At 31.2% G+C, this 65828-nt stretch overlaps 1 protein-coding gene across 1 annotated transcript; it reads left to right on the plus strand.

The window, feature by feature from the left end:
- Positions 1 to 43530: 43530 nt before the first annotated feature.
- LOC143233297 (uncharacterized) lies at positions 43531 to 60440 on the plus strand. The gene is made up of 4 exons (XM_076469428.1): positions 43531 to 43811; positions 52398 to 52763; positions 59414 to 59725; positions 60243 to 60440. The coding sequence occupies exons 1-4, from the start codon at positions 43733 to 43735 to the stop codon at positions 60293 to 60295; spliced, it is 810 nt and encodes a 269-aa protein (XP_076325543.1). The 5' UTR covers positions 43531 to 43732; the 3' UTR covers positions 60296 to 60440.
- The last annotated feature ends 5388 nt before the right edge of the window (positions 60441 to 65828 follow it).

The following is a 65828-nucleotide window of genomic DNA, read 5'->3' on the forward strand; positions in this document are numbered from 1 at the left end:
TATACTAATGACTAAATTAATGAGAAGTTCTAACTCTGCTATACTAATACAAATTAATGAGAAGTTCTAACCTATACTAATACAAATTAATGAGAAGTTCTAACTCTGCTATACTAATACAAATTAATGAGAAGTTCTAACTCTGCTATACTAATACAAATTAATGAGAAGTTCTAACTCTGCTATACTAATACAAATTAATGAGAAGTTCTAACTCTGCTATACTAATACAAATTAATGAGAAGTTCTAACTCTGCTATACTAATACAAATTAACTGAGAAGTTCTAACTCTGCTATACTAATACAAATTAATGAGAAGTTCTAACTCTGCTATACTAATACAAATTAATGAGAAGTTCTAACTCTGCTATACTAATACAAATTAATGAGAAGTTCTAACTCTGCTAAATACAAATTAATGAGAAGTTCTAACTCTGCTATACTAATACAAATTAATGAGAAGTTCTAACTCTGCTATACTAATACAAATTGAGAAGTTCTAACTCTGCTATACTAATACAAATTGAGAAGTTCTAACTCTGCTATACTAATACAAATTAATGAGAAGTTCTAACTCTGCTATACTAATACAAATTAATGAGAAGTTCTAACTCTGCTATACTAATACAAATTAATGAGAAGTTCTAACTCTGCTATACTAATACAAATTAATGAGAAGTTCTAACTCTGCTATACTAATACAAATTAATGAGAAGTTCTAACTCTGCTATACTAATACAAATTAATGAGAAGTTCTAACCTGCTATACTAATACAAATTAATGAGAAGTTCTAACAAATTAATGAGAAGTTCTGCTATACTAATACAAATTAATGAGAAGTTCTAACTCTGCTATACTAATACAAATTAATGAGAAGTTCTAACTCTGCTATACTAATACAAATTAATGAGAAGTTCTAACTCTGCTATACTAATACAAATTAATGAGAAGTTCTAACCTGCTATACTAATACAAATACAAATTAATGAGAAGTTCTAACTCTGCTATACTAATACAAATTAATGAGAAGTTCTAACTCTGCTACTCTGCTATACTAATACAAATTAATGAGAAGTTCTAACTCTGCTATACTAATACAAATTAATGAGAAGTTCTAACCTGCTATACTAATACAAATTAATGAGAAGTTCTAACTCTGCTATACTAATACAAATTAATGAGAAGTTCTAACTCTGCTATACTAATACAAATTAATGAGAAGTTCTAACTCTGCTATACTAATACAAATTAATGAGAAGTTCTAACTCTGCTATACTAATACAAATTAATGAGAAGTTCTAACTCTGCTATACTAATACAAATTAATGAGAAGTTCTAACTCTGCTATACTAATACAAATTAATGAGAAGTTCTAACTCTGCTATACTAATAATACAAATTAATGAGAAGTTCTAACTCTGCTATACTAATACAAATTAATGAGTTCTAACTCTGCTATACTCAAATTAATGAGAAGTTCTAACTCTGCTATACTAATACAAATTAATGAGAAGTTCTAACTCTGCTATACTAATACAAATTAATGAGAAGTTCTAACTCTGCTATACTAATACAAATTAATGAGAAGTTCTAACTCTGCTATACTAATACAAATTAATGAGAAGTTCTAACTCTGCTATACTAATACAAATTAATGAGAAGTTCTAACTCTGCTATACTAATACAAATTAATGAGAAGTTCTAACTCTGCTATACTAATACAAATTAATGAGAAGTTCTAACTCTGCTATACTAATACAAATTAATGAGAAGTTCTAACTCTGCTATACTAATACAAATTAATGAGAAGTTCTAACTCTGCTATACTAATACAAATTAATGAGAAGTTCTAACTCTGCTATACTAATACAAATTAATGAGAAGTTCTAACTCTGCTATACTAATACAAATTAATACAACTCTGCTATTAATGAGAAGTTCTAACTCTGCTATACTAATACAAATTAATGAGAAGTTCTAACTCTGCTAATACTAATACAAATTAATGAGAAGTTCTAACTCTGCTATACTAATACAAATTAATGAGAAGTTCTAACTCTGCTATACTAATACAAATTAATGAGAAGTTCTAACTCTGCTATACTAATACAAATTAATGAGAAGTTCTAACTCTGCTATACTAATACAAATTAATGAGAAGTCTAACTCTGCTATACTAATACAAATTAATGAGAAGTTCTAACTCTGCTATACTAATACAAATTAATGAGAAGTTCTAACTCTGCTATACTAATACAAATTAATGAGAAGTTCTAACTCTGCTATACTAATACAAATTAATGAGAAGTTCTAACTCTGCTATACTAATACAAATTAATGAGAAGTTCTAACTCTGCTATACTAATACAAATTAATGAGAAGTTCTAACTCTGCTATACTAATACAAATTAATGAGAAGTTCTAACTCTGCTATACTAATACAAATTAATGAGAAGTTCTAACTCTGCTATACTAATACAAATTAATGAGAAGTTCTAACTCTGCTATACTAATACAAATTAATGAGAAGTTCTAACTCTGCTATACTAATACAAATTAATGAGAAGTTCTAACTCTGCTATACTAATACAAATTAATGAGAAGTTCTAACCTGCTATACTAATACAAATTAATGAGAAGTTCTAACTCTGCTATACTAATACAAATTAATGAGAAGTTCTAACTCTGCTATACTAATACAAATTAATGAGAAGTTCTAACTCTGCTATACTAATACAAATTAATGAGAAGTTCTAACTCTGCTATACTAATACAAATTAATGAGAAGTTCTAACTCTGCTATACTAATACAAATTAATGAGAAGTTCTAACTCTGCTATACTAATACAAATTAATGAGAAGTTCTAACTCTGCTATACTAATACAAATTAATGAGAAGTTCTAACTCTGCTATACTAATACAAATTAATGAGAAGTTCTAACTCTGCTATACTAATACAAATTAATGAGAAGTTCTAACTCTGCTATACTAATACAAATTAATGAGAAGTTCTAACTCTGCTATACTAATACAAATTAATGAGAAGTTCTAACTCTGCTATACTAATACAAATTAATGAGAAGTTCTAACTCTGCTATACTAATACAAATTAATGAGAAGTTCTAACTCTGCTATACAAATTAATGACTAACTCTGCTATACTAATACAAATTAATGAGAAGTTCTAACTCTGCTATACTAATACAAATTAATGAGAAGTTCTAACTCTGCTATACTAATACAAATTAATGAGAAGTTCTAACCTGCTATACTAATACAAATTAATGAGAAGTTCTAACTCTGCTATACTAATACAAATTAATGAGAAGTTCTAACTCTGCTAACTCTGCTAACTAATACAAATTAATGAGAAGTTCTAACTCTGCTATACTAATACAAATTAATGAGAAGTTCTAACTCTGCTATACTAATACAAATTAATGAGAAGTTCTAACTAATACTGCTATACTAATACAAATTAATGAGAAGTTCTAACTCTGCTATACTAATACAAATTAATGAGAAGTTCTAACTCTGCTATACTAATACAAATTAATGAGAAGTTCTAACTCTGCTATACTAATACAAATTAATGAGAAGTTCTAACTCTGCTATACTAATACAAATTAATGAGAAGTTCTAACTGCTATACTAATACAAATTAATGAGAAGTTCTAACTCTGCTGTATACTAATACAAATTAATGAGAAGTTCTAACTCTGCTATACTAATACAAATTAATGAGAAGTTCTAACTCTGCTATACTAATACAAATTAATGAGAAGTTCTAACTCTGCTATACTAATACAAATTAATGAGAAGTTCTAACTCTGCTATACTAATACAAATTAATGAGAAGTTAACTAACTAATACAAATCTGCTATACTAATACAAATTAATGAGAAGTTCTAACTCTGCTATACTAATACAAATTAATGAGAAGTTCTAACTCTGCTATACTAATACAAATTAATGAGAAGTTCTAACTCTGCTATACTAATACAAATTAATGAGAAGTTCTAACTCTGCTATACCAATACAAATTAATGAGAAGTTCTAACTCTGCTATACTAATACAAATTAATGAGAAGTATACTAACTAACTGCTATACTAATACAAATTAATGAGAAGTTCTAACTCTGCTATACTAATACAAATTAATGAGTTCTAACTCTGCTATACTAATACAAATTAATGAGAAGTTCTAACTGCTATACTAATACAAATTAATGAGAAGTTCTAACTCTGCTATACTAATACAAATTAATGAGAAGTTCTAACTCTGCTATACTAATACAAATTAATGAGAAGTTCTAACTCTGCTATACTAATACAAATTAATGAGAAGTTCTAACTCTGCTATACTAATACAAATTAATGAGAAGTTCTAACTCTGCTATACTAATACAAATTAATGAGAAGTTCTAACTCTGCTATACTAATACAAATTAATGAGAAGTTCTAACTCTGCTATACTAATACAAATTAATGAGAAGTTCTAACTCTGCTATACTAATACAAATTAATGAGAAGTTCTAACTCTATACTAATACAAATTAATGCTATACTAATACAAATTAATGAGAAGTTCTAACTCTGCTATACTAATACAAATTAATGAGAAGTTCTAACTCTGCTATACTAATACAAATTAATGAGAAGTTCTAACTGCTATACTAATACAAATTAATGAGAAGTTCTAACTCTGCTATACTAATACAAATTAATGAGAAGTTCTAACAAATTAATGAGAAGTTCTGCTATACTAATACAAATTAATGAGAAGTTCTAACTCTGCTATACTAATACAAATTAATGAGAAGTTCTAACTCTGCTATACTAATACAAATTAATGAGAAGTTCTAACTCTGCTATACTAATACAAATTAATGAGAAGTTCTAACTCTGCTATACTAATACAAATTAATGAGAAGTTCTAACTCTGCTATACTAATACAAATTAATGAGAAGTTCTAACTCTGCTATACTAATACAAATTAATGAGAAGTTCTAACTCTGCTATACTAATACAAATTAATGAGAAGTTCTAACTCTGCTATACTAATACAAATTAATGAGAAGTTCTAACTCTGCTATACTAATACAAATTAATGGGAAGTCTAACCTGCTATACTAATACAAATTAATGAGAAGTTCTAAATTAATGAGAAGTTCTAACTCTGCTATACTAATACAAATTAATGAGAAGTTAACTATACTAATACAAATTAATGAGAAGTTCTAACTCTGCTATACTAATACAAATTAATGAGAAGTTCTAACTCTGCTACAAATTAATACAACTCTGCTATTAAATTAATGAGAAGTTCTAACTCTGCTATACTAATACAAATTAATGAGAAGTTCTAACTCTGCTATACTAATACAAATTAATGAGAAGTTCTAACTCTGCTATACTAATACAAATTAATGAGAAGTTCTAACTCTGCTAACTAATACAAATTAATGAGAAGTTCTAACTCTGCTATACTAATACAAATTAATGAGAAGTTCTAACTCTGCTATACTAATACAAATTAATGAGAAGTTCTAACTCTGCTATACTAATACAAATTAATGAGAAGTTCTAACTCTGCTATACTAATACAAATTAATGAGAAGTTCTAACTCTGCTATACTAATACAAATTAATGAGAAGTTCTAACTCTGCTATACTAATACAAATTAATGAGAAGTTCTAACTCTGCTATACTAATACAAATTAATGAGAAGTTCTAACTCTGCTATACTAATACAAATTAATGAGAAGTTCTAACTCTGCTATACTAATACAAATTAATGAGAAGTTCTAACTCTGCTATACTAATACAAATTAATGAGAAGTTCTAACTCTGCTATACTAATACAAATTAATGAGAAGTTCTAACTCTGCTATACTAATACAAATTAATGAGAAGTTCTAACTCTGCTATACTAATACAAATTAATGAGAAGTTCTAACTCTGCTATACTAATACAAATTAATGAGAAGTTCTAACTAACTAATACAAATTAATGCTAACTCTGCTATACTAATACAAATTAATGAGAAGTTCTAACTCTGCTATACTAATACAAATTAATGAAGTTCTAAAGTCTCTATACTAATACAAATTAATGAGAAGTTCTAACTCTGCTACTAATACAAATTAATGAGAAGTTCTAACTCTGCTATACTAATACAAATTAATGAGAAGTTCTAACTCTGCTATACTAATACAAATTAATGAGAAGTTCTAACTAATAATGAGAAGTTCTAACCTGCTAACTACAAATTAATGAGAAGTTCTAACTCTGCTATACTAATACAAATTAATGAGAAGTTCTAACTCTGCTATACTAATACAAATTAATGAGAAGTTCTAACTCTGCTATACTAATACAAATTAATGAGAAGTTCTAACTCTGCTATACTAATACAAATTAATGAGAAGTTCTAACCTGCTATACTCAAATTAATGAGAAGTTCTAACCTGCTACTAATACAAATTAATGAGAAGTTCTAACTCTGCTATACTAATACAAATTAATGAGAAGTTCTAACTCTGCTATACTAATACAAATTAATGAGAAGTTCTAACTCTGCTATACTAATACAAATTAATGAGAAGTTCTAACTCTGCTATACTAATACAAATTAATGAGAAGTTCTAACTCTGCTATACTAATACAAATTAATGAGAAGTTCTAACTCTGCTATACTAATACAAATTAATGAGAAGTTCTAACTCTGCTATACTAATACAAATTAATGAGAAGTTCTAACTCTGCTATACTAATACAAATTAATGAGAAGTTCTAACTCTGCTATACTAATACAAATTAATGAGAAGTTCTAACTCTGCTATACTAATACAAATTAATGAGAAGTTCTAACTCTGCTATACTAATACAAATTAATGAGAAGTTCTAACTCTGCTATACTAATACAAATTAATGAGAAGTTCTAACTCTGCTATACTAATACAAATTAATGAGAAGTTCTATGCTATACTAATACAAATTAATGAGAAGTTCTAACCTGCTATACTAATACAAATTAATGAGAAGTTCTAACTCTGCTATACTAATACAAATTAATGAGAAGTTCTAACTCTGCTATACTAATACAAATTAATGAGAAGTTCTAACTCTAATACAAATTAATGAGAAGTTCTAACCTGCTATACTAATACAAATTAATGAGAAGTTCTAACTCTGCTATACTAATACAAATTAATGAGAAGTTCTAACTCTGCTATACTAATACAAATTAATGAGAAGTTCTAACTCTGCTATACTAATACAAATTAATGAGAAGTTCTAACTCTGCTATACTAATACAAATTAATGAGAAGTTCTAACTCTGCTATACTAATACAAATTAATGAGAAGTTCTAACTCTGCTATACTAATACAAATTAATGAGAAGTTCTAACTCTGCTATACTAATACAAATTAATGAGAAGTTCTAACTATACTACAAATTAATGAGAAGTTCTAACTACTAATACAAATTAATGAGAAGTTCTAACTCTGCTATACTAATACAAATTAATGAGAAGTTCTAACTCTGCTATACTAATACAAATTAATGAGAAGTTCTAACCTGCTATACTAATACAAATTAATGAGAAGTTCTAACTCTGCTATACTAATACAAATTAATGAGAAGTTCTAACTCTGCTATACTAATACAAATTAATGAGAAGTTCTAACTCTGCTATACTAATACAAATTAATGAGAAGTTCTAACTCTGCTATACTAATACAAATTAATGAGAAGTTCTAACTGCTATACTAATACAAATTAATGAGAAGTTCTAACTCTGCTATACTAATACAAATTAATGAGAAGTTCTAACTCTGCTATACCAATACAAATTAATGAGAAGTTCTAACCTGCTATACTAATACAAATTAATGAGAAGTTCTAACTCTGCTATACTAATACAAATTAATGAGAAGTTCTAACTCTGCTATACTAATACAAATTAATGAGAAGTTCTAACTCTGCTATACTAATACAAATTAATGAGAAGTTCTAACCTGCTATACTAATACAAATTAATGAGAAGTTCTAACTCTGCTATACTAATACAAATTAATGAGAAGTTCTAACCTGCTATACTAATACAAATTAATGAGAAGTTCTAACTCTGCTATACTAATACAAATTAATGAGAAGTTCTAACCTGCTATACTAATACAAATTAATGAGAAGTTCTAACTCTGCTACTAATACAAATTAATGAGAAGTTCTAACTCTGCTATACTAATACAAATTAATGAGAAGTTCTAACTCTGCTATACTAATACAAATTAATGAGAAGTTCTAACTCTGCTATACTAATACAAATTAATGAGAAGTTCTAACTAACCTCTGAGAAGTCTAACTACTAATACAAATTAATGAGAAGTTCTAACTCTGCTATACTAATACAAATTAATGAGAAGTTCTAACTCTGCTATACTAATACAAATTAATGAGAAGTTCTAACTCTGCTATACTAATACAAATTAATGAGAAGTTCTAACTCTGCTATACTAATACAAATTAATGAGAAGTTCTAACTCTGCTATACTAATACAAATTAATGAGAAGTTCTAACCTGCTATACTAATACAAATTAATGAGAAGTGAACCTGAAGTAATACTAACTAACTGCTATACTAATACAAATTAATGAGAAGTTCTAACCTGCTATACTAATACAAATTAATGAGAAGTTCTAACTCTGCTATACTAATACAAATTAATGAGAAGTTCTAACTCTGCTATACTAATACAAATTAATGAGAAGTTCTAACTCTGCTATACTAATACAAATTAATGAGAAGTTCTAACTCTGCTATACTAATACAAATTAATGAGAAGTTCTAACTCTGCTATACTAATACAAATTAATGAGAAGTTCTAACTCTGCTATACTAATACAAATTAATGAGAAGTTCTAACTCTGCTATACTAATACAAATTAATGAGAAGTTCTAACTCTGCTATACTAATACAAATTAATGAGAAGTTCTAACTCTGCTATACTAATACAAATTAATGAGAAGTTCTAACTCTGCTATACTAATACAAATTAATGAGAAGTTCTAACTCTGCTATACTAATACAAATTAATGAGAAGTTCTAACTCTGCTATACTAATACAAATTAATGAGAAGTTCTAACTCTGCTATACTAATACAAATTAATGAGAAGTTCTAACTCTGCTATACTAATACAAATTAATGAGAAGTTCTAACTCTGCTATACTAATACAAATTAATGAGAAGTTCTAACTCTGCTATACTAATACAAATTAATGAGAAGTTCTAACCTGCTATACTAATACAAATTAATGAGAAGTTCTAACTAACTCTGCTATACTAATACAAATTAATGAGAAGTTCTAACTCTGCTATACTAATACAAATTAATGAGAAGTTCTAACTCTGCTACTAATACAAATTAATGAGAAGTTCTAACTCTGCTATACTAATACAAATTAATGAGAAGTTCTAACTCTGCTATACTAATACAAATTAATGAGAAGTTCTAACTCTGCTATACTAATACAAATTAATGAGAAGTTCTAACTGCTGCTAATACAAATTAATGAGAAGTTCTAACTCTGCTATACTAATACAAATTAATGAGAAGTTCTAACTCTGCTATACTAATACAAATTAATGAGAAGTTCTAACTCTGCTATACTAATACAAATTAATGAGAAGTTCTAACTCTGCTATACTAATACAAATTAATGAGAAGTTCTAACCTGCTATACTAATACAAATTAATGAGAAGTTCTAACTCTGCTATACTAATACAAATTAATGAGAAGTTCTAACTCTGCTATACTAATACAAATTAATGAGAAGTTCTAACCTGCTATACTAATACAAATTAATGAGAAGTTCTAACTGCTATACTAATACAAATTAATGAGAAGTTCTAACTCTGCTACTAATACAAATTAATGAGAAGTTCTAACTCTGCTATACTAATACAAATTAATGAGAAGTTCTAACTCTGCTATACTAATACAAATTAATGAGAAGTTCTAACTCTGCTATACTAATACAAATTAATGAGAAGTTCTAACTGCTATACTAATACAAATTAATGAGAAGTTCTAACCTGCTATACAAATTAATGAGAAGTTCTAACTCTGCTATACTAATACAAATTAATGAGAAGTTCTAACTCTGCTATACTAATACAAATTAATGAGAAGTTCTAACTCTGCTATACTAATACAAATTAATGAGAAGTTCTAACCTGCTATACTAATACAAATTAATGAGAAGTTCTAACTCTGCTAATACTAATACTAAATTAATGAGAAGTTCTAACCTGCTATACTAATACAAATTAATGAGAAGTTCTAACTCTGCTATACTAATACAAATTAATGAGAAGTCAACCTGCTGAGAAGTTCTATTAATACAAATTAATGAGAAGTTCTAACTCTGCTATACTAATACAAATTAATGAGAAGTTCTAACTCTGCTATACTAATACAAATTAATGAGAAGTTCTAACTCTGCTAACTCTGCTATACTAATACAAATTAATGAGAAGTTCTAACTCTGCTATACTAATACAAATTAATGAGAAGTTCTAACTCTGCTATACTAATACAAATTAATGAGAAGTTCTAACTCTGCTATACTAATACAAATTAATGAGAAGTTCTAACCTGCTATACTAATACAAATTAATGAGAAGTTCTAACCTGCTATACTAATACAAATTAATGAGAAGTTCTAACTCTGCTATACTAATACAAATTAATGAGAAGTTCTAACTCTGCTATACTAATACAAATTAATGAGAAGTTCTAACTCTGCTATACTAATACAAATTAATGAGAAGTTCTAACTCTGCTATACTAATACAAATTAATGAGAAGTTCTAACCTGCTATACTAATACAAATTAATGAGAAGTTCTAACTCTGCTATACTAATACAAATTAATGAGAAGTTCTAACTCTGCTACTAATACAAATTAATGAGAAGTTCTAACTCTGCTATACTAATACAAATTAATGAGAAGTTCTAACTCTGCTATACTAATACAAATTAATGAGAAGTTCTAACTCTGCTAATGACTAATACAAATTAATGAGAAGTTCTAACCTGCTATACTAATACAAATTAATGAGAAGTTCTAACTCTGCTATACTAATACAAATTAATGAGAAGTTCTAACTCTGCTATACTAATACAAATTAATGAGAAGTTCTAACTCTGCTATACTAATACAAATTAATGAGAAGTTCTAACTCTGCTATACTAATACAAATTAATGAGAAGTTCTAACTCTGCTATACTAATACAAATTAATGAGAAGTTCTAACTCTGCTATACTAATACAAATTAATGAGAAGTTCTAACTGCTATACTAATACAAATTAATGAGAAGTTCTAACCTGCTATACTAATACAAATTAATGAGAAGTTCTAACTAATACAAATTAATGAGAAGTTCTAACCTGCTATACTAATACAAATTAATGAGAAGTTCTAACCTGCTATACTAATACAAATTAATGAGAAGTTCTAACCTGCTATACTAATACAAATTAATGCTAACTCTGCTACTAATACAAATTAATGAGAAGTTCTAACTCTGCTATACTAATACAAATTAATGAGAAGTTCTAACTCTGCTATACTAATACAAATTAATGAGAAGTTCTAACTCTGCTATACTAATGAGAAGTTCAACTCTGCTATTACATTAATGAGAAGTTCTAACTCTGCTATACTAATACAAATTAATGAGAAGTTCTGCTATACTAATACAAATTAATGAGAAGTTCTATACTAATACAAATTAATGAGAAGTTCTAACTCTGCTATACTAATACAAATTAATGAGAAGTTCTAACTCTGCTATACTAATACAAATTAATGAGAAGTTCTAACTCTGCTACTAATACAAATTAATGAGAAGTTCTAACTCTGCTATACTAATACAAATTAATGAGAAGTTCTAACTCTGCTATACTAATACAAATTAATGAGAAGTTCTAACTCTGCTATACTAATACAAATTAATGAGAAGTTCTAACTCTGCTATACTAATACAAATTAATGAGAAGTTCTAACTCTGCTATACTAATACAAATTAATGAGAAGTTCTAACCTGCTATACTAATACAAATTAATGAGAAGTTCTAACTCTGCTATACTAATACAAATTAATGAGAAGTTCTAACTCTGCTATACTAATACAAATTAATGAGAAGTTCTAACTCTGCTATACTAATACAAATTAATGAGAAGTTCTAACCTGCTATACTAATACAAATTAATGAGAAGTTCTAACTCTGCTATACTAATACAAATTAATGAGAAGTTCTAACTCTGCTATACTAATACAAATTAATGAGAAGTTCTAACTCTGCTATACTAATACAAATTAATGAGAAGTTCTAACCTGCTATACTAATACAAATTAATGAGAAGTTCTAACCTGCTATACTAATACAAATTAATGAGAAGTTCTAACTCTGCTATACTAATACAAATTAATGAGAAGTTCTAACTCTGCTATACTAATACAAATTAATGAGAAGTTCTAACTCTGCTATACTAATACAAATTAATGAGAAGTTCTAACCTGCTATACTAATACAAATTAATGAGAAGTTCTAACTCTGCTATACTAATACAAATTAATGAGAAGTTCTAACCTGCTAATACTAATACAAATTAATGAGAAGTTCTAACTCTGCTATACTAATACAAATTAATGAGAAGTTCTAACTCTGCTATACTAATACAAATTAATGAGAAGTTCTAACTCTGCTATACTAATACAAATTAATGAGAAGTTCTAACTCTGCTATACTAATACAAATTAATGAGAAGTTCTAACTCTGCTATACTAATACAAATTAATGAGAAGTTCTAACTCTGCTATACTAATACAAATTAATGAGAAGTTCTAACTGCTGCTATGCTACTAATACAAATTAATGAGAAGTTCTAACTCTGCTATACTAATACAAATTAATGAGAAGTTCTAACTGCTATACTAATACAAATTAATGAGAAGTTCTAACTCTGCTATAATACAAATTAATGAGAAGTTCTAACTCTGCTATACTAATACAAATTAATGAGAAGTTCTAACTCTGCTATACTAATACAAATTAATGAGAAGTTCTAACCTGCTATACTAATACAAATTAATGAGAAGTTCTAACTCTGCTATACTAATACAAATTAATGAGAAGTTCTAACTCTGCTATACTAATACAAATTAATGAGAAGTTCTAACTCTGCTATACTAATACAAATTAATGAGAAGTTCTAACTCTGCTATACTAATACAAATTAATGAGAAGTTCTAACTCTGCTATACTAATACAAATTAATGAGAAGTTCTAACTCTGCTATACTAATACAAATTAATGAGAAGTTCTAACTCTGCTATACTAATACAAATTAATGAGAAGTTCTAACTCTGCTATACTAATACTTAATGCTAACTACTAATACAAATTAATGAGAAGTTCTAACTCTGCTATACTAATACAAATTAATGAGAAGTTCTAACTCTGCTATACTAATACAAATTAATGAGAAGTTCTAACTCTGCTATACTAATACAAATTAATGAGAAGTTCTAACTCTGCTATACTAATACAAATTAATGAGAAGTTCTAACCTGCTGCTAATACAAATTAATGAGAAGTTCTAACCTGCTATACTAATACAAATTAATGAGAAGTTCTAACTCTGCTATACTAATACAAATTAATGAGAAGTTCTAACCTGCTATACTAATACAAATTAATGAGAAGTCCTAACTCTGCTATACTAATACAAATTAATGAGAAGTTCTAACTCTGCTATACTAATACAAATTAATGAGAAGTTCTAACTCTGCTATACTAATACAAATTAATGGGAAGTTAACTCTGCTATACTAATACAAATTAATGAGAAGTCCTAACTCTGCTATACTAATACAAATTAATGAGAAGTTCTAACCTGCTATACTAATACAAATTAATGAGAAGTTCTAACTCTGCTATACTAATACAAATTAATGAGAAGTTCTAACTCTGCTATACTAATACAAATTAATGAGAAGTTCTAACATACTAATACAAATTAATGAGAAGTTCTAACTCTGCTATACTAATACAAATTAATGAGAAGTTCTAACTCTGCTATACTAATAAAATTAATGAGAAGTTCTAACCTGCTAGAAATACAAATTAATGAGAAGTTCTAACTCTGCTATACTAATACAAATTAATGAGAAGTTCTAACTCTATACTAATACAAATTAATGAGAAGTTCTAAATACTAATTAAATTAATGAGAAGTTCTAACTCTGCTATACTAATACAAATTAATGAGAAGTTCTAACTCTGCTATACTAATACAAATTAATGAGAAGTTCTAACTCTGCTATACTAATACAAATTAATGAGAAGTTCTAACTCTGCTATACTAATACAAATTAATGAGAAGTTCTAACTCTGCTATACTAATACAAATTAATGAGAAGTTCTAACTCTGCTATACTAATACAAATTAATGAGAAGTTCTAACTCTGCTATACTAATACAAATTAATGAGAAGTTCTAACCTGCTATACTAATACAAATTAATGAGAAGTTCTAACTCTGCTATACTAATACAAATTAATGAGAAGTTCTAACTCTAATACTATACTAATACAAATTAATGAGAAGTTCTAACTCTGCTATACTAATACAAATTAATGAGAAGTTCTAACTCTGCTATACTAATACAAATAATACAAATACAAATTTCTAACTCTGCTAGAGAAGTTCTAACCTGCTATACTAATACAAATTAATGAGAAGTTCTAACTCTGCTATACTAATACAAATTAATGAGAAGTTCTAACTCTGCTATACTAATACAAATTAATGAGAAGTTCTAACTCTGCTATACTAATACAAATTAATGAGAAGTTCTAACTCTGCTATACTAATACAAATTAATGAGAAGTTCTAACTCTGCTATACTAATACAAATTAATGAGAAGTTCTAACTCTGCTATACTAATACAAATTAATGAGAAGTTCTAACTCTGCTATACTAATACAAATTAATGAGAAGTTCTAACTCTGCTATACTAATACAAATTAATGAGAAGTTAACTGCTAACTAATACTTAATGCTATATACTAATACAAATTAATGAGAAGTTCTAACTCTGCTATACTAATACAAATTAATTCTAACTTAATGAGAAGTTCTAACCTGCTATACTAATACAAATTAATGAGAAGTTCTAACTCTGCTATACTAATACAAATTAATAGAAGTTCTAACTCTGCTATACAATACAAATTAATGAGAAGTTCTAACTCTGCTATACTAATACAAATTAATGAGAAGTTCTAACTCTGCTATACTAATACAAATTAATGAGAAGTTCTAACTCTGCTATACTAATACAAATTAATGAGAAGTTCTAACTCTGCTATACTAATACAAATTAATGAGAAGTTCTAACCTGCTATACTAATACAAATTAATGAGAAGTTCTAACTCTGCTATACTAATACAAATTAATGAGAAGTTCTAACTCTGCTATACTAATACAAATTAATGAGAAGTTCTAACCTGCTATACTAATACAAATTAATGAGAAGTTCTAACTCTGCTATACTAATACAAATTAATGAGAAGTTCTAACTCTGCTATACTAATACAAATTAATGAGAAGTTCTAACTCTGCTACTAATACAAATTAATGAGAAGTTCTAACTCTGCTATACTAATACAAATTAATGAGAAGTTCTAACTCTGCTATACTAATACAAATTAATGAGAAGTTCTAACCTGCTATACTAATACAAATTAATGAGAAGTTCTAACCTGCTATACTCTGCTATACTATATACAAATTAATGAGAAGTTCTAACTCTGCTATACTAATACAAATTAATGAGAAGTTCTAACTCTGCTATACTAATACAAATTAATGAGAAGTTCTAACTCTGCTATACTAATACAAATTAATGAGAAGTTCTAACCTGCTATACTAATACAAATTAATGAGAAGTTCTAACTCTGCTATACTAATACAAATTAATGAGAAGTTCTAACTCTGCTATACTAATACAAATTAATGAGAAGTTCTAACTCTGCTATACAAATTAATGAGAAGTTCTAACTCTACTAATACAAATTAATGAGAAGTTCTAACTCTGCTATACTAATACAAATTAATGAGAAGTTCTAACTCTGCTATACTAATACAAATTAATGAGAAGTTCTAACTCTGCTATACTAATACAAATTAATGAGAAGTTCTAACTCTGCTATACTAATACAAATTAATGAGAAGTTCTAACTCTGCTATACTAATACAAATTAATACAGTTCTAATTGCTAATAATACAAATTAATGAAGTTCTAACTCTGCTATACTAATACAAATTAATGAGAAGTTCTAACTCTGCTATACCAAAATACAAATTACAAATTAAGAAGTTCTAACTCTGCTATACTAATACAAATTAATGAGAAGTTCTAACTCTGCTATACTAATACAAATTAATGAGAAGTTCTAACTATACTAATACTGCTGATACTAATACAAATACAATGAGAAGTTCTAACTCTGCTATACTAATACAAATTAATGAGAAGTTCTAACTCTGCTATACTAATACAAATTAATGAGAAGTTCTAACCTGCAAATTAATGACTAATACAAAAATTAATGAGAAGTTCTAACTCTGCTATACTAATACAAATTAATGAGAAGTTCTAACTCTGCTATACTAATACAAATTAATGAGAAGTTCTAACTCTGCTATACTAATACAAATTAATGAGAAGTTCTAACTCTGCTATACTAATACAAATTAATGAGAAGTTCTAACCTAATACAAATTAATGAGAAGTTCTAATACAAATTAATGAGAAGTTCTAACTCTGCTATACTAACTCTGCAATACAAATTAATGAGAAGTTCTAACTCTGCTATACTAATACAAATTAATGAGAAGTTCTAACTCTGCTATACTAATACAAATTAATGAGAAGTTCTAACTCTGCTATACTAATACAAATTAATGAGAAGTTCTAACTCTGCTATACTAATACAAATTAATGAGAAGTTCTAACTCTGCTATACTAATACAAATTAATGAGAAGTTCTAACTCTGCTATACTAATACAAATTAATGAGAAGTTCTAACTCTGCTACTAATACAAATTAATGAGAAGTTCTAACCTGCTATACTAATACAAATTAATGAGAAGTTCTAACTCTGCTATACTAATACAAATTAATGAGAAGTTCTAACTCTGCTATACTAATACAAATTAATGAGAAGTTCTAACTCTGCTATACTAATACAAATTAATGAGAAGTTCTAACTCTGCTATACTAATACAAATTAATGAGAAGTTCTAACTCTGCTATACTAATACAAATTAATGAGAAGTTCTAACTCTGCTATACTAAAATACAAATTAATGAGAAGTAATACTAACTCTGCTATACTAATACAAATTAATGAGAAGTTCTAACTCTGCTATACTAATACAAATTAATGAGAAGTTCTAACTCTGCTATACTAATACAAATTAATGAGAAGTTCTAACTCTGCTATACTAATACAAATTAATGAGAAGTTCTAACTCTGCTATACTAATACAAATTAATGAGAAGTTCTAACTCTGCTATACTAATACAAATTAATGAGAAGTTCTAACTCTGCTATACTAATAATGAGAAGTTCTAAATTAATGAGAAGTTCTAACTCTGCTATACTAATACAAATTAATGAGAAGTTCTAACTAATACTTAATGCTAACCTATACTAATACAAATTAATGAGAAGTTCTAACTCTGCTATACTAATACAAATTAATGAGAAGTTCTAACTCTGCTATACTAATACAAATTAATGAGAAGTTCTAACTCTGCTATACTAATACAAATTAATGAGAAGTTCTAACTCTGCTATACTAATACAAATTAATGAGAAGTTCTAACTCTGCTATACTAATACAAATTAATGAGAAGTTCTAACTAATACTGCTATACTAATACAAATTAATGAGAAGTTCTAACTCTGCTATACTAATACAAATTAATGAGAAGTTCTAACTCTGCTATACTAATACAAATTAATGAGAAGTTCTAACCTATACTAATACAAATTAATGAGAAGTTCTAACTCTGCTATACTAATACAAATTAATGAGAAGTTCTAACCTGCTATACTAATACAAATTAATGAGAAGTTCTAACTCTGCTATACTAATACAAATTAATGAGAAGTTCTAACTCTGCTATACTAATACAAATTAATGAGAAGTTCTAACTAATACTTAATGAGAAGTTCTATACTGCTATACTAATACAAATTAATGAGAAGTTCTAACTCTGCTATACTAATACAAATTAATGAGAAGTTCTAACTCTGCTATACTAATACAAATTAATGAGAAGTTCTAACTCTGCTATACTAATACAAATTAATGAGAAGTTCTAACTCTGCTATACTAATACAAATTAATGAGAAGTTCTAACAAATTAATGAGAAGTTCTGCTATACTAATACAAATTAATGAGAAGTTCTAACTCTGCTATACTAATACAAATTAATGAGAAGTTCTAACTCTGCTATACTAATACAAATTAATGAGAAGTTCTAACTCTGCTATACTAATACAAATTAATGAGAAGTTCTAACTCTGCTATACTAATACAAATTAATGAGAAGTTCTAACTCTGCTATACTAATACAAATTAATGAGAAGTTCTAACTCTGCTATACTAATACAAATTAATGAGAAGTTCTAACTCTGCTATACTAATACAAATTAATGAGAAGTTCTAACCTGCTATACTAATACAAATTAATGAGAAGTTCTAACTCTGCTATACTAATACAAATTAATGAGAAGTTCTAACCTGCTATACTAATACAAATTAATGAGAAGTTCTAACTCTGCTATACTAATACAAATTAATGAGAAGTTCTAACTCTGCTATACTAATACAAATTAATGAGAAGTTCTAACTCTGCTATACTAATACAAATTAATGAGAAGTTCTAACCTGCTATACTAATACAAATTAATGAGAAGTTCTAACTCTGCTATACTAATACAAATTAATGAGAAGTTCTAACTCTGCTATACCTGCTATACTAATACAAATTAATGAGAAGTTCTAACTCTGCTATACTAATACAAATTAATGAGAAGTTCTAACTAACTGCTATACTAATACAAATTAATGAGAAGTTCTAACTCTGCTATACTAATACAAATTAATGAGAAGTTCTAACTCTGCTATACTAATACAAATTAATGAGAAGTTCTAACTCTGCTAACCTGCTATACTAATACAAATTAATGAGAAGTTCTAACCTGCTATACTAATACAAATTAATGAGAAGTTCTAACTCTGCTATACTAATACAAATTAATGAGAGAGTTCTAACTCTGCTATACTAATACAAATTAATGAGAAGTTCTAACTCTGCTATACTAATACAAATGAGAAGTTCTAACCTGCTATACTTCTAACTCTGCTATACTAATACAAATTAATGAGAAGTTCTAACCTGCTATACTAATACAAATTAATGAGAAGTTCTAACTATACTAATACAAATTAATGAAGTTCTAACTCTGCTATACTAATACAAATTAATGAGAAGTTCTAACTATACTAATACAAATTAATGAGAAGTTCTAACTCTGCTATACTAATACAAATTAATAGAAAGTCCTAACTCTGCTAAACTAATACAAATTAATGAGAAGTTCTAACTCTGCTATACTAATACAAATTAATGAGAAGTTCTAACTCTGCTATACTAATACAAATTAATGAGAAGTTCTAACTCTGCTATACTAATACAAATTAATGAGAAGTTCTAACTCTGCTATACTAATACAAATTAATGAGAAGTTCTAACTCTGCTATACTAATACAAATTAATGAGAAGTTCTAACTCTGCTATACTAATACAAATTAATGAGAAGTTCTAACTCTGCTATACTAATACAAATTAATGAGAAGTTCTAACTCTGCTATACTAATACAAATTAATGAGAAGTTCTAACTCTGCTATACTAATACAAATTAATGAGAAGTTCTAACTCTGCTATACTAATACAAATTAATGAGAAGTTCTAACTCTGCTATACTAATACAAATTAATGAGAAGTTCTAACTCTGCTATACTAATGCTTAATGAGAAGTTCTAACTATACAATACAAATTAATGAGAAGTTCTAACTCTGCTATACTAATACAAATTAATGAGAAGTTCTAACTCTGCTATACTAATACAAATTAATGAGAAGTTCTAACTCTGCTATACTAATACAAATTAATGAGAAGTTCTAACTCTGCTATACTAATACAAATTAATGAGAAGTTCTAACTAACCTGCTAACTCTGCTATACTAATACAAATTAATGAGAAGTTCTAACTGCTATACTATACTTAATGAGAAGTTCTAACAAAATACAAATTAATGAGAAGTTCTAACTCTGCTATACTAATACAAATTAATGAGAAGTTCTAACTCTGCTATACTAATACAAATTAATGAGAAGTTCTAACTCTGCTATACTAATACAAATTAATGAGAAGTTCTAACTCTGCTATACTAATACAAATTAATGAGAAGTTCTAACTCTGCTATACTAATACAAATTAATGAGAAGTTCTAACTCTGCTATACTAATACAAATTAATGAGAAGTTCTAACTCTGCTATACTAATACAAATTAATGAGAAGTTCTAACTCTGCTATACTAATACAAATTAATGAGAAGTTCTAACTCTGCTATACTAATACAAATTAATGAGAAGTTCTAACTGCTATACTAATACAAATTAATGAGAAGTTCTAACTCTGCTATACTAATACAAATTAATGAGAAGTTCTAACTCTGCTATACTAATACAAATTAATGAGAAGTTCTAACTCTGCTATACTAATACAAATTAATGAGAAGTTCTAACTCTGCTATACTAATACAAATTAATGAGAAGTTCTAACTCTGCTATACTAATACAAATTAATGAGAAGTTCTAACTCTGCTATACTAATACAAATTAATGAGAAGTTCTAACTCTGCTATACTAATACAAATTAATGAGAAGTTCTAACTCTGCTATACTAATACAAATTAATGAGAAGTTCTAACTCTGCTAATACAAATTAATGAGAAGTTCTAACTGAATACAAATTAATGAGAAGTTCTAACTCTGCTATACTAATACAAATTAATGAGAAGTTCTAACTCTGCTATACTAATACAAATTAATGAGAAGTTCTAACTCTGCTATACTAATACAAATTAATGAGAAGTTCTAACTCTGCTATACCAATACAAATTAATGAGAAGTTCTAACTGCTATACTAATACAAATTAATGAGAAGTTCTAACTCTGCTATACTAAATACAAATTAATGAGAAGTTCTAACTCTGCTATACTAATACAAATTAATGAGAAGTTCTAACTCTGCTATACTAATACAAATTAATGAGAAGTTCTAACTCTGCTATACTAATACAAATTAATGAGAAGTTCTAACTATACTACAAATATACTAATACAAATTAATGAGAAGTTCTAACTCTGCTATACTAATACAAATTAATGAGAAGTTCTAACTCTGCTATACTAATACAAATTAATGAGAAGTTCTAACTCTGCTATACTAATACAAATTAATGAGAAGTTCTAACTCTGCTATACTAATACAAATTAATGAGAAGTTCTAACTCTGCTATACTAATACAAATTAATGAGAAGTTCTAACTGCTGCTAATACAAATTAATGAGAAGTTCTAACTCTGCTATACTGACAAATTAATGAGAAGTTCTAACTCTGCTATACTAATACAAATTAATGAGAAGTTCTAACTCTGCTATACTAATACAAATTAATGAGAAGTTCTAACTCTGCTATACTAATACAAATTAATGAGAAGTCCTAACTCTGCTATACTAATACAAATTAATGAGAAGTTCTAACTCTGCTATACTAATACAAATTGAAGTCCTAACTCTGTTCTAACTTAATGAGAAGTTCTGCTATACTAATACAAATTAATGAGAAGTTCTAACTCTGCTATACTAATACAAATTAATGAGAAGTTCTAACTCTGCTATACTAATACAAATTAATGAGAAGTTCTAACTCTGCTATACTAATACAAATTAATGAGAAGTTCTAACTCTGCTATACTAATACAAATTAATGAGAAGTTCTAACTCTGCTATACTAATACAAATTAATGAGAAGTTCTAACTCTGCTATACTAATACAAATTAATGAGAAGTTCTAACTCTGCTATACTAATACAAATTAATGAGAAGTTCTAACTCTGCTATACTAATACAAATTAATGAGAAGTTCTAACTGCTATACTAATACAAATTAATGAGAAGTTCTAACTCTGCTATACTAATACAAATTAATGAGAGTTCTAACTCTGCTATACTAATACAAATTAATGAGAAGTTCTAACTCTGCTATACTAATACAAATTAATGAGAAGTTCTAACTCTGCTATACTAATACAAATTAATGAGAAGTTCTAACTCTGCTATACTAATACAAATTAATGAGAAGTTCTAACTCTGCTATACTAATACAAATTAATGAGAGTTCTAACTCTGCTATACTAATACTGCTAACTCTGCTATACTAATACAAATTAATGAGAAGTTCTAACTCTGCTATACTAATACAAATTAATGAGAAGTTCTAACTCTGCTATACTAATACAAATTAATGAGAAGTTCTAACCCTGCTATACTAATACAAATTAATGAGAAGTTCTAACTCTGCTATACTAATACAAATTAATGAGAAGTTCTAACTCTGCTATACTAATACAAATTAATGAGAAGTTCTAACTCTGCTATACTAATACAAATTAATGAGAAGTTCTATACTAATACAAATGCTAACTCCCTGCTATACTAATACAAATTAATGAGAAGTTCTAACTCTGCTATACTAATACAAATTAATGAGAAGTTCTAACTCTGCTATACTAATACAAATTAATGAGAAGTTCTAACTCTGCTATACTAATACAAATTAATGAGAAGTTCTAACTCTGCTATACTAATACAAATTAATGAGAAGTCCTAACTCTGCTATACTAATACAAATTAATGAGAAGTTCTAACTCTGCTATACTAATACAAATTAATGAGAAGTTCTAACTCTGCTATACTAATACAAATTAATGAGAAGTTCTAACTCTGCTATACTAATACAAATTAATGAGAAGTTCTAACTCTGCTATACTAATACAAATTAATGAGAAGTTCTAACTCTGCTATACTAATACAAATTAATGAGAAGTTCTAACTCTGCTATACTAATACAAATTAATGAGAAGTTCTAACTCTGCTATACTAATACAAATTAATGAGAAGTTCTAACTCTGCTATACTAATACAAATTAATGAGAAGTTCTAACTCTGCTATACTAATACAAATTAATGAGAAGTTCTAACTCTGCTATACTAATACAAATTAATGAGAAGTTCTAACTCTGCTATACTAATACAAATTAATGAGAAGTTCTAACTCTGCTATACTAATACAAATTAATGAGAAGTTCTAACTCTGCTATACTAATACAAATTAATGAGAAGTTCTAACTCTGCTATACTAATACAAATTAATGAGAAGTTCTAACTCTGCTATACTAATACAAATTAATGAGAAGTTCTAACTCTGCTATACTAATACAAATTAATGAGAAGTTCTAACTCTGCTATACTAATACAAATTAATGAGAAGTTCTAACTCTGCTAAACTAATACTAATACAACTCTGCTATACTAATACAAAGAAGTTCTAACTCTGCTATACTAATACAAATTAATGAGAAGTTCTAACTCTGCTATACTAATACAAATTAATGAGAAGTTCTAACTCTGCTATACTAATACAAATTAATGAGAAGTTCTAACTCTGCTATACTAATACAAATTAATGAGAAGTTCTAACTCTGCTAACTCTGCTATACTAATACAAATTAATGAGAAGTTCTAACTCTGCTATACTAATACAAATTAATGAGAAGTTCTAACTGCTATACTAATACAAAAGTTCTAACTCTGCTATACTAATACAAATTAATGAGAAGTTCTAACTCTGCTATACTAATACAAATTAATGAGAAGTTCTAACTCTGCTATACTAATACAAATTAATGAGAAGTTCTAACTCTGCTATACTAATACAAATTAATGAATTAATGTGAGAAGTTCTAACTCTGCTATACTAATACAAATTAATGAGAAGTTCTAACTCTGCTATACTAATACAAATTAATGAGAAGTTCTAACTCTGCTATACTAATACAAATTAATGAGAAGTTCTAACTCTGCTTTGATACAAATGAATGAGAGTTCTAACTCTGCTATACTAATACAAATTAATGAGAGAAGTTCTAACTCTGCTATACTAATACAAATTAATGAGAAGTTCTAACTCTGCTATACTAATACAAATTAATGAGAAGTTCTAACTCTGCTATACTAATACAAATTAATGAGAAGTTCTAACTCTGCTATACTAATACAAATTAATGAGAAGTTCTAACTCTGCTATACTAATACAAATTAATGAGAAGTTCTAACTCTGCTAATACTAATATACAATACAAATTAATGAGAAGTTCTAACTCTGCTATACTAATACAAATTAATGAGAAGTTCTAACTCTGCTATACTAATACAAATTAATGAGAAGTTCTAACTCTGCTATACTAATACAAGAAGTAACTCTGCTTTATAATAATAAAATTAATGAGAGTTCTAACTCTGCTATACTAATACAAATTAATGAAGTTCTAACTCTGCTATACTAATACAAATTAATGAGAAGTTCTAACTCTGCTATACTAATACAAATTAATGAGAAGTTCTAACTAATACTGCTATACTAATACAAATTAATGAGAAGTTCTAACTCTGCTATACTAATACAATACTTACAAATGAGAAGTTCTAACTCTGCTATACTAATACAAATTAATGAGAAGTTCTAACTCTGCTATACTAATACAAATTAATGAGAAGTTCTAACTCTGCTATACTAATACAAATTAATGAGAAGTTCTAACTCTGCTATACTAATACAAATGTGAGAAGCTTACTAACTGTGAGAAGTTCTAACTCTGCTATACTAATACAAATTAATGAGAAGTTCTAACTCTGCTATACTAATACAAATTAATGAGAAGTTCTAACTCTGCTAATACTAATACAAATTAATGAGAAGTTCTAACTCTGCTATACTAATACAAATTAATGAGAAGTTCTAACTCTGCTATACTAATACAAATTAATGAGAAGTTCTAACTCTGCTATACTAATACAAATTAATGAGAAGTTCTAACTCTGCTATACTAATACAAATTAATGAGAAGTTCTAACTAATACAAATTAATGAGAAGTTCTAACTCTGCTATACTAATACAAATTAATGAGAAGTTCTAACTCTGCTATACTAATACAAATTAATGAGAAGTTCTAACTCTGCTTACTAATACAAATTAATGAGAAGTTCTGCTATACTAATACAAATTAATGAGAAGTTCTAACTCTGCTATACTAATACAAATTAATGAGAAGTTCTAACTCTGCTATACTAATACAAATTAATGAGAAGTTCTAACTCTGCTATACTAATACAAATTAATGAGAAGTTCTAACTCTGCTATACTAATACAAATTAATGAGAAGTTCTAACTCTGCTATACTAATACAAATTAATGAGAAGTTCTAACTCTGCTATACTAATACAAATTAATGAGAAGTTCTCTAACAAATCTGCTATACTAATACAAATTAATGAGAAGTTCTAACTCTGCTATACTAATACAAATTAATGAGAAGTTCTAACTCTGCTATACTAATACAAATTAATGAGAAGTTCTAACTCTGCTATACTAATACAAATTAATGAGAAGTTCTAACTCTGCTATACTAATACAAATTAATGAGAAGTTCTAACTCTGCTATACTAATACAAATTAATGAGAAGTTCTAACTCTGCTATACTAATACAAATTAATGAGAAGTTCTAACTCTGCTATACTAATACAAATTAATGAGAAGTTCTAACTCTGCTATACTAATACAAATTAATGAGAAGTTCTAACTCAAATTAATGAGAAGTTCTGCTATACTAATACAAATTAATGAGAAGTTCTAACTCTGCTATACTAATACAAATTAATGAGAAGTTCTAACTCTGCTATACTAATACAAATTAATGAGAAGTTCTAACTCTGCTATACAAATAATGACAAATTAATACAAATTGAGAAGTTCTAACTCTGCTATACTAATACAAATTAATGAGAAGTTCTAACTCTGCTATACTAATACAAATTAATGAGAAGTTCTAACTCTGCTATACTAATACAAATTAATGAGAAGTTCTAACTCTGCTATACTAATACAAATTAATGAGAAGTTCTAACTCTGCTATACTAATACAAATTAATGAGAAGTTCTAACTCTGCTATACTAATACAAATTAATGAGAAGTTCTAACTCTGCTATACTAATACAAATTAATGAGAAGTTCTAACTCTGCTATACTAATACAAATTAATGAGAAGTTCTAACAAATCTGCTATACTAATACAAATTAATGAGAAACTCTGCTAATGAATACAAATTAATGAAGTTCTAACTCTGCTATACTAATACAAATTAATGAGAAGTTCTAACTCTGCTATACTAATACAAATTAATGAGAAGTTCTAACTCTGCTATACTAATACAAATTAATGAGAAGTTCTAACTCTGCTATACTAATACAAATTAATGAGAAGTTCTAACTCTGCTATACTGATACAAATTAATGAAGTTCTAACTCTGCTATACTAATACAAATTAATGAGAAGTTCTAACTCTGCTATACTAATACAAATTAATGAGTTCTAACTCTGCTATACTAATACAAATTAATGAGAAGTTCTAACTATACTAATACAAATTAATGAGAAGTTCTAACTCTGCTATACTAATACAAATTAATGAGAAGTTCTAACTCTGCTATACTAATACAAATTAATGAGAAGTTCTAACTCTGCTATACTAATACAAATTAATGAGAAGTTCTAACTCTGCTATACTAATACAAATTAATGAGAAGTTCTAACTCTGCTATACTAATACAAATTAATGAGAAGTTCTAACTCTGCTATACTAATACAAATTAATGAGAAGTTCTAACTCTGCTATACTAATACAAATAATGAAAGTTCTAACTCTGCTATACTAATACAAATTAATGAGAAGTTCTAACTCTGCTATACTAATACAAATTAATGAGAAGTTCTAACTCTGCTATACTAATACAAATTAATGAGAAGTTCTAACTCTGCTATACTAATACAAATTAATGAGAAGTTCTAACTCTGCTATACTAATACAAATTAATGAGAAGTTCTAACTCTGCTATACTAATACAAATTAATGAGAAGTTCTAACTCTGCTATACAAATTAATAGAAGTTCTAACTCTGCTATACTAATACAAATGAGAAGTTCTAACTCTGCTATACTAATACAAATTAATGAGAAGTTCTAACTCTGCTATACTAATACAAATGCTATACTAATACAAATGAGAGTTCTAACTCTGCTATACTAATACAAATTAATGAGAAGTTCTAACTCTGCTATACTAATACAAATTAATGAGAAGTTCTAACTCTGCTATACTAATACAAATTAATGAGAAGTCCTAACTCTGCTAAACTAATACTAAATTAATGAGAAGTTCTAACTCTGCTATACTAATACAAATTGATGAGAAGTTCTAACTCTGCTATACTAATACAAATAAATGAGAAGTTCTAACTCTGCTCTACTAATACAAATGAATGGGAAGTTCTAACTCTGCTATACTAATACAAATTAATGAGAAGTTCTAACTCTGCTATACTAATACAAGTTAATGAGAAGTCCTAACTCTGCTAAACTAATACAAATTAATGGGAAGTTCTAACTCTGCTATACTAATACAAATTAATGAGAAGTTCTAACTCTGCTATACTAATACAAATTAATGAGAAGTTCTAACTCTGCTATACTAATACAAATTAATGAGAAGTTCTAACTCTGCTATACTAATACAAATTAATGGGAAGTTCTAACTCTGCTATACTAATACAAATTAATGGGAAGTTCTAACTCTGCTATACTAATACAAATTAATGAGAAGTTCTAACTCTGCTATACTAATACAAATTAATGGGAAGTTCTAACTCTGCTATACTAATACAAATTAATGAGAAGTTCTAACTCTGCTATACTAATACAAATTAATGGGAAGTTCTAACTCTGCTATACTAATACAAATTAATGAGAAGTTCTAACTCTGCTATACTAATACAAATTAATGGGAAGTTCTAACTCTGCTATACTAATACAACTTAATGAGAAGTTCTAACTCTGCTATACTAATACAAATTAATGAGAAGTCCTAACACTTCTGTATAAACTCTGGTGAATAAAGACGAACTCTAACAAATGGCGGGTCTTCACTCTGATGTTGTTAATGAATAGATTTGTCACGGTTTATATATCAGAACTATAGATAAAACATCCATGATATTTGTTCAGGTGTAGGTGTTAATAATGTGTCGTATAGTAAAACAATCGATGTAAAATACGACATCTGACACGTAAGTATATTGATCTTATCAGCATAATTATTTTTATTATTTATTGTTTCTTGGAAATAAGACTGTCTAAACAAATTACCAGCAATGTGAATATTGGTACAGATATGATTTCTTTCACTATTTCTAACGGTTGTAATCCGAGGGCTGTCTGCACTAAGTGACCGAAAAGAGGGAAGACTCCAGCCATGGCCAGTTACTATTATGAATGAATAGTGGGTTTCTCTGTCTCATTATAATGCTTCCACGGCTTAAAAGTTAAACACGTTCAGTAAGAGGTTTCGATCCCGTAACCTTCTGCCACATTATGTTGTACCATTAAGTTGTGCTTTAAATCTCGCATTGATAAGTTTTGGTTCATTGGTCTGCTTTGATTATGAGTATTATTATAATGTTTGATATGTTGTTTACCTACCTATATATAACACAAATATATCATATGGATATTTATATATATAAATTCTTAGTACTTCAGAGATACGTAATGTGTACATTATTTGAAACAATGACTTCAATAAAAGCAACTTAAAAAGAATAAATAACAGAATTGTGGTATTATTACAGTAATATATTGAAGAATAAAATATTTAGAATACGAATATTAAGGTTCTAAAATGATTTTAATATGAAGGTCGCGAGCTATCTTTGTTGGCAGCACTTCTCAGGATAAGAAATAAAACATTAATATGAACAAACAATGACAAACACTGGTCCACTGAACATGTATATTATTTCTCATTCACCCTTGAGCTCGTAGAACCCACTGAAGAAAGCCTGTTAGTACATAAGGTGTGTCCTGAGTTGAATGTAAGCCAAACCGTCACTTAAGGGCTCTTGAATATACAGATATGGGGTGGTGGGCTCACGTAATGTTTTATAAGTGACAATTAAACTGCATTGGATTGATGGATTAATGTTATTACATGACTGTATTTCGTAAAATAACTAAATTGTTTATTTGTTTTAAGCATATAGTTACACAGTGCTCTGTCCATCGCCAGGTTTCGAACCCGGGACTGGTAGTGTTGTAAGTACTAAAATGTATAGCTGAGCCAACGTAATAAAACTATTCCACCGATAAGGATATTTATTGTATTCAGTCTTTAAGTGTTCCTTTATTTTTCAAAGAATGATATTGACAGTTGCTCCTATCTACTTACGTATTCCTACGTGTTATTTCATTCACTAGAGAGAAGTTGTATCGACTGAAGTGATTCCTTACCAAACACTTCAACAGAAATGATGTCTTCACCAAACACTTCAACAGACAGAGTCACCGATATAAGATGGTTGAATTAAACAAAACCTGGGGAGAGACCACTCGACTCATAATCTGTCAGTCTCGAGTCCGAGTCCCGTTATTGTTGATGTTCTTTCAGCCGTGGGGGGGGGGTTGTTACAATATGACAGTCAAGCCCTCCACTCAATTAGAGTAGCCTGATAATTGGCGGTGGGTAGTTTAAACTATAATTCATAATTAAAGATGGCTAGCACAGATAGTTCTCGATTAGCTTTGCACGAAATTACACAAGTTAAGTAATTAAAATGTTATATGACCTATTGTAAATATGACTTGAATGGTATATAACCTATTGTAAAGATGACTTGAATGTATATAACCTATTGTAAAGATGGCTTGAATGTTATATGACCTATTGTAAACATCACTTGAATGGTATATAACCTATTGTAAAGATGACTTGAATGTTATATGACCTATTGTAATCATCACTTGAATGGTATATAACCTATTGTAAAGATGACTTGAATGTTATATGACCTATTGTAAACATCACTTGAATGGTATATAACCTATTGTAAAGATGATTTGAATGTTATATGACCTATTGTAAAGATCGCTTGAATGTTATATGACCTATTGTAAAGATGGCTTGACTGTTATATAACCTATTGTAAAGATGGCTATGTAGTCAGATCCATCAGGTAAGAGTGGTTGATTTATTCTCTAGTTCAGCAGCCATGTATATACCTTTCTTCAGTTTCAATTAAAACTAAAACTTCCGATAAGAAAAGCAAGTTCTTAACGGTATTGTGGCTTCACAGACCACACCTTTAAGAACTTCCATATATAGCAAAGATTTGAATAAAAGATGTTACGCTTTCCTGTCTAACCCGGCCTTGGCAGGTGGTTAAGGCATTCAATTCTCAGTCTTGGGTTCGAATCTTCGTTACACCTAACTTGCTCGTTTTAGTCGTCGGGGCGTTAGAAAGTGACGATTACTTCCACTATCCGGTGGTACAAGAGTAGCTATTCAGTGAAATAAGGTGGTACAAATTCAGTGTAGTCACACTTATTGGTATAATTATGTAAAGAGACCACAGATATGTATCTTATACATACAAGTATTATTTCATCCTCTTTATTGGAAAGTAACAAATTACCTGTATTATTGGTAGGAAGATATATTCTGTTGTGTCATGTTATAACGACCTTTTTATTTTAGTTAAATACTAAAAACATTTACAGTTCAAGCAGTGTTGAATTCAGAGTACGTTTGAATAGAGGGAACATCAAATTCTTTAGAGTCTTTCTACTTGTTGTTAAAGCCACATAGTGGGTTAACTATACTCCACTGACCACGGGTATCGAAACCAAGTGTCTAGATTGAATCTTTCATAGCTTGTGTTGAGCCATGGAGATAGTTGGATTCTTATGAGTAATAATACTCTAGAATGATATTCACAATAAAGAAAGGTTTTACATGGTTGATCAGAGGTACGTTTAAAGACTTAAAAACGCTAAATTTATGGGCTTGCTCCCGGCAGTTGATAGCGTGCACATAGCAACTTGTAAGGATTATCTTACGAGTATAGAGAAATGACTGTAGTACAGATTTTGATAAAATTAAATATATATATATATTAAGTTTTATCTTCTGAAAGTCAGAAGTAAGAAATCTATAAACACCTCGCCAGAGGGTGTTAGGTGAACGCTAAGATAAGGTTATTTTTAACTCTGATTTTAGCTGTTTTAATTTGAAGATGTAATAAAGCAATTATATATGATAGACAGTTTTTATTCATTTATAACTTCACGGATATTGAAGGTGACCAAACCAAAAATAAAAATCACGTTGAAGAGATAAGTACAGCACTGGTCTGACTTGTTGTTGTACATATACTTGTTATTCCATTTCTTATGTAGGTATTTTTATTGTTTCATTACTTATTGCTGTATTAGTTATGCAGGTATATTTATTGTTTCATGACTTATTGCTGTATTACTTATGCAGGTATATTTATTGTTTCATTACTTATTGTTGTATTAGTTATGCAGGTATATTTATTGTTTCATTACTTATTGCTGTATTACTTATGCAGTTATATTTATTGTTTCATTACTTATTGCTGTATTACTTATGTAGGTATATTTATTGTTTCATCACTTATTGCTGTATTACTTATGCAGATATATTTATTGTTCTGTTACTTATTGCTGTATTACTTATGCAGATATATTTATTGTTCTGTTACTTATTGCTGTATTACTTATGCAGGTATATTTATTGTTTCATTACTTATTGCTGTATTACTTATGCGGATGTATTTATTGTTCTGTTACTTATTGCTGTATTACTTATGCGGGTATATTTATTGTTTCATTACTTATTGCTGTATTACTTATGCAGGTATTTTTATTGTTTCATTACTTATTGCTGTATTAGTTATGTAGGTATATTTATTGTTTCATTACTTATTGCTGGATTACTTATGCAGATATATTTATTGTTCTGTTACTTATTGCTGTATTACTTATGCGGATATATTTATTGTTTCATTACTTATTGCTGTATTGCTTATGCGGGTATATTTATTGTTTCATTACTTATTGCTGTATTGCTTATGCAGGTTATATTTATTGTTTCATTACTTATTGCTGTATTACTTATGCAGATATATTTATTGTTCTGTTACTTATTGCTGTATTACTTATGCAGGTATATTTATTGTTTCATTACTTATTGCTGTATTACTTATGCGGATGTATTTATTGTTCTGTTACTTATTGCTGTATTACTTATGCAGGGTATATTTATTATTTCATTACTTATTGCTGTATTACTTATGCAGGGTTTTTTTATTGTTTCATTACTTATTGCTGTATTAGTTATGTGGGTATATTTATTGTTTCATTACTTATTGCTGGATTACTTATGCAGGATATATTTATTGTTCTGTTACTTATTGCTGTATTACTTATGCGGATATATTTATTGTTCTGTTACTTATTGCTGTATTACTTATGCAGGTATATTTATTGTTTCATTACTTATTGCTGTATTGCTTATGCAGGTATATTTATTGTTTCATTACTTATTGCTGTATTGCTTATGCAGGTATATTTATTGTTTCATTACTTATTGCTGTATTACTTATGCAGGTGTATTTATTGTTCTGTTACTCATGTGAGTATGTTGATTGCTGATTATACAAGTGTGTTTATTGTTATATTAATTATTTATTGTTGCTTTATTTATATAGGTATAAGTAACATAAATACATGTAATATATATATATACAATAGAATGAAAACAACTGGTTTACACTTTTAATTATTACTTTTAGTGTCAATATTTACGTTCTATGTTCATTCGTCTAACCTTCATCGCCTGCAGATAAATGTACGTTTTGTTCTACTCAGAATTTTCTACGATATTTCTCGATTGTTTATATAAACTAGATTCTTTACATGACTAGTCTTGTATTTTCTCTATGTTTTATTTCTACTCACTGTTTGATAGAAGATAGCAGCTTTGTTAAAATAACTTTTCTAAATGTTCAAAGTCACTGAAGGTCGTGCGATGAGGGACGTAAAGTCTCTAAATCAGTAACTTCAATATGGTGATCTTGAAAACAGGTTAAGTCTGACAGCTTTGGGTGAAATTTACTAATTTTAAATTTAAATCATAAAGTATGTTGTTCCACAACATGGTTTATTTATCTTTAATAAATTGGTTGTTATTTAATATGTAAATTATTATTGGCTAACAAGAAACTATTAACTACACACTTAGACGCCGATTAAAACCACCTCTGCCAAAAATCTTATTTAAGGCCTCCCAGCGCTCTTTATTATCGTTAAATGTGTGTAATATTAAATAATAATTTATCTACTTAACGACCGAAGCGTCTCTCTAAGGATGGTACTGTAATTATTCTGTAACAGAGTTGATATGGTTGGTTTTGAATTTCGCGCTAGCTCCACGAGGGCTATCTCTGATAGCCACCCATACTTTAGCAGTTTAAGACTAAACTACGAATAGTTGAATTGACCGTTACATTATAACGTCCTCACGCCTGAAAGGGAGAGTACATGTGGTGGAACGGGTATTCGAAGCCAAGACCATCAGATGGTGAGTCAAACGCCCTAACCACGTGACCAAGTTCATATAAATGTGGTTTTAAAATTTAGATTTCACTACATTTATTGTTTTTATAACTGAAAATACAAATAAAACTACTAACACGTAGATAACAGAGTGGTATTTGTAGCAGAACATCATATTGTTAATTAACAAAAACCGTGTTATTTGTAAATATCTATATTATAATTTTAATGTGGAACAATGTTTTGTTATAAGTAAAAAAAAACAACAACAAATATTTTGCTTAATATTATTTTTACGGTTTCTATACCTGAGGTGGGCAGAGCACAGATAACACATTATGTAGTTTCGTGTTAAACTACATACGAACAAATTATTTTTATTGTTGGAATTTTAGTGCATTAAATAATTATAAAGCTAATATGAGGAAATAAATAGAAAACAAAACACAGTTATTAACTTAACGTTGAATAAAGATACTGAAAATAGTTTTATCCACTTTAGATAAACTGTGTGCTTGTGAAGTGTGGTAAATGAGAATCAAGATTACGTTTCTGAGGTTATTACTGTCTAATCCGAGTAGACAGTCGATAGGAAGTATCATTATCCTTCCATTGGCAATATTTTTCAGGAACTGTATTAAGTTTGCTGGACACAAATAAATCTCTCAGTGAAGGTATAGTTGTGTAAAAGTAACAATTAGATATAGTATCAGATAAGAAGGTTTTCATGTATAATTACACTTTTACAAGTAGTTAATTGTTATTAGGCACACAGCTATATAATAGGCTATCTGTACTTTACCCTCTGCTGGTAACGAAACGAGAATTTTAGCATCATGAGTCCTCAGAGCTCCCGCAGAGACACAAGCGTATCATACATAATATTATATACATATGTATGTTCAGTAGAAACACCAACGTATCTTATATAATGTCTCTTCAATAGAGACAGATAAATTAGATCTTTACTTTTATGTATCATGGATCTCTGGCTTGGATAAAGGTCTCACTATTCACCTATAATATACAACATGTGCATTATGTTGTTTCTGGTTGGTTATACGAAATATGCTCTAATAAGGAGACAAGGGAATGACAGAGTTATATAACATATATCTATCTAAATCTGTTGTTTGTAGTTTTATGTTTCCGTTCATTTTAACCAGTTCTTCGTTCTTTATCACAAGACTGCATTTTGCAGTTTTCAATACACTGTTGGTTTGTTTCATCTGAACGTGCGTACATCGCCGAAACAAATCGGACAATCGACTAATCTCTGTTCAACAGCAATCGGCATCTATCGAGCCATTTTGTTTGTCGAAATGCTGCACTCACGCTTCTCTGTCACATAAATACAAATAACCCCGTGTGGTGTTTGTATCTTAGGTTATGTCAGTTTCTCAGTTTACCAAACTATCCGTAACTTATATTCTGACTCATATCAACACAGACACTTCGTAGAAACGAAATTCTATCTTTATTTTTTTTTTCGATTGTGAGTATGCGCAGTTTGAAAAAAGATAAAGTATGTACCTTATCCTAGAAGGAATTCAACCGAAACAACTGAACATATTTTTCTTTCAGTGCTTAAAGAAAACTACCTTTTATATAATATTTTAAAATATAGGGTGGTCCAGCATTATCATATCGATTTTAAAATTTAACAATTAACAAAATAATAAAATACAACTATCTAGTTTCCAACATCTTTTATACTAACTGAAACGTTTTTTATTAACATGTCAGTAAACTTATATCTGTGTATCATTTGTGGCTCTCATCACGTCTAATTAATATTCGATTTCAGTCCACGATCGCTGCAACATGTGACACGATGCAACATGAAACTGTTCCCAAAATAGGAATTTTCACTCACAGTTTCCAAATTTTTATGTTCATTACACTATACACGATATCCTTAACATATCCCCAAACATCTTTCCTGTACTTTTGTCTTACTTACACTGCACCATAGTTACGGATGGACATGATCCAAACGATACTTTGAGCCTTTTCTTGCACGGTGCCATTTTACGAGTAAACACAACTAACTAGAACAAAAAAACACACACCAAAAAACATGACAATAAAAACTGTTTGAGTTTTTTTACACGGTGTTGAAAACTGCATGGTTGTACTTCCTTAGTTACTTAGTAATTAAACTTTCAAATAGGAAAGTCAATATTGGATCACCACATATATTGATGCAATATTGTGTCATACACACGAGATTTCATTACAAACTGCTTTTTGTGACATCATGTTTTTAGTTAAGCACAAAGCTACACAACGGGCTATCTTTGATGTGCCAACAATGGGTATCGAAACCCGAATTTTAACGTCATAAGCCTGCAGACTACCCGCTGTGTCACTTCTATTAGACAATTAACAGTTAAGAATAGTTGTGATATAGCACTTTTTTCAAATTGGTGAAACAACTTTGATGTCTTAAAGCAGCTATAAGTTTGATTCTGATCAGATCATCATGAGTTTTACAGAATGAAGGGGAAATACTTGTCACTTATTCCAACTGTTCGTCTACTTAACAATGATTGTTGATTATAATCTGTTCATCTGATGTAGATGGCCTAAAACAAACAAAATCCCTCTTTGTTTAAAGGATACACTTTAACTGTTGGAACTATCCTTCTGTATTAAAAGTAGAGAAATCAACGTGATGTGTATCGAATGTATCATCAAACTTTACTGATTGACCAAATTATTAAGAACAATTGAACGTGATGTGAAATCTATGTTTTCATCAAAAATGTTTTTTTTTAATACATAGATTTCATGGTTCTTATCATTTCTGCTTTAAACGATTGTTTGTAAGAAGTGCTCTAGAAGAAAAATTATAAGAATTGAAGCTCTAAATACGACCACGTTAGATAATATATCTTTAAACAGTATCACAAGTATTGTCAATCAAACAAACACTGTAGACGATGAACTGTAGTATTTCAGTAGGATAAGGTCACATTATTAGAGAAATTCAAGACTATAGGGTCACAAATTAAGAAGAATTCAAGAATATAAGTCACTTAATTAAAAAATTCAAGACTATAGGGTCACAAATTAAAAAAAATCAAGAATATAAGGGCACATAATTAGAGATATTCAAGAAAAGAAGTTGAAATAAGTACAGGTTATAAAGTAACAGTTAACAGGTTGAAATAAGAACAGGTTAAAAAGTGACAGTTAACAGGTTGAAATAAGTACAGGTTATAAAGTAACAGTTAACAGGTTGAAATAAGTACAGGTTATAATGTAACAGTTAACAGGTTGAAATAAGTACAGGTTATAATGTAACAGTTAACAGGTTGAAATAAGTACAGGTTAAAAAGTGACAGTTAACAGGTTGAAGTAAGTACAGGTTATAAAGTAACAGTTAACAGGTTGAAATAAGTACAGGTCATGAAGTAACAGTCAACAGGTTGAAATAAGTACAGGTTATAATGTATCAGTTGTGAGGTTATCACAATCATAAATACATCAACAAATATTAAACTTCCCTTCTAATTAAACAACATTTTAAGCTCACAGCTACACAGTGTACATGCATACTCCAAATCACAGCTACACAGTGTAGAGACATACTCCGAATCACAGCTACGCAGTGTAGAGACACACTCCGAATCACAGCTACACAGTGTACAGATATACTCCGAATCACAGCTACACAGTGTACATGCATACTCCGAATCACAGCTACACAATGTACAGACATACTCCTAACTGAATTTGTTGTATTCAATGTAAGATAAATAGCCACCACTCACTATCTCGTGTATTTCATATTCATGGTTAGTATGTATTAGAGTTTAGTTTCGGCTACTATATACACAAAATGTCTTTACCTTAAAGTTTGTTCTGCAATGAATATTAATGTTTCAACCATTGTACTAATTTCCTGGGTTGTTACATGTGTATGTGTTGTCAGACTTTGCTAATGGTAAGATAGTTGTATTCTGAGTAACTATGGATTTCTAAGTAAATATCATTAATACATCTGGTTGTCAGACTTTGCTAATGGTAGGACAGTTGTATTGTGAGTAACTATGGATTTCTAAGTAAGTAACATTAATATATCTGGTTGTCAGACTTTGCTAATGGTAAGACAGTTGTATTCTGAGTAACTATGGATTTCTAAGTAAATAACATTAATATATCTGGTTGTCAGACTTTGCTAATGGTAGGACAGTTGTATTCTGAGAAACTATGGATTTCTAAGTAAATAACATTAATACATCTGGTTGTCAGACTTTGCTAATGGTAGGACAGTTGTATTCTGAGTAACTGTGGATTTCTAAGTAAATAACATTAATACATCTGGTTGTCAGACTTTGCTAATGGTAAGACAGTGTATTCTGAGTAACTATGGATTTCTAAGTAAGTAACAGTAATACATCTGGTTGCCAGACTTTGCTAATGGTAGGATAGTTGTATTCTGAGTAACTATGGATTTCTAAGTAAATAACATAGATACATCTGGTTGTCAGACTTTGTTAATGGTAGGACCGTTGTATTCTGAGTAACTATGGATTTCTAAGTAAATAACATTAATACATCTGACTGTCAGACTTTGCTAATGGTAGGATAGTTGTATTCTCAGTAACTATGGATTTCTAAATAAATAACATCAATACATCTGGTTGTCAGACTTTGCTAATGGTAGGACAGTTGTAGTCTGAGTAACTATAGATTTCTAAGTAAATATCATTAATACATCTGGTTGTCAGACTTTGCTAATGGTAGGACAGTTGTATTCAGAGTAACTATGGATTTCTAAGTAATAACATTAATACATCTGGTTGTCAGACTTTGCTAATGGTAGGACAGTTGTATTCTGAGAAACTATGGATTTCTAAGTAAATAACATTAATACATCTGGTTGTCAGACTTTGCTAATGGTAGGATAGTTGTATTCTGAGTAACTATGGATTTCTAAGTAAATATCATTAATACATCTGGTTGTCAGACTTTGCTAATGGTAGACAGTTGTATTCTGAGAAACTATGGGTTTCTAAGTAAATAACATTAATACATCTGGTTGTCAGACTTTGCTAATGGTAGGATAGTTTTATTCAGAGTAACTATGGATTTCTAAGTAATAACATTAATACATCTGGTTGTCAGACTTTGCTAATGGTAGGATAGTTGTATTCTGAGTAACTATGGATTTCTAAGTAAATAACATTAATACATCTGGTTGTCAGACTTTACTAATGGCAGGATAGTTGTATTCTGAGAAACTATGGATTTCTAATTAAATAACATTAATACATCTGGTTGTCAGACTTTGCTAATGGTAGGATAGTTGTATTCTGGGTAACTATGGATTTCTAAGTAAATAACATTAATATATCTGGTTGTCAGACTTTGCTAATGGTAGGACAGTTGTATTCTGAGTAACTATGGATTTCTAAGTAATAACATTAATATATCTGGTTGCCAGACTTTGCTAATGGTAGGACAGTTGTATTCTGAGTAATTATGGATTTCTAAGTAAATAACATTAATACATCTGGTTGTCAGACTTTGCTAATGGCAGGATAGTTGTATTCTGAGTAACTATGGATTTCTAAGTAAATAACATTAATACATCTGGTTGTCAGACTTTGCTAATGGTAGGATAGTTGTATTCTGAGTAACTATGGATTTCTAAGTAAATAACATTAATATATCTGGTTGTCAGACTTTGCTAATGGTAGGACAGTTGTATTCTGAGTAATTATGGATTTCTAAGTAAAACACATTAATATATCTGGTTGCCAGACTTTGCTAATGGTAGGACAGTTGTATTCTGAGTAATTATGGATTTCTAAGTAATAAAATTAATACATCTGGTTGTCAGACTTTGCTAATGGTAGGATAGTTGTATTCTGAGTAACTATGGATTTCTAAGTAAATAACATTAATACATCTGGTTGTCAGACTTTACTAATGGTAGGATAGTTGTATTCTGAGTAACTATGGATTTCTATGTAAATAACATTAATACATCTGGTTGTCAGACTTTGCTAATGGTAGGAGAGTTGTATTCTGAGTAACTATTGATTTCTAAGTAAATAACATTAATATATCTGGTTGTCAGACTTTGCTAATGGTAGGACAGTTGTATTCTGAGTAATTATGGATTTCTAAGTAAATAACATTAATACATCTGGTTGTCAGACTTTGCTAATGGTAGGACAGTTGTATTCTGAGTAACTATTGATTTCTAAGTAAATAACATTAATACATCTGGTTATCAGACTTTGCTAATGGTAGGATAGTTGTACTCTGAGTAATTATGGATTTCTAAGTAAATAACATTAATACATCTGGTTGTCAGACTTTGCTAATGGTAGGATAGTTGTATTCTGAGTAACTATGGATTTCTAAGTAAATAACATTAATACATCTGGTTGTCAGACTTTGCTAATGGTAGGATAGTTGTATTCTGAGTAACTATGGTTACGAGTATAACTGATAGAAATTTCTGATTGTTGTGTATGTGTATTATTAATATAAGAATATGTTTTTTTTATTTCTTGAATGCTATATTTAAGTCAGATATTATGAATTGAACAGAGAATATAAAACTTGAACAGAAAAATAAGTTATAATTAATAATTTATTGTGTATTACCTATTAATTAAAAAATTCACTATGTGAATATTAGCCCATAGAAATTAGGAGAAAAATTCTCCAGCGCATCAGCATGTTAAATATTTATGTAATCTTTCCAGAACCAAGATTCACAATAGAAAGTACAATATTTATTAATTATTAGACTTCAGATTTACTTTCTCCCTCACCTGTTTGATTCTTTTAATCATGGTAAAACTATAATCACGTGTTGTGTCTCAGTATGAGTCTATTACCCATGATGAAGCTATGGTCCTGTGTTGCATCCCTGAATGAGTCTATTACCCATGATGACGCTATGGTCATGTGTTGCATCCCTGAATGAGTCTATTACCCATGATGAAGCTATGGTCCTTTGTTGTGTCTCAGTATGAGTCTATTACCCATGATGAAGCTATGGTCCTGTGTTGTGTCTCAGTATGAGTCTATTACCCATGATGAAGCTATGGTCCTGTGTTGCATCCCTGAATGAGTCTATTACCCATGATGAAGCTATGGTCCTGTGTTGCATCCCTGAATGAGTCTATTACCCAAGATGACGCTATGGTCCTGTGTTGCATCCCTGAATGAGTCTATTACCCATGATGAAGCTATGGTCCTGTGTTGCATCCCTGAATGAGTCTATTACCCATGATGAAGCTATGGCCCTGTGTTGCATCCCTGAATGAGTCTATTACCCATGATGAAGCTATGGTCCTGTGTTGCATCCCTGAATGAGTCTATTACCCATGGTGAAACTGCATCATGTGTTGTGTTTCTGAATGAGTCTATTACCCATGATGAAGCTATGGTCCTGTGTTGTATCCCTGTATGAGTCTATTACCCATGGTGAAACTGCATCATGTGTTGTATTTCTGAATGAGTCTATTACCCATGATGAAGCTATGGTCCTGTATTGCATCCCTGAATGTGTCTATTACCCATGATGAAGCTAAGGTCCTGTGTTGCATCCCTGAATGAGTCTATTACCCATGATGAAGCTATGGTCCTGTGTTGTGTCTCAGTATGAGTCTATTACCCATGATGAAGTTATGGTCCTGTGTTGCATCCCTGAATGAGTCTATTACCCATGATGAAGCTATGGTCCTGTGTTGCATCCCTGAATGAGTCTATTACCCATGATGACGCTATGGTGCTGTGTTGCATCCCTGAATGAGTCTATTACCCATGATGACGCTATGGTCTTGTGTTGCATCCCTGAATGAGTCTATTACCCATGATGAAGCTATGGTCCTGTGTTGCATCCCTGAATGAGTCTATTACCCATGATGAAGTTATGGTCCTGTGTTGCATCCCTGAATGAGTCTATTACCCATGATGAAGCTATGGCCCTGTGTTGCATCCCTGAATGAGTCTATTACCCATGATGAAGCTATGGTCCTGTGTTGCATCCCTGAATGAGTCTATTACCCATGATGAAGCTATGGCCCTGTGTTGCATCCCTGAATGAGTCTATTACCCATGATGAAGCTATGGTCTTGTGTTGCATCCCTGAATGAGTCTATTACCCATGGTGAAATTGCATCATGTGTTGTGTTTCTGAATGAGTCTATTACCCATGATGAAGCTATGGTCCTGTGTTGTATCCCGGTATGAGTCTATTACCCATGGTGAAACTGCATCATGTGTTGTATTTCTGAATGAGTCTATTACCCATGATGAAGCTATGGTCCTGTATTGCATCCCTGAATGAGTCTATTACCCATGGTGAAGCTCTGATCATGTGTTGTATTTCTGAATGAGTCTATTACCCATGATGAAGCTATGGCCCTGTGTTGCATCCCTGAATGAGTCTATTACCCATGATGAAGCTAAGGTCCTGTGTTGCATCCCTGAATGAGTCTATTACCCATGATGAAGCTATGGTCCTGTGTTGTGTCTCAGTATGAGTCTATTACCCATGATGAAGTTATGGTCCTGTGTTGCATCCCTGAATGAGTCTATTACCCATGATGAAGCTATGGTCCTGTGTATCAATGAGATGATCATGATAAATAAATTTATTATCCACTAAAAAGATACCACTTCTATCCTGATAATTCCTTCATCTATGAACATTCTTCAGTTAACCCATTTGTAGGTCAACACATCTGACTTGTAGTCAATCAAAATAAAGGTTTTGAACCATCAAACTAAGCAGGAGAATTCTCATACGACACTTGACAACTAACTAAATGCTTTTCATCAAGGAAAGACCAATGTAGTTTGTCTTTAACCTGAGCTATGTAATCCTTTACTGTCTTGGCTATTAGCTAGTTGGTCCATAACTCAAAGTTAGAGAGGTAATGTTACTTATTCAGTAATTCAGTCCAGGTATTACAATATCCTTTTACTTTTAATCTAGGCTGAAAACTATCGTTTGAATTTCAATCTTGGGCAGGCAACAAGTAAAGCTATTTGACCTTAGATAGGCAACACTGTTTGAGCAGTTACTTATTATAGACAAGAATGATTGACCTTTAACATGGGTCAGGTCATGCTATCTGGCCGTTAACTTTAGTACATACTTCTTGATGCAGTCAAAACAATATAATCAAACCTTTAATGTGTGGATGGACAATACTTTAAACCTTCCTACTTGACCAATGATATGTTCCATGATTTTAATTGACCTCCGGTCTAGGAAACGCAATTTTACTTTATCATTACCTAAGATAAGCAGTTGTACTTTAAATTAGACGTGACATTCTCACAGCTGTCCGATATAACCTTTGTCACATCATAATTATTATAATCTTATTAACACATATGGAAGTACAATGTGTTATCAAAATAAAAGATAAAACATTCTTTGCCAGAGGTTGAACGCATCTGTGTGCGCCAACCAAATGTTCGAGTGGACTCACCCGTCTTTGCTCACGCACAGAGTCTGGATAATATATTTTTCCGCAACAAACGAGGAGAGAGAAAAGCGAACTATCGACCATCCGATCAGGCATGTTGACAACGGACAATAAGATCTGAAGTGGGTGTAACACTCTATCGTTATACTTTGGCTCGGAAGATATTCCACTGTAAGCTCCCGTTTCGTAGTATTTAAGACGATGGCGAAGATGAATTTTACTGCCCTTTCGTTTTACAAAACAATGCTTCTATTTTCAAGGCTTGTTTCTCTTCTGAAAGGTTTGTTTGAAATACATATTGTGAATTCAGGTTGGTTAATATATTTAACAAATATAATATAACTTATTTTATTTTAATTCTAACTGACCAGTTCGGATTGGAAATAATATACGTACAGAAATGTATAGTTTTAATTCACTTAATATTATGTTCAAAATAACGTTTTAAATGTCTCTGAAGGCCCGGCATCGCCAAGCGTGTTCAGGCGTTCGACTCGTAATCCGAGGGTCGCGGGTTCGAATCCCGGTCGCACCAAACATGCTCGCCCTCCCAGCCATGGGGGCGTTATAATGTTACGGTGAATCCTACTATTCATTGGTAAAAGAATAGTCCAAGAGTTGGCGGTGGATGGTGATGACTAGTTGCCTTCCCTCTAGTCTTACACTGCTAAATTAGCTAGCGCAGATAGCCCTCGAGTGGCTTTGCGTGAAATTAAAAAAAAACAAACAAAACAAATGTCTCTGAGTGTTAAAAACGAGTTAAACACTGCTGTTAAGAACTTGTTTTTACTGTTTTACTGACAAATATTTATACTTGGTGAGTAAACTGAAGTGGACGTCAACCACCTGATGTAAAAGTACAAGTGTAGAAGACGACGTTAAGAAAGTCTTTTATTGCGTTTTTACGACGGGTCGTTGCTGTCCATCCCAGTTTAGTCAACATAACTACAATCTGTGAAAGAACTCGTGTATCTTATCATGTGTGAACTTTCTACACAAATACAGATGTAAACAAAGATATTAAAAGTTTAAGGAGACAGCTGGTGTGTTTACTGTTCAGCACAACGCTACACAATGGTCTACCTGTGCTGTGTCCATCAGCACAACGCTACACAATGGTCTACTTGTGCTGTGTCCATCAGCACAACACTACACAATGGTCCACCTGTGCTGTGTCCATCACTGTTACCGAAACCCGTACTTTAGCGATATAAACCGTCAGACTTAAGTCTGAGCCACTGGACATTTTAAATGCTTTAACATAACGTATTCTAACGATTGTCAAAAGTAGATAAACAAGTCAGGGTGTACTTGACCCTCTTTCTATAACTGGAACAAAAATAACAATAATGTAAAAAAAAAAACACAAGCCTCTACAGTTTGGATGTTTCTTTCTTTGGAGTTAAGCACAAAGCTATACAATGGGCTATCTGTGCTCTGCACACCACGGGTATCGAAACCTGGTTTCTAGGAGTGTCAGTCGACAAATATACTACTGTTCCACTGGGGGGAAGCTAATACAAAGCACAAACACTACTTACAACACATACCGTGTTGTGGATATGAGTTTGAGTTACTTTGGAAAAACAAAAATACAACAAAAGCTAGAATTGAGGAACATAACAGAAATATGAGATTCTGTCTATAATATAAATCTATACCACGGAAGACCATGGGTTGTGGATCACGCACACATGAGGTTCAGAAGACCATGCATAGGTTGTGGGTCACGTACACATGGGGTTCAGAAGACCATAAGTTGTGAGTCACGCACAGGGGTTCAGAAGACTATGGGTTGTGGGTCACGTACACATGAGGTTCAGAAGACCATGGGTTGTGGGTCACGTACACATGGGGTTCAGAAGACCATGCATAGGTTGTGGGTCACGCAAACATGGGGTTCAAAAGACCATAATTTATGGGTCACGCACACATGGGGTTTAGAAGATTATAGGTTGCGGGTCACGCACACATGGGGTTCAGAAGACCATGGGTTGTGGGTCACACAAGGGTTCACAAGTATATCACTTTTTGTAGTGTTTTCAGGAATAGCTCCATATTATTTTTTTAAAAACATTCTTTTTATATTTTTGTAACCTAGGCTTTATTATAGATTACATAAACTAGCCTATAATTCAACAGTCTATATGTTGTTCTTGTTTTCAACCAATATTTTATTGAAAATCACAGCACTGAGTCGACAAGTTTTAAGCCGGTTTTATTTTATCATAGATTTATAGCAGTTTTATCAGTTCAAGAAGAAAACTAGAGCACTACGTAAAGACGACACATACATATATATATACATACATATTGCCACGATGTAACAACGTTACAGAACTTATTCTGAGTAATATTCCGAGTTTATCACGCTCTCTTTCAGCAGTGTTTACTCTTCCTGTCCTCAATTAGGCTGTTTCCCGCTAATCTTGATGTATGAAAGTAATACATCGATTTAAGTTGAGCTGTGCAGGTAAATATTCCTGACCGAAATGTCAGGCTGCGTTTAACCTTCACATAATCCAAAGCACACCAAGAGAGGCCAGCGCCAGTAATTTATTAGACCAGTTTCACAGTAATGTATTTTTAACGACGAAACCTAATCTTCTTAAGTTTGGCATAAATATGTCATTCATCAGGAAGACAAAATTCCCAGTAAATGTTTTATTGACGTGATTATAAAAACTGTAACCTTAAAACACGTGATAGTAATAATGAAATGTTGTTTAAAATTAACTTCTGTCTGACATCTATCTTAATTTACTTTAATTGTTATATCTGTTAATTAGTTTCTTTGTTCATTGCTGTGCAAAAAGCAAAACAGACAGGTTAACTATGTTCTGTCGATTGTGGGTATCGAAACTCGGTTTTTAGCGTTATAACCGTACAGACTTACCATTGAACCACCAGGAGGCGAATTGCTATTAATCTACGAGTTACCATCATTTTAAAGAAAGAAACAGCGCATTTTGTCTTATTTTATAGTAGTATTATGATATATATTGTACAATTCTATTGCAATATTTTCGAGAAGACACTGTTCAGTGTTGGGTTTTCCAATCATTACAGTTTTATACAAAACGGGTGACTTACATATAAATTAACCGGACGAGAATAGAAGTTTAAGATGGCGTCAGAGGTTCAAAGACAGGATACGTGTATTTTAATAACATGAATCTGTCTTCTTTGTTTATGATTTCGCGCGAAGCTACACGAGGGCTACCTGCGCTAGCCGTCATCCATTTAGCATGTGTAAGACTAGAGGGAAGGCAACTAGTCCCCCCAACTTTTGGGCTACTCTTTTACCAATGAATAGTGGAATTGACCGTAACTTTACAGCATCATCCCGACTGAAAGGGCGAGCATGTTTGGTGTAACAGAGATTCAAACCCGCGACTCTCAGACCGCAAGTCGAGCACCCTAACTACCTGGGCATGCCTGGCTGACCAGCGTTAACCTAAATGTTCCCAACTAGCTTTCTTCAGGTAGCATATCTCCGGGCATCAGCAGGTCATATAGTGTTACCTTCTAACCTGTTTTTGAAGGACACTCTCGTTTCGCCGATCAAATTGACCGTTTTTCTGTCACAAATAATCAAGTTCAGATCTTTATAAACGATTCAAACAGTAATTAACTTAGATCTCGTGGGTAAAATTCGTATTAATCCAATTTATATTTATATACTATTACTTTGTCAAATTAACGTTGGGTGGAAATTTTCAAAACATCTCTAGGTGTAGGTTTTTCTGGAAATTAAAAGAAAAAGATAAAATAGAAACAGAGATATATTTAACAACATCTACGCACGCTCAGAATACGTGCATACTTCATAGGTGTTTCATACAGCAAGTCTTACGTGACACAAACTCTTGTCATACCACCAATCTTGAAACATACAAGCGCGTATTTACTATTACCTTATGTGTGGCAGCCATTTTCAAGACGAAAAGTAATTCCGCCACCAGGTGGATAAAGTATTCCGGTTATCTATCTCTGCCTAACTGCGACTTTTTTCGTGTGGCTGTTTTTAAACTATAGGGGGCGCATATAACAAAACTAGGGACATCATTTGGGAAGGGTGGGAACAAAGAAGCCTAATCGTCATTTCACAAATGAATTAGAGGGGAGAGGGAAAGACAAACTTCACATGCCCTTTCACTTCAATTGGTGTAATTTTCATCGCTTAATGACTAGAAATTAAACGTATCTCACAACAACTGTTTATATGGGGCCCATTCTCCAGAATAAGAGGCACGACCGCATCTGCTAATCTCCAAACACACACATAATTAGCCTTTGTGTCTAATATGTTTTAAATATTCTAAGCTCTTAGACAAAGAAAACGAATTAACGGTTGGTAAGTCTATCTACATATACATTTACAACCATGTTTGTACTAACGGTTGGTAAGGCTATCTACATATATATTTACAGCCATGTTTGTACTAACTGTTGGTAAGTCTATCTACATATATATTTACAACCATGTTTGTATTAACGATTGTTAAGTCTATCTACATATACATTTACAACCATGTTTGTACTAACGGTTGTTAAGTCTATTTACATATACATTTACAACCATGTTTGTACTAACGGTTGTTAAGTCTATCTACATATATATTTACAAACATGTTTGTGCTAACGGTTGTTAAGTCTATCTACATATACATTTACAACCATGTTTGTACTAACGGTTGGTAGTCTATCTACATATATATTTACAAACATGTTTGTACTAACGGTTGTTAAGTCTATCTACATATACATTTACAACCATGTTTGTACTAACGGTTGTTAAGTCTATCTACATATACATTTACAACCATGTTTGTACTAACGGTTGGTAAGTCTATCTACATATATATTTACAAACATGTTTGCACTAACGGTTGTTAAGTCTATCTACATACATATTTACAACCATGTTTGTACTAACGGTTGGTAAGTCTATCTACATATACATTTACAACCATGTTTGTACTAACGGTTGGTAAGTCTATCTACATATATATTTACAACCATGTTTGTACTAACGGTTGGTAAGTCTATCTATATATATATTTACAAACATGTTTGTACTAACGGTTGTTAAGTCTATCTACATATACATTTACAACCATGTTTGTACTAACGGTTGGTAAGTCTATCTACATATATATTTACAACCATGTTTGTATTAACGATTGTTAAGTCTATCTACATATATATTTACAAACATGTTTGTACCAACGGTTGTTAAGTCTATCTACATATACATTTACAACCATGTTTGTACTAACGGTTGTTAAGTCTATCTACATATATATTTACAACCATGTTTGTACTAACGGTTGTTAAGTCTATCTACATATATATTTAGAAACATGTTTGTACTAACGGTTGGTAAGTCTATCTACATATATATTTACAAACATGTTTGTATTAACGGTTGTTAAGTCTATCTACATTATATATACAAACATGTTTGTATTAACGGTTGGTAAGTCTATCTACATATATATTTACAAACATGTTTGTACTAACGGTTGGTAAGTCTATCTACATATATATTTACAACCATGTTTGTATTAACGGTTGTTAAGTCTATCTACATATATATTTACAACCATGTTTGTACTAACGGTTGGTAGTCTATCTACATATATATTTACAACCATGTTTGTACTAACGATTGGTAGTCTATCTACATATATATTTACCACCATGTTTGTACATTTCAAATCAAACTTTATAACTTTATCATTTCCTTTCTTTGCCTTATTCTCACGTTCTGGGTTACACAAAGACTTCGTTATGATCACTTCTATTTAATTTCAGGCCAGGCATGACCAGATGGGTTAAGGTGTTCGACTCGTAATTGGAGGGTCGCGGGTTCGAATCCCCGTCGCACCAAACATGTTCGCCCTCTCAACCGTGGAGCGTTACAATCTTACTATCAATCCCACTATTAGTTGGCAAAATACTAGCCCAAGAGTAGGTGGTGGGTGGTGATGACTAGCTCCCTTCCCTCTAGTCTTACACTGTTAAATTAGGTAGTCTATCTACAAATAAGGTATTTAATTTTCTGTATCTAATTCGTGTTAAGGTTTGTGTTAATTTAATTCCTGGACGTTTACAATGGTGTTTGTTTAACAAGCATAAAGCATGACAAACGAAAAGCTTAAATACATTTTTAAATAACTGTTTTAAGCAAAAATTAACGTAATTATTTTGTGATATTAATATTGTTTGTTTTTTTAATTTCGCACAAAGCTACTCGAGGGCTGTCTGCGCTAGCCGTCCCTAATTTAACAGTGTAAGACTAGAGGTAAGGCAGCTACTCAACATCACCCACCGCCCACTCTTGAGCTACTCTTTCACCAACGAATAGTGGGATTGACCATCACTTATAACGTCCCGACGGCTGAAAAGGCGAGCATGTTTGGTGCGACCGGGATTCGAACCCACGACCCTCAGATATTAATATTGTGGATTGACAGGAGACTTCTAGATTTCATTTGAGACATGAAAATTATTAGAACTCAAACCTTTTTGTGGTAAGCTCCAAACCCGAAAGGACAAGTTATACCAGTTCATTTCTTTGAGGTATTAAGTCAGGTTTTATCTCAAATAATCAGTGTTTCAACTGAGTTTAATCTAAATAACTTCGAGGAGATAAAATTATTTCAATAATAATTACATATGTTAAACAGAACTGTGCTTAGTTCATTAACTGTAAGCAACGTCTGAGCGTTATAAACTGAACTTAATTCGTTAACTATAAGCAACATCTGAGCGTTATAAACTGAACTTAATTCGTTAACTATAAGCAACGTCTGAGCGTTATAAATTGAACGTAATTCGTTAACTATAAGCAACGTCTGAGCGTTATAAACTGAACTTAATTCGTTAACTATAAGCAACGTCTGAGCGTTATAAACTGAACTTAATTCGTTAACTGTAAGCAACGTCTGAGCGTTATAAACTGAACTTAATTTGTTAACTATAAGCAACGTCTGAGCGTTATAAACTGAACTTAATTCGTTAACTGTAAGCAACGTCTGAGCGTTATAAACTGAACTTAATTCGTTAACTGTGAGCAACGTCTGAGCGTTATAAACTGAACTTAATTCATTCACTATAAGTGATATCTCAGTGTTATAATCTCGAAGCAACTTCTTACTGAATCTCATATTCTTCCAGCAATATCTTTCAGCCGTTCTACTCTCCTAACGTAATGTAATATCTTTCAGCCGTTCCACTCTCCTAACGTAAGGATAAATTTTTCAGCCGTTCCTCTCTTCTAACATAACATAATACTTTGGGTCGTGCATGGCCAGGTGGTTAGGGCGCTCAATTCGTAATCTGAGGGTTGCGGGTTCTCCGTCACACCAAACATGCTCGTCCTTACAGCTGTGGGGGCTTTATTATATCGGCCAATGCCCAGGAGTTGGCAGTAGGTACTGATGACTAGCTGCCTTTCCTCTAGTCTTACACTACTAAATTATGGACGGCTAGAGCAGATAGCCCTCGTGTAACTTTGCAAAAAATAAAACAAACGTAATATTTATTGTACAACAATCTATTGAATATTTATTTCAAATCACGTACGCCCCTCAGTCTGTGGACTTATACCTGTGAAAACTGGGTTTCGATGTTCGTGATTGGCAAATTGTTTTTCTTTGTTTCTTGAATTTCACGTATGGTTTTGATCTACAACAAACTGTTTGTTCTAAATTTCGCTACAAAGCTACACGAGGGCTATCTGCGCTAGCTGTCACTAATTTAGCAATTTAAGACAAGAGGGAAGACAGTCATCATTACCCACCGCAAACGTATGAGAAACTCTTTTAACAACTAACAGCCGTCACGTTATAACGCCCCCACGGTTGACAGGGGGAGAATGTTTGGTGTTACGAGGACTAAACCCCTCATATTGCGAGTCGAACCCCCTAACTACCTGGACATTCCGGGCCGAAGATTACAATAAATATCATGTTATGGCCAATAAAATTTAAATTGGGTTAATAGGAAAATGACAGTAAATCACAGACTGGAATCTCTTATAAACAACCTTTAAAATCAGTTATTATAGCAGACTGATGTAGTCTTTAAATATTAAACGTTACGATAACATTCTTTTATGGAGCTAAATTTACTTATATAAAAAGTGCTAGACAGGGCGTAGCTTAATAATAATAGTTCTGGACAGCGTGTCCGAATGTCTAGGGTTCGATTCCCCTTGTCGCAAAGTCAAGCTCTCAGCTTTAGGTGTGTTATAACAGTCATAATCAAATCCTACTGATGTGGCTCAAGAGTTGGCGGTGGGTGATGTTGACTATAGTTCCTTTTCCTGTTCTCCGGCATGGCCAGGTGGTTAAGGCATTCGACTTTTAATCTAAGGATCAAGGGTTAGAATACCCGTCACACCAAACATGCTCGTCCTTTCAGCCGTGGGGGCGTTGTAATGTGATGGTCAACTGTTGGTAAAAGAGTAGCCCAAGAGTTGGCGGTGGGTGGTGATGACTAGCTGCCTTCCCTCTAGTCTTACACTGCTAAATTAGGGACGGCTAGCGCAGATAGCCCTCGCGTAGCTTTGCGCGAAATTCAAAACAAACCAAATCCTTGTAGTCTATCAGTTAAAAAGGCACAGTGGTATGTCAGCAAACTTACAACGCTAAAAACCAGGTTTCGATACAAAAGGTGAACAATGGGCTATCTGTGCTCTGCCCATCACGGGTTTCGATACAAAGATGCACAGTTTAATAGAAGTATAATTCTGTGTCTATATGTATATATATCATAGTAGTTAATAAATTATAATAAATGTTGTATGAAAACATTATTACAAATATTTGTAGTACGTTTTGTGTTTCTATTTCAGATGCTAATCCGGTAAAAATTATTAATTTTGAGGTCCCACGTTGGGTTCCCAATGGAACAAGCCACGTGATCCTAGATTGCCGATATCGGTACACAGAGAATGACCTGAGACTTGTGGTCAAATGGTTTTTCAACGACGATTCAGAACCAGTTTACCAGTGGATACCAGAACTGGAGAAACGTCACGTAGCTGAATTTCTTTTTGGACGACTGAACCTCAGTTTTAGTGTAGACTCGAGTGACAGATACTCTCGTTACCGAGCTCTCTATATTCTCAATCCTTCGCTTGAAATGTCTGGAAAGTATACCTGTCATGTTGCATCATTAGCAGGACAGGACTCTCGACACCAGGAAATGTTAGTTTATGGTTAGTTATGAAAATAAAATCATTTTAGTTTTTACTTACTTGAGTACGCTATAACAGGAAGACAAGAACGTAGAGTTGACTCTGTGGTATAACTAGTTTTTATCTTTACACAGGAACTACACAAAATCCTTCTCTCATAAAGTATTTTTCAATGCTGAATAAAAAACGGAATTTAAATATTTACTGACTGTGATAAGGTAAAAGAGAATAAAAGATATGAAACACGGATTCTTGAATATAGTATTAGATGTAATTACACGGACCAGGACGATTACTGCTGTTAGTGTAAAACGAACAACGTAGAAAGTGAAATTAATTCAAGGCCCGAAAGGATAAAAGCTTCTATCGCACGAGACCAGTAATTGAACGGACTTAACTGATGACAGCTGATCGCGCCCCCACTCATTACTGGAAGTCACCTAGGTCTAAGTGTGCCCCCACTCATTACTGGAAATCACCTAGGTCTAAGTGTGCCCCTACTCATTACTGGAAATCACCTTGGTCTAAGTGTGCCCCCATGTCATTGATCTTTATTCACTTATGAAGACAAATATTTAAAGAGAAGGCTAAAGACAAATATTTAGAGAGAAGGCTAGCGGTTTTTTCTTTCAATAAAATATTTCAAGCACGTGCATGACTAAGCCCTTAAAATGTGCGGTGGTCCATTTAACCTTAGAAATAGATGTACAAGGAAGCTGTGAACGTTAAAGACGTCAATAAAACTCCTTACGAATAACTGAATTTGCACTTTGTTTTCCAACGGAAGGCCACATAACAGGCTGTCTGTAACGAGTCCTGAGCACCTTAAGAGAAGGGGTGGGTTATTAATGTTCGTCTTTACTTTTGTGTTTAATTGTATGATAAATCTATTTCTGTATTATATAAGTGCACCCTTGACGTAACAATACTTCAGAAACATAGATTAAAGTGGATAAATTAAAAACTACGTTACTAAGATGACATCTTAACAAAGGGAGACTAAGTTACATCAAATCGTTTTTGCTCGAAATGTTCTAACTGTAGCTGTCTAAAAACAAGACGAAATTTTTTAGAGGGCTAAAGTCAACGTCCCTTAGTTGTTTGTGTTTTATATAGAAAGCTACATGAAAGATTATTTTGCGCTCTGTCCACTAGAGGGAAACGTATCCCTCTTTTAATATTTTACGTTTTTCAGACATGAAACGCTGTTTTGTAATAACACTTACAGATGATATGTTGTCTAGTTATAACACGGGACCAGATGTTTATCATATTACACTCCCAGACTTATCTATGTGTCACTGGAGGAGCGACAGTTCATAAATATATGGATTGTCAGATGTAGTATACCAGTTACAAACAACTATTTTTATATGGTCAGTTTCACGACACATGTACTATACCAGTTACAAACAACTCTTTTTAAATGATCAGTTTCACGACATATGTAGTATAATACATACAAACAACTATTTTTTACATTGTCAGATTCACGACATGTGTAATATAACAGTTACAAACAACTATTTTTACATTGTCAGATTCACGACATGTGTAATATAACAGTTACAAACAAGTGTTTTTACATTGTCAGATCCACGACATGTGTAATATAACAGTTATAAAGAAGTATTTTTACATTGTCAGATTCACGACATGTGTAATATAACAGTTATAAAGAAGTATTTTTACATTGTCAGATTCACGACATGTGTAATATAACAGTTACAAACAAGTATTTTTACATTGTCAGATTCACGACATGTGTAATATAACAGTTACAAACAAGTATTTTTACATTGTCAGATTCACGACATGTGTAATATAACAGTTACAAACAAGTATTTTTAAATGATCAGTTTCACGACATATGTAGTATAATACATACAAACAAGTATTTTTACATTGTCAGATTCATGACATGTGTAATATAACAGTTACAAACAAGTATTTTTACATTGTCAGTTTTACGACATGTGTAATATAACAGTTACAAACAAGTATTTTTATATGGTCAGTTTTACGACATGTTTAATATAACAGTTACAAACAAGTATTTTTACATTGTCAGATTCACGACATGTGTAATATAACAGTTATAAAGAAGTATTTTTACATTTTCAGATTCACGACATGTGTAACATAACAGTTTCAAACAACTATTTTTACATTGTCAGATTCACGACATGTGTAATATAACAGTTACAAACAAGTATTTTTACATTGTCAAATTCACGACATGTGTAATATAACAGTTACAAACAAGTATTTTTACATTGTCAGTTTTACGACATGTGTAATATAACAGTTACAAACAAGTATTTTTATATGGTCAGTTTTACGACATGTGTAATATAACAGTTACAAACAAGTATTTTTACATTGTCAGATTCACGACATGTGTAATATAACAGTTAGAAACAAGTATTTTTACAGGATGTTGAACAGTTTCATTAATACACATTGTAGTTTAAAAGGATAAAACTAACCTGCATGAAAATAGTTACGTTCAAAGTTTTAAAGTAAGTCGTAAACGTTTCTAACTTGAATTATAAATGTATATACCAAATTGTTTAATATATTAAAAGAGAGAAGTTAAGAATACAAGTACGTCAGTAGGAACAGTTAATGTCACCAGCGCGTCATTTCTGAGAAGTTTTCTATTTTTTATTTTCCGGGACTTTAGGCACTTGAATATGTTGAATTTTACTAATGAACCGACAACCATCATCCTTAAAACACTTTTTAGCGTAGTGGCTCTTTTCCATACCTGTTATATATAATATAAAACTGGAATTTTATTTTTCTCAAAGTCTGTTCGAAACGTTTTCAAATGTTTTGTCAGCAAGAAGCGTTAAAGTCTGGATTGTGTGTACGTCAACATTTGAGTTAATAATTAGTGCGTTAATTTTCGAATACAGATTTTACTGTCGAACTGACAGATAGGTCAGAGACAATTGTTTTATTTTCAGAAGTAGTCAAAAGAGAAGCAGTAAAACGCTATGCGCAATTCCTTTGGTCTAAAAGTTGTTTTCTGTGAATTAGACATGAATGACCATAAGTAAAAACGTGTTGGTAAACAACTAGTCTTAAAAACATGTTATATTCCCACTTATTTCTCGTGTCTGAAAGGATAAAGTTTTTCTTAACTTGAGAGGCATCCACAATGAAACATGTAATGGAGCTAATTCTATAATTAGATCAGTGAACGGCACGAGCTTTGAGGAAATTACATTTAGGGGGTGTAGATCCTCTCCGACAACCGTTGGGGATATCTCAGGGTTGACCAATAAAGACGAAAAAGTCCTGCTAATAACTGGCGGTTCTCGGATCTTAAGATTGGGTTATGTTTCTCCATGAATTTCGATAGTTGAGTTTCGACGAAAAACAAACACGAGAGAGATATACATATATACACTGAACAAACGTTTAACGAAAGTCTCACAGGTTTAAAGTACAAAGACCTAGTACTACAACACCAATAAACAGTTATACACTTGACGTTAGGGCAAGCAATGTTCATGTTTGCTTGTAGAATCACGTAGAGCAAATAATAAAGACTGGTAAATAATGTGCTGTTTGTGAGGTTCTTCGCCCCTCCTGCACCTTGGGCTGGAGGGTAAACATCTCTAAATTAAAATATAAAACATGTAACGTTAACTCTAATTTCCAGTTAAATTTCATCAGAAACATAATAATTTTTATTTGAGTTGAATATAAACCTGTGCTCCATATCCTGTGAAAAAAGTTATACAAGAATCGCTTATGGCAAATAATTTACTTAAACTATAAGCGAAAACCAAACGGCGCCAGTAGATATGAAAGTTAAGTACAATGTGACGAGAAAACTTGAGGGGTATTGTTAGAGTAAGAAAGAGAAAATACACTAACCTTGAATCTATCAAATACACTAACCATGAATCTATCAAATACACTAACCATGAATCTATCAAATACAATAACCATGAATCTATCAAATACAATAACCATGAATCTATCAAATACACTAACCTTGAATCTATCAAATACACTAACCATGAATCTATCAAAATACACTAACCTTGAATCTATCAAAATACACTGACCTTGAATCTATCAAAATACACTAGTCTTGAATCTATCAAATACACTAACCTTGAATCTATCACAATACGCTAACCTTGAATCTATCAAATACACTAACCTTGAATCTATCACAATACGCTAACCTTGAACCTATCAAATACACTAACCTTGAATCTATCAAATACACTAACCTTGAATCTATCAAATACACTAACGTTGAATATATCAAATACACTAACCTTGAATCTATCAAAATATACTAACCTTGAATCTATTAAAATACACTAACCTTGAATATATCAAAATACACTAACCTTGAATATATCAAAATACACTAACCTTGAATCTATTAAAATACACTAACCTTGAATCTATTAAAATACACTAACCTTAAATCTATCAAATACACTAACCTTGAATCTATCAAATATGCTAACCTTGAATCTATTAAAATACACTAACCTTGAATATATCAAAATACACTAACTTTGAATCTATCAAATACACTAACTTTGAATCTATCAAATACACTAACCTTGAATCTATCAAATACACTAACCTTGAATCTATCAAATACACTAACCTTGAGTCTATCAAATACAGTTACCTTGAATCTATCAAATACACTAACTTTGAATCTATCACATACACTAACTTTGAATCTATCAAATACACTAACCTTGGATCTATCAAATATGCTAACTTTGAATCTATCAAATACACTAACTTTGAATCTATCAAAATACACTAACCTTGAATCTATTAAATACACTAACCTTGAATCTATCAAATACACTAACTTTGAATCTATCAAATATACTAACCACGAATCTATCAAATACACTAACCATGAATCTATCAAATACGCTAACTTTGAATCTATCAAATACACTAACTTTGAATCTATCAAATACACTAACCTTGAATCTATCAAATACACTAACCATGAATCTATCAAATACGCTAACTTTGAATCTATCAAATACACTAACTTTGAATCTATCAAAATACACTAACCTTGAATCTATCAAATACACTAACCTTGAATCTATCAAAATACACTAACCTTGAATCTATCACATACACTAACCATGAATCTATCAAAATACACTAACCATGAATCTATCAAATACACTAACTTTGAATCTATCAAAATACACTAGCCTTGAATCTATCAAATACACTGACCTTGAATCTATCAAAATACACTAACCTTGAATCTATCAAATACACTAACCTTGAATCTATCACAATACGCTAACCTTGAATCTATCAAATACACTAACCTTGAATCTATCAAATACACTAACGTTGAATCTATCAAATACACTAACCTTGAATCTATCAAAATACACTAACCTTGAATCTATTAAAATACACTAACCTTGAATATATCAAAATACACTAACCTTGAATCTATTAAAATTCACTAACCTTGAATATATCAAAATACACTAACCTTGAATCTATCAAATACACTAACCTTGAATATATCAAAATACACTAACCTTGAATCTATTAAAATACACTAACCTTGAATATATCAAAATACACTAACCTTGAATCTATTAAAATACACTAACCTTGAATCTATTAAAATACACTAACCTTGAATCTATCAAATACACTAACCTTGAATATATCAAAATACAATAACCTTGAATCTATTAAAATACACTAACCTTGAATATATCAAAATACACTAACCTTGAATCTATTAAAATACATAACCTTGAATCCATCAAATCTGTGAAAAGGGATATTGTAAAACGTGCTTCTTAAACTTCACTTAACCCTATTCATCTCCTAATGAAACCGAAAGCTTGAAAATACTTGAGCGCTCCTCTGCGTCTAACTATAAAATACAAAATAATTTTGAAATTTTATTTTTTACATAAATATATATAGAACGTTCAGGTAGTATAGTATCTTATGAAATAAGTAATAATGAAGACCAACATTATAAACATTTAGAAATTTTATTAAATTGACAACCGGCAAGACGTTTGACACGAAATAATCATGAAATAAAATTAATCTCATTACATCGAGCAGCTTGCCCGAGGTAAAGATAAATCACAGATTAGGGTTAGCTACAGAGAGAAATCAGCTTCAGTAATTAGGACATTAATTAACAAGCTGAGGGTTAAGGTGTATTAAACGTAAATACCACCCTGAGCTAAGTCGTCATCTTAAGAGAGTTTGCAATGACCCCCTTCACGACTTTTAAAATGACAGGTTTTTATATCATCCCAGGCTAACATAGACGAACCCTTGTTAAAAGGTCACGAGACAAATCACAATCCTTCCATCGATTGGTTTATAAATCTGCCTGGATTCATCTATAGGTGTTTGATATTAATTAAATAAATCATTAATTTAATATATCCATGCTGAATTAAATAACTGCTTCCAGCCTTGTGTTTTTCTCACTCATAATCACTCTTATTAAACTTAAAGGCGAGCTCTGTATATATTTTCTACAAAAGTTTCTATCGATCTATGTGATAAGTTTATACTCTAATATTAGGTTTAAATAAATTACGAAGCTTTTAGAGAATGTAGATATCTAACGGAGAAGTTCTGTATTTTTATTTTTTTGACAGTTCCAGCTACAACTTTTAATTTTACTCTCACTAAATGCTCTGAAACTGAAGTCAGTTTCCTCTGCGACGCCAGAGGGCTGTACCCTCGCCCTCACATATCAGTGAGTCTTCTGCCTTTGGATTACGAGGATAAAAAAACCTACAAGAGAACGACGAGTCAGGTTATTAAAACTGACGCCACCTATAGCACATCATTGACTGGAAAACTCTTCGTCTCCGAATTTCCAGACCGTCGGCCACCGGTTCTAGAATGCAGAGTCGAGATTCCGGGAACAAATTACAAAATATCCAAACAAATTAGTTATTTTCCAGGTAAGTAAGGAAATTAGAATTTAAATGCTTTAAGCTTTTCACTAATTAAATTTATTAGCATATATGTCATTACTGATACTTAACCTAAGCTCATTTTAACACCTTCCTGGGTTCTTGATGGGTTCCTGTTTAGCTTCACCGGAAAATGATCTACTAGGGTTAATGACTACATTAATACCCATTGTCAAAGTAAAACCCAAACACTAATTACTACATAAATACCCACTATCAGTGTAAAAAAACAAAACACTAATTATGACGTAAATATCCATTGTTAGAATAAATAAACTTGTCGTGGGAATAAAACGTGCTTGAAAAATTGTTAAACACAGATGTTTATTTATTTATATTACTAAGTTTTGAAGAATGGTTGTGGAATAGGCGTTTTTCTTTTGTGAATGATCTAGTTAAACTAGTTTAAAATATAAATAATAACATTTGTAAATCTGTTCCATAAAACCTATATTTATATATACATGCTATATTAAGTTTACAGCGAATGTTTGTTTTTATACAGGTCTGCACGACGCAAACACAGGTAACTTTCTGATTTTCTTGTCCGTCTTCTAACAGCAAGATGAAATAATTTGAAGGGGTAAATATTTTGCTTGTTTGTATGTTCTTTGAAAACAAAGCTGCATTGGGCTATCTGCCGTATCCGCCGCGGACAATCGAATCAGGGATTCTCGCATTGTAAGACAGTACACTTCCCGCTGACACCAGAGTGACAAGTGATTTGTATTTACAGACCGTATTATTTTTCATTGTCATTTTCGGTTAGAGTAGCCCACGAGCTGGTAGTGTTGACTGTTTAAAGTTAGGATCAGCGGATAGCCCTCGAATAGACTTTAGCCTAGTTCAACAAACAACCACTTATTGACTTGTATAGTACTTATTGAATAATTATTTACCCAAATGAAAATGTTGTATCAGTTTTATTCCTTGTTTTCTTGGAATTAAAATGTTTCATTTCCTAAAATACACCGAAAACACATTCACATGTAATGTTTCATTTCCTAAAATACACCGAAAACACATTCACATGTAATGTTTCATTTCCTAAAATACACCGAAAACACATTGATATGTAATGTTTCATTTCCTAAAATACACCGAAAACACATTCATATGTAATGTTTCATTTCCTAAAATACACCGAAAACACATTCATATGTAATGTTTCATTTCCTAAAATTCACCGAAAACACATTCATATGTAATGTTTCATATCCTAAAATACACCAAAAACACATTCATATGTAATGTTTCATTTCCTAAAATACACCGAAAACACATTCATAGGTAATGTTTCATATCCTAAAATACACCGAAAACACATTCATATGTAATGTTTCATATCCTAAAATACACCGAAAACACATTCATATGTAATGTTTCATATCCTAAAATACACCAAAAACATATTCATAGGTAATTTTTCATATCCTAAAATACACCGAAAACACATTCATATGTAATGTTTCATATCCTAAAATACACCCAAAACACATTTATATGTAATGTTTCATATCCTAAAATACACCGAAAACACATTCATATGTAATGTTTCATATCCTAAAATACACCCAAAACACATTCATATGTAATGTTTCATATCCTAAAATACACCGAAAACACATTCATATGTAGAGATGTACATTTATTTGATCCGGTTACCCAAATTTAAACCACAAATACTCAGCTTTCCCAAAACGTCCAAAATGATAAGTGATATCACTTCCCTAAACAACCGACTAAAAACTTTACCAAATTTTATCTGTTTTTTTTTTGTAAATTTCAGCTTGTAAACTTTTCAAGAAACATTTAATCTTGTATTTCTAATTTTTAAATTGTTTTAACACAACGATGTATTTTATAATATCAATTTAAGAGTTGTGGTATAATACGAAAAAACCCGTCGGCATTGGATATAGCAGATGCAGCGTGGTTGGCATATTATTACCTGTTCCACTACCTAATTAGATCTAACAATAAATCAAGTTCACAGGTAACTGTTGTCCTTGTATTTCTGATATCTGTAACGCTTGACGTCCTGTAACCATGCATTATCTTCCCACCCACGTTGTCCAACCGTGTTGATATAATTCTGAAATATCCTGTAACGCTTGACTTCCTGTGACCATGTATTATATTCCCTCCCACGTTGTTCAGCCGTGTTGATATAATTCTGAAAAATCCTGTAACGCTTGACGTCCTGTAACCAACTATTATCTTCCCTCCCACGTTGTCCAGCCGTGTTGATATAATTCTGAAGAATTCTGTAACGCTTGACTTCCTGTAACCATGTATTATATTCCCTCCCACGTTGTTCAGCCGTGTTGACATAATTCTGAAGAATACTGTAACGCTTGACTTCCTGTAGCCATGTATGATCTTCCCTCCCACGTTGTGCAGCCGTGTTGATATAATTCTGAAGTATGCTGTAACGCTTGACTTCTTGTAACCATGTATTATCTTCCCTCCCACTTGTCCAGCCGTGTTGATATTATTCTGAAGAATCCTGTAACGCTTGACTTCCTGTAACCATGTATTATCTTCCCTCCCACGTTGTCCAGCCGTGATGATATAATTCTGAAGAATCCTGTAACGCTTGACTTCCTGTAACCATGTATTATCTTCCCTCCCACGTTGTCCAGCTGTGTTGATATAATTCTGAAGAATCCTGTAACGCTTGACTTCCTGTAACCATGTATTATCTTCCCTCTCACTTGTCCAGCCGTGTTGATATAATTCTGAAGAGTCCTGTAACGCTTGACTTCCTTTAACCATGTACTATCTTTCCTCCCACTTGTCCAGCTGTGTTGATATAATTCTGAAGAATTCTGTAACGCTTGACTTCCTGTAACCATGTATTATCTTCCCTCCTACGTTGTCCAGCTGTGTTGATATAATTCTGAAGAATCCTGTAACGCTTGACTTCCTGTAACCATGTATGATCTTCCCTCCCACGTTGTCCAGCCGTGTTGATATAATTCTGAAGAATCCTGTAACGCTTGACTTCCTGTAACCATGTATGATCTTCCCTCTCACGTTGTCCAGCTGTGTTGATATAATTCTGAAGAATCCTGTAACGCTTGACTTCCTGTAACCATGTATTATCTTCCCTCTCACTTGTCCAGCCGTGTTGATATAATTCTGAAGAATCCTGTAACGCTTGACTTCCTGTAACCATGTATGATCTTCCCTCCCACGTTATCCAGCCGTGTTGATATAATTCTGAAGAATCCTGTAACGCTTGACTTCCTGTAACCATGTATGATTTTCCCTCCCACGTTGTCCAGCCGTGATGATATAATTCTGAAGAATCCTGTAACGCTTGACTTCCTGTAACCATGTATTATCTTTCCTCCCACGTTGTCCAGCCGTGTTGATATAATTCTGAAGAATTCTGTAACGCTTAACTTTCTGTAACCATGTATTATCTTCCTTCCTACGTTGTCCAGCTGTGTTGATATAATTCTGAAGAATCCTGTAACGCTTGACTTCCTGTAACCATGTATGATCTTCCCTCCCACGTTGTCCAGCCGTGTTGATATAATTCTGAAGAATCCTGTAACGCTTGACTTCCTGTAACCATGTATGATCTTCCCTCTCACGTTGTCCAGCTGTGTTGATATAATTCTGAAGAATCCTGTAACGCTTGACTTCCTGTAACCATGTATTATCTTCCCTCTCACTTGTCCAGCCGTGTTGATATAATTCTGAAGAGTCCTGTAACGCTTGACATCCTTTAACCATGTACTATCTTCCCTCCCACTTGTCCAGCTGTGTTGATATAATTCTGAAGAATCCTGTAACGCTTGACTTCCTGTAACCATGTATTATCTTCCCTCCTACGTTGTCCAGCTGTGTTGATATAATTCTGAAGAATCCTGTAACGCTTGACTTCCTGTAACCATGTATTATCTTCCCTCACACTTGTCCAGCCGTGTTGATATAATTCTGAAGAATCCTGTAACGCTTGACTTCCTGTAACCATGTATGATCTTCCCTCCCACGTTATCCAGCCGTGTTGATATAATTCTGAAGTATGCTGTAACGCTTGACTTCCTGTAACCATGTATGATTTTCCCTCCCACGTTGTCCAGCCGTGATGATATAATTCTGAAGAATCCTGTAACGCTTGACTTCCTGTAACCATGTATTATCTTTCCTCCCACGTTGTCCAGCCGTGTTGATATAATTCTGAAGAATTCTGTAACGCTTAACTTTCTGTAACCATGTATTATCTTCCTTCCTACGTTGTCCAGCTGTGTTGATATAATTCTGAAGAATCCTGTAACGCTTGACTTCCTGTAACCATGTATGATCTTCCCTTCCACGTTGTTCAGCCGTGTTGATATAATTCTGAAGAAGTGAACAGTTTTTCTCTGTCGTCGCTTTTTTGTACAAAAAAACTAATTACAGAATACAAAGTAAAATACAGTATTCGTTTCAGCAACATGAAACTAAACTAATTACAGAATAGAAAGTAAAATACAGCATTCGTTTCGGCAACATGAAACTAAACTAATTACAGAATAGAAAGTAAAATACAGCATTCGTTTCGGCAACATGAAACTAAACTAATTACAGAATACAAAGTAAAATAGAGCATTCGTTTCGGCAACATGAAACTAAACTAATTACAGAATAGAAAGTAAAATAGAGCATTCGTTTCGGCAACATGAAACTAAACTAATTGCAGAATAGAAAGTAAAATAGAGCATTCGTTTCGGCAACATGAAACTAAACTAATTACAGAATAGAAAGTAAAATACAGCATTCGTTTCGGCAACATGAAACTAAACTAATTACAGAATAGAAAGTAAAATAGAGCATTCGTTTCGGCAACATGAAACTAAACTAATTTGATAAATCGCTATTATACTTCTTGTGTTTGCAAACAAACTTTTTATCCTGTATAAAAGATAAAACGTTTATTAAGAAATGGAAAGCTTTCGTGGAGTGAGAAATAATGCGTGTTCTGTAAATGTGTACATCTGTTAACTTGTCAGAAATAACAAACAAACAATCATCAGTGATGTCGAGAGACCCACTTGTTGAGAAATTTATATACAAAAACGGCTCGTTTGGGTTGAGAAAATATTTTACATAGAAGAGCGATAAAATATTTTCTCAACCAAAACGAGCCGTTTGTGCATATAAACAAACAATCACTGTCTTAATGAGATGAGATGGCACCAAAATGATCATCTTCTGTAGCTTATACAAACCGATCTACAGAAGACAAAACCTGCTGAATACAGAAGCTGACTTTATAAATAGAAACGAACAAATTAAAGCACACTCTTTGATGTGTCAGTACGTTATTGAAGATTGATGGCAGGGTGACTATTGCCACAGTAATAAAATTGTAAACACTGGTGTCGAACAGTTCATATATAACGTTTAATATTAACACTACACGTGCCGGTAAATGAATCTGAGGGTTCTCAGTGCGTGTCCGATTATTACCATGGATGCATTATAAGAGAAACGGTCAGATCCTATACATTGATCTAGTAATAACAGTCCAAGAGTTGTGAAGTCTTAAATAGCTGCTTATACTGCTGTCCTTATCTATAACTTCAAAATTATGGATGGCTGATTCGGATAGTCCTTGTGTAGCTTTACGTGACATTCAACAGAGACATAAATTAATAAAGTACAAAATGTAGTACTTGTGTTCCTGATAATCCATATATTGCATCACGTGACATTCACAAAGAAACACATAATCAGCTATATATGTATTATATAGAGTGAAAACTGTCGTATTTGTATTTCTGATAAGACACACAGAATTCTTTTATATACATGACCACATATATACATTTTCACGATGTGAGAACGTAAACTTACCAAAAGAACCATGACAATAAGGATAGAAATTGTCTCAATTCTCCTCTTACATAGAACCAGCAACACCTAAATAAAAGAATTGTTTCAATACTCCTTTTACATAGAACCAGCACCACTAAATTAAGAATTGTCTTAATTCTCCTGTTACATAGAACCAGCTAAATTACCCAAGTTAAGAACCTGTCCTAATTCCTACTCTTATTTAGAACCAGCACCACTAAGTTAAGAACTGTTCTAA

This window comes from Tachypleus tridentatus, chromosome 12 (genome assembly GCF_004210375.1).
Source record: "Tachypleus tridentatus isolate NWPU-2018 chromosome 12, ASM421037v1, whole genome shotgun sequence".
In the NCBI taxonomy this organism is placed as follows: domain Eukaryota; kingdom Metazoa; phylum Arthropoda; class Merostomata; order Xiphosura; family Limulidae; genus Tachypleus; species Tachypleus tridentatus.

Bases quoted from the DNA above. Each gene is read 5' to 3' on its own strand.
- LOC143233297 (XM_076469428.1), top strand. From the start codon at position 43,733: ATGGCGAAGATGAATTTTACTGCCCTTTCGTTTTACAAAACAATGCTT. The intron at 43,812-52,397 runs GTTTGTTTGAAA...TTTCTATTTCAG, and splicing joins GCTTGTTTCTCTTCTGAAAG to ATGCTAATCCGGTAAAAATT. The intron at 59,726-60,242 runs GTAAGTAAGGAA...GTTTTTATACAG, and splicing joins ACAAATTAGTTATTTTCCAG to GTCTGCACGACGCAAACACA.